This window comes from Triturus cristatus, chromosome 2_1, assembly GCF_964204655.1.
Source record: "Triturus cristatus chromosome 2_1, aTriCri1.1, whole genome shotgun sequence".
Lineage (NCBI taxonomy): Eukaryota > Metazoa > Chordata > Amphibia > Caudata > Salamandridae > Triturus > Triturus cristatus.
The window spans coordinates 98,434,085-98,506,173 of record NC_140581.1 but is presented as its reverse complement, the minus strand read 5'-3'; the positions used below and the strand labels follow the sequence as shown (position 1 = coordinate 98,506,173).

The 72,089-nt window shown below is 48.5% G+C and overlaps 1 long non-coding RNA gene across 1 annotated transcript; it reads left to right on the top strand.

Moving 5' to 3' along the window:
* The first annotated feature begins 21,416 nt into the window (after window positions 1-21,416).
* LOC146863829 (uncharacterized) lies at window positions 21,417-71,373 on the top strand. Its single transcript, XR_014976570.1, has 5 exons — window positions 21,417-21,533; window positions 26,355-26,460; window positions 43,198-43,315; window positions 49,338-49,421; window positions 70,580-71,373. It is a non-coding gene; the product is annotated as an uncharacterized LOC146863829 (long non-coding RNA).
* The last annotated feature ends 716 nt before the right edge of the window (window positions 71,374-72,089 follow it).

Below are 72,089 nucleotides of genomic sequence, written 5' to 3'. Positions count from 1 at the left end.
CTTCAGTTGCGTCACGTGACGCAACTCCAGCACTGTTCCAACCTACCCTATCCCTAACATGGTGCGTCAAGCCTTACGCCTGCTTCAAGCAGGCGCAGGGTTTTGGCGCATCAGCGTTGGGAAAGTGACTCAGTCAAATCTTATAGATTTGACTGAGTCACTTTTCAGGGGCATTCCTGCGACGGAACGCCCCCCCCTCTCTCGACACGCCCACGTGAAACCTGACGCAGGTTTTACGTGGCGCAGGGCTTTACATCGTGACGCATCTCCATAGATGCGTCACGATGTAAATATGGCGCAACGTGGCGCAGGGTTTACACCGCCGCTGCGTCACAAAAGTGACGCAACGGCGGCGTAAAAGTGGCGCATCTCCGATATAGATCTGCCCCTTAGTATCTGCCACTGTATTTCCGCCTCGTTGGCTGCGGTCACCTCTTCTTCTTTCCTGATGCCTTTTCAGTTTTTCTACGGACGGGGAATTTATGCAGAGATAGAAAATCTACTTGTAGTGCGAAAAACTCCCCCAAATGTGCATACTATTTGGATAATGACCAAAGATGTGCGGAGACTTAAAAAATCAGCGTCTGCAGATTTAAACAGGTCCCGTCCATGGGTCTCAGAATCTCTGCTCTAAATGGATCGCGAGGAAGATGTGCGCTGCTCGATTAAATGTGCTTTCCCTGCGCTCAGCATGTGATTCTGCCATAAATTCCTCTGCTGGCGGGGTTGCGGAGGGCGAGTTGTCATCAGGGATGCTTTTAATGAGCTTGTCTCCTCCGTGGTCCTCTGCGATGATCCTATCTGGATGCAAGGTCGGCTGTCTGTGGGCAGGTAGGATAAGGAATGGGCTTTTGTGCTTCAAGTCTCGAGGCTCGGGACATTAATTGGATGCCTGCGCCCTCAAGGGGTTCACGCTCCACTGAGATTAAGCAATGCATCGCCTTTAAATACGATTGACGTCTTCGCTAATCAACACCATGCTCCCTTTCAGGCTAAAATAAAACAGTTTGAAACCAGACAGAAAGCCACTTAGACATATAACTATAATAACTTTTGACTTTGAATAAGCACTTTTTTTCTGGGGGGTTTCAGGATTGTAAATAAAAGGTGTTACTATTACCCAGCTCAACGGAGTTCTTTTTTCTCAACCTCTGAAGGATGAGCGGCTGAATCGACCCCACTAGGAATCATGGTTGACTCCAGGCGATACATAACTCAGCTGCCAGGCTCATCCTCGACCTTCAAAAATGAACCCACATCACCCCCCCACCTCAGGAACCTCCACTGGCTCCCCATTCAGAAAAGAGGCCAGTTCAAGATGCCGACACACGCCTACAAGGCCATCCGCAACCAAAGACCAGCATGTATCAAACACCCCCTGAACTTCCGCCAACCCTGTAGACAGCTACGCTCCTCCACCCTCACGCACACCCTGCATCCGCCGAAGCAACGGAGGACGCTCCTTTGCCTACCACCAAGTCATGGAACGGCCTCCCCCTGGACCTCTGAACATCACTTTCCCTCCTGCAAATTCAGAAAGGGACTCAAGACCTGAATTTTCGACTGACCCCAAAAAGAACACAGTGCCTGGATACCCTCATGGGTGATTAGCTGCGCTCTACAAATTCAACTCGATGGATTGAACAAGTTAGAATTAAGATGAAAACTCTAAGACTTTGTTACATACATTGGGTGAGAAGGTTCATTGTATTATGGGAAAGCTGCCTGATGGGTTCATTGCTTTACCAATCTGCATAAGTGAATGAATGACTCCATGAATGAATGAATAAATGAATAATGGGTGAAGCTCAATATAGTCACCCCAGGGCATCATGGCTGATAGAAGGCAACGGGGGACTCTACAGAAAAGATGAGTCTCGAGGGCTTCCTTGGACATGCAATGATTATTTAACAGACTGAGATGAAGAGGAAGAGAGTTCCAGAGTTTGGAAAAAGTCTCTTCCTCCCAGTCTGGCTCTTGCACAACACACAACAGTGAAATAAAGGGTTACCTGGGTCCAAGAGAAAGGGAGGGAGAGTATCTATGTCGCACATTATAGAGGAAACCCTTCTGGAGGAAAATGGGGCCAGTCTTCCAGAAGGCTTCATGAGAGAGACAGAGCTTTGCCCTGGATGCACGTTGCACTCAGGGGCCAGTGGAGGGCTCCAAGGCACCAGAGGTTCTATTCTATTCCCATACGTGTTGTGCCTTCCTGAAAGCCGTGTTCTGAGCCCCTTGCAGTCTAGTATTGAGGGAGATAGATAGGTCTATGTAACAGGCATTAGCGTAATCAAATCAGAAGGGATTTCAGATGGGAAGGAACAAAAAGGAGGATTTTCCTAAGAATCCTCAGTTGTAAGAAACAGATGGAAGTCACTGCCCATTGGCTGCTTCTTCTCGTCAGAGTGCCATAATATGACTTTTCATCTGATTGAACTTTGGGCATTAAAATTAGCTGCTAGCCATTAGGGACCTGATGTTCTATTTCCTATCACAAACTAAAGCACACCAACTTCTTTGAGAATGCACTGTAAAATTTAATATATGTACAAATAGCAGGGGGTTGTAAAATAAAATGGCTAATGAGCTTTACTATAGCTATTTGCAATCCCCTGTGATTAGCAATGAACATGAGGACGGTGGTCTGCAAGAAACAGCAGACCCCCATCCCTGCATTTGCACTCCCAAATGGAAGCGTGTTTTTTAAAGACGCCGTTGCACCGTAAATGAATAGGCGCTGCTTTAAAAAACACAAATCCCATTTGGGTAGATATTAGGCTGGAGCACTGTGTCCTCTCCCTCATGCCACCCCATAACTATTCAGAAAGAGAAGCTGCCCAACAGGGACTGCTAGCCCCGTGCAAATGAGTTGCCACCTCCAATGAGGTGCCAGTAACCCCAGGTACATAACATTTTGATTCACAGTTTAGGCAGGACATGCCCTTTCATGCCCCCTCCTAATTCTGATGTGCCATGAGTTGCCACACTCCTCTTGCAATTCACAAAGGGCCATATTATCAATACAGGCGATAAAATTATCGCCGCTTTAGCAGCAGAAAACTGCCGCTAAAGCGGCGATAATGAGCTTGATAATATGCCGCAGAGAATTCCCGTAGAAGCCCATGTTGACACCAGAACATTGGCTTCTATGGGAATTCTCAAGAGCATTTTATCAAGCCCATTATCGCCGCTTTAGCTGCAGTTTTCTGCTGCTAAAGCGGCGATAATTTTAACGCCATTTCTTGATAATATGCCCCAAAGTTTTTTGCAAACAGCAAAATGGGTTTGCTACAGTGACAATTCAGATTTTGAATAACGCTGTAGCCGCATGCAAGAAGTCTGCAGTTGTAAACCTAACTCAAAGAGTGGGAATGCAGCGTTCCAGGACTGTCTTTGTCTTGGAATTAAACATACACATTTGTGGCTAACCCCAAAATCCAATCCGATCCCTTTCCACCCTGTAAATGGTCAGAGGTTTACTTTAGCCATGGTGTGCCTTTCCAGGCATAGTGCTGGGAGTGTTGGTGAATCCCAGAAAACATAACAGTACAGTCAGGCGGAGATGCAAAGCTCCATCTGGGCTTTAACATTGTTATCAGTGCACAGGCCTGAGTGTCATCGGCCCCTTTATGGAGTGATTGGGAGTGGACCATGTATATCATTGTGGCCGCTGTGATTCAGGGGTGCCCACCCCTTAGGGATCCTTCCCTCTGAACTCACGCGTCAGCAGATCATACATGACAGCAAAACACAACACCACTTTAATTAGAACTGATGCCTGGATATTGGCAGCAAGTCACAGCCCCAATGTCGATGAAACTGATGACCAAGATGCACAAAGGGGCCATAATTCCACTGTCATTGAAATGGGGGACCAAGGCACTGGTGGTAGCTGACAACTGCCCACTGTCATTAAAACTGAGAGCTCAGTATAAAAATGTGGTTTTAGTTGGAGGGAATGTGGGCCATTCACAAGGTATAAGCCTGCAACCTTTCATCTTTTGGGAGCCAAGCACCTCAATGTAGCGCTAGACCCACTCATGGCAGCAAGGCTGAGCAGTCCAAGGCCTCCTCTAGGGAGGGGGTGTGGGCTCCACAGGCCTGCAACAAACAGCACCCAAAACATCATCACCCATTCAATGTCTTTTTTTTTAACAGGGAAAGCACTTTATGATCCACACATTACAGTTCACACTCCTGGCAAGCCCTGAACCCCATAACTACAATAGCCCCACATAGACTAATTACAGTACATTGGGGTGTATCTTAAGGGAGATGTACTAATGTTTTGATGGGGTCACCATATTACCAAAAGCAGAAAAGTGTCATAATATTCCAATGCAACACCATTAAATTCACCAGGAGGGCGCCAGCTTATGATGACATGCATTCATACCTGTGATGATTCACTGCATGAAAAAGCTGCATTTTGCGCGGGCGGCACGCTCTTGCCACCAGAATTGTTTTAGCAGGCCTTCTGTGCTCTAAAGTATGCAATTCTTTGGGAACCTGATTTTGTTTGCTCTCCTTCCCCTCATAAGACCTGTCGACTGCCTGGGCAAACAGCACTTCTCCTAGGCCCGGGTGTTTCCTCAGCAGCGCCTCAAGGCAGAGTGCTGCCCAGCCTGCACCCTCCAGGTCCCGTGGCCTCCTTTAACCACTTGCAAAGCACCTGGGCAAGTGAAGGTCAGGGGCCCCTACCACTGGAGGCCACACTCCAGCCAGACCAGTCACAGGAGATCCAAGGGAGGTCTCCAGGGTTCCCTACCCCCGAGTCCATCCCATTATTGTCCCCCAGAAGTATAGGGTGGCAGCACCACTGGCTCCTGAGAATAAAGTGCGTGAGTGCCAGCTGAAGTCCAAAACTCCCAAAGTCCCGTCTATGCCACAGCTCCCTGTTCCCTTTCTTCCGAAACCTTAAAGGGTAGCCCTGTGACTGGCTTACGTTGTCTGTCTATCCTCTTTTGTTTGTGTGGAGTTGAGCCTTCTTTGACCAGGTGCATATGAAAAATAATTAGCATATGCAGATTCTGTCCACACCCTCTCGGCTCCCAGGAGCAGGCCTAATTATTGGCAAATGGCCCTTCGTGTAGGGCAGCCTTTGACGCTCCAGCGGGCCAGCAGAGTAAAAAACATGGCTCAGTGGGGTGATTCAAAGGCTCAGATCTAGGAGCGGAGTATGAATCTTAAAGTCCTACAAAAAGTGCAGATATGTGGAAATGAATGCAGACCTGCATTCAATGTCCAGATTTACCGTACGAGTGGTGGGTCATGTTTATTTCTAGGCCAAATTATTGTGAAACTGTACTTTATTGCAGATTTCACCCTCAGTGTACAATACAGTGAACCACTCTACATACTTTAGCGAAGTGCTACAAATGTGTGTACTCTATTAAGGCCCATTTATATTGTATTGTATTGTATTATATGACATTATATTATATAATATTATATTGTATTGTAATGTATTGTATTATATTAAATTATATTAAATTATATTATATTATATTATATTATATTACATTATATTATATTATATTATATTATATTGTGTTATATGGGATGGACAGGGCTCGTTTATAAGAGGCTATCAGTGCTCATATCGGCCTGAGCTAGATGGTGGTCTCACATGCGGAGCCCGCACATATGTGCACAGCCAGTCAAGGGCAGTACAGATTCGTGCACACAGAGCCTGGCCGCCATCTCTGCAGGGTTCAAGATTGATTCAAGTGTGACAGCGGGGAGCTTTCAGTTGTCTTTGAATGAGCAATCTTTTCCTGTCGGCATTATGGTTTCTGCTGGGCGATTGCTGCATAACATTTATCATGCAAATCTCTTTTTGAATTATAACTGTATTTTGCATATTTGTAAACACAATAAAGGATTAGTGGGGCTTTTTCACATGCTGTCAAGGAAAATAAGCGTAATAATTGATTTTATGGTGATGCTCCAATAGTAATGAAAAACCAAGCGGTTCAGACCCAGATCACAAAGCGTTGTCTGCACAAAAGTGTGACTTATCCTTAGAATCAGTTGCATCTGCGTGTGTCAATCATCTGGGTCAGGCTGGTAGGACGTGCACCTTTCCCATGCAGAGGCGTAGTTTATCACTGCCAGGTGTGTCGATTTCGTTGCAGTTGTGAATGAGCCCTACGGGCGTAGAGGTGGATGAGCCCGAAAGTGTGTCAATAGAATTAAAGCTGGCTAAAAACACACACACACACACACACTCACACACGCACACACACGTTGTGTGTTAGGTGTCAGAAACTGCATGCAACACTCTCTCTTTTGCAAAACGTGTAAGGTGAGAAATGTCTTCCAATTATGATGAAAAAAAGAATTATGACATTTTACAGCAACTTTATTACTGTTACTTAATCTCAGTCAAGTGGACTCTTTTTCATTCCTGTTTTCTCCCTTTCTAGCGGTTTGCTTTTCTGCCTGCCTCTCTTTGGCTCTGGCTCAAAGTCTGATGATGAGAAATAAGTCCCCAGCAATGAATGCCACGGTCCATCACCCACATTGACCGGCACAAATTAAGCACTGAGTTTGGTCAACCAGGCATACACAAAGTGAACTGTGAAATGGTTAGCTTTTCTTCAGATACACCAGGGGATTTTGTAAAAGTCAGAAATCTCTGAACATTGTAGCCATACGTTTCACCGGCAGGGGCTGCCCACTTTTTAGGGATCAGAACCATTGCCGCTTGTTTTCCTTTCTCTCCAGATAGCATCTGAATTACTTCATAGATTCACTGATACATGTGTCAGAAACAACAAATGTCATTTTAAAATACCATTATAGGACCCTTCATCCACCACTCATCTGAAGCATGAACTCTTTTTTAAAAAGAAGATGGTGTCGCTGGTAGACAACTGCAGTGCGGCAGGTGTCTTGGAACATAAATGTGTGCGCTCTCTGGTACAGCCTTCATTCTCTCCAGCTATTCCCCTCATCAAAATAGAGGATGCTCCAGACAGTAGGCCCCCATCCCCCTGGTCCAAGATATTTCATGTGGGGGATGTCCTTCCAGTGAATGTGTTCGGGTATCTGATATATGGAATTGCAATAATAATTCAGTGGATCAAGAGGTATGAGGGGGATATAAGGGCATACAAAGGAAACACAAAGAGATGATGGACGGAGCGCTGAAACTTTTCAGACACTCACCTCAGTCACAGATCTGGGTTGAATCCACCATCATTCTTTAGCTCACTTCGCCACCTCAGTTCAGACCCAGCTGTATACAAATCAGTCTTCACCTTGTGCCTCATGGGAACAGTCCAACCCGAACTGCCAAGCCAGGTCTTCCCTGAACCGGAAACAAGCATCCTGGGACCGGCTTCGGGGTAACACCCCTCTTCAGCCAGGCTAGCTTGAATCCAGTGGCAAAGTGAGCTAGGGACCCACATCTGGGCATACCCTACCAACTTAGGGCAAACAAAATAAACACAAGGAGATGATGGACGGAGCGCTGAAACTTTTCAGATACCCACCCCCAGTCACAGATCTGGGTTGAATCCATCATCCTTCTTTAGCTCACTTCGCCACCTCAGTTCAGACCCAACTATATGCAACTCAGTCTTGACCCTGTGCCTCATGGGAAAAGTCCAGCTCGAACTGCCAAGCCAGGTCTTCCCTGACCCGGAAACAAGCATCCTGGGACCGGTTTCGCGGTAACACCCGTCTTCAGCCAGGCTAGTTGAATCCAATGGAAAAGTGAGCAAGGCACCCACGTCTGGGCAAACCCTGCCAACTTACGGCAAACAAAGCAAACACAAGGAGATGATGGACGGAGCGCTGAAACTTTTCAGACACTCACCCTGTTAGAAGGTGGTTCTGACACTATGGGCCGCCCAGATTTTTCGCTTTTTGAGCACCTCATTGTTGAGCTTTTACGGTGGGACAGCCTCATAAGTTGGGACTCACCCACAGTGAACTCAGGATGGAAGAGACATGCCAGGGAAAGGCAGAGTGTTTTACTGTGTTTTCACTTCCTTATTCCCCTATGGGAATGTGGAGCCAGGGGTTAGATTAACTTCAATTAGGCCTACAGATTCCAGACACGCACTTAAGTCCAATGTAGCGAATGTGAAAATAAGTATTCTGCAGAGTCCAAAGTCATATTTGTACTGCTTTTGGGTCATCCAGAACTGTCATATTTCTCTGAGCCAGCCATGACCAGACCCAGGCTGAGGGCTGACCTCAGCTGGATGGATTGATAACCTTTCTTCCACAAGCTTGGGCCTCCTCTCCACGAAGAGAAGATGGGTGGGGCTGCAGGCCAATCCATCAACTGCTGTCGCTGGGTGCCAGGCACCAGGCTGCACCAAGGAGGGAAGGAGTTGGGTTTCAGAGGCCATGTGGCCAGAGACACTGGACAACACCATTTTGAACAAATCCAGAGGCTGGACAAGAAGGAGGGAGCAGGGGCAGGAAAGTGATGTGTCGCTGTTTGATAGGACCAACAGGGACTTCCTGCCAGCCCCCTACTCAACTTTTAAAAAGTGCTTGCACAGGAAGAGAAGCTCTCTCTGGGGTGTGGTCGGCTGAGGCTGAAGGTGCTGGAGCCTGGCGCAATGGGCAGTTGGGAGGAGAGACCCCCTGACTGCCCCCAGGACCCTAACAGCACCAGAAGAAAAGCCCAGGATCGGTGCGCAGGAGCAGTGGCCTCTGTGCAGGGAAAAGAGAGGCACAGAACAAGAGCCAGGCGAAAGGCTGGTGCAGGGAGCCAGTGAAGACCGTTCCCTGCAGAAGGTAGCCTCTTGGAGACCCGGAGGGTGAAGGAGAGTGCTCCCAGTGGCTGGGGGGCGCCACCAGGAGCGAGAAGACGCAAAAATGGAGGAGATCGGACCCCTGGGGGCTGAGATATGCCCCCAAGAAGGTACACGACCTATGACCTTTGCTGGGACTGACGACGAAGCACGTGGGGCTCCGCCGCCGGTCTTAAAACTGCCCCCGGGGTTGGTCAGGTCCCGGGGGCTGCCCCCCAAGGATGCCAGGAGCCCACCCTGGCCCCTGCCGAAAAAGGAGGAGGGGCGCGGTCGCGCTCCCCGGGAAGGTGGCCCTTGGCAGGGGGCCAGGAGCCCACCCTGGCCCCCACCGATGCTGAGTGAGGGGGAGCACCATCGCGCCCCCCGAAGATGTTCTGGGGCCCGGGGCCCCATCCCCTGGCCCCGAAGGTGGAGAAGGTGGGGGGAAGTGCCGTCGCACTCCCCCCGAAGAACAGCTCCATGGAGGATGCGGCGTGTCTGCCCGCTGGAGCGGGCTGACGAGAAGAGTCGTGCCGGCTCCCGCAGCAGCACGCGAGGGTGCTGGCCGGGTGGGGAGCCGGTGGGGGCAGCCGGGGGTGGGCACCCTAGGCTGCCTTCCATCACGGAGGCATGCGGGGGTCCCAGGTGGGACTGGGACCCCGAACACGAAGTGAGGAGGCGCAAGGGGCCCGGGTGGGACCGGGCCCCAGAAACCAGAAGGAGCGGCCGGGTGGGGCTCCTCGAGTCGCCTAGCAGCCCCTGGAGGTCCAGGTGGGACCGGGCCCCCCACAGAAGGGAGAAGAAGCAGCGAAGCCGCTGGCACCACCAGCACGGCTCTCCCCGGCACAGCGGGAGAGCCGCTCATCTGTTATGCGAAGGAAGGAGCTCAAAGCGCCCCATAATGCCTTGCAAGGCATGGGGAGAACCTCGTTTTTGGCGCCTGGTGGCCCCCAGAGGAGAGGGTCACCCTCATGGGTGAAAGGGAGTGCATAGGGCTGCAGATGCACCGCAGCCTCCCCCAGCAGAAAGGAGAACAGTCCCCCCATAAGTTTCCTGGGGCATCTGAAATAATAACCCCTCAAGGGCTCAGCCAGCATTTATCACCTTCTGGGCTGGAACTTATGTTCTACAGCTGAGGGTGTACGACGATGTGCATCATGGAGTGAAGGGCTGAGATGGGGATGTCTGGAGAAGGGCATTCCCTGGAGGTGAAGTGGTGTAACTGCACCGAAATGCATTTACTAATAGTTATTTCTTCAAGAGGGACTGAAGTTCATTTGTTTAATGGGATGTGCTGGTGTAAGGTGATGTCATAAGCCAAGTGGGGTTATATTGTCAGAAAGTCCTGCTAGGGTGTCTGGCTGTATATGCGTAATCCTTTGATTTCATCTGTGATGCCTTTAGGGGCTGTAATTGCAATGCATTCAAATGATCCACTAAGGTAATGAGTACTGTCATTCTAAAGTGTGCGTAAACATGGATTCTTGCTGCTGCGCTTAGGTGAAGACCCCAGACTGCCAGCCCTTAAGATATAGAGGTGCATACTTTATGGTCAGTAGGAGATGCTCAGTCAGGGTCATGTGTCACCAAGGCAGGTTTACCCCTTTTTAATGCTTGTTTAGGTAATGGGGTGGGTCGCCACTGGGATGGTGCCAGTGCGCAGGGCCCTCGCTCCAGGTCATGTTCAACTAACTGCATTGGGGGCAAGTTGATGTGCATACATTGGAGTGGTGGTACTAGACTCCCCCCCCCCCCTGCGGGAGGGGTGGAGATGTTATGCAATGTCACAAAGTAATTCCAACAGCTTATGTATATTTGTAAATTGGTGCATGGTATTGAGTAGTGTGTGTGTTTAATAAATGTAATCTTACTTTTATAAAGCAAAGTACAGACTGGACAATCAATTATTGAGTGTTATTTTTGTGCACCTACTACTTACTAGCCCACACCACCTCCCTTGAGTAAGCCTCAGACTGCTCTGCAACGCTACCCTCTGAGAGTCAGGCGCTACAATTGGGTGTTTGGTCCCCAGTGAAGGACAAATGTAGTCATGTTATTTGTGCAGGCCTCACAGATGCTGCCTCGTTTTCCAACACACCCCCAGTCACAGATCTGGGTTGAATCCATCATCGTTCTTTAGCTCACTTCGCCACCTCAGTTCAGATCAGTTCAGACCCAGCTATATGCAAATCAGCCTTGAACCTGTGCCTCATGGAAACAGCCCAGCCCGAACTGCCAAGCCAGGTCTTTCCTGAACCGAAAACAAGCATCCTGGTACCAGTTTCTGCCAGGCTAACTTGACTCCAGTGGTGTCGATGAGTAACTTGAAAGTTACTCTTTTCTCGATGGGGAGCCAGTGGAGGTTTTTCAGGTGTTGGGTGGTGTGTTTGCATCGAGGGATGCTGAGGACGAGTCTGGCTGTGGTGTTCTGTAGAGTCTGGAGTTTGCAAAACAGAGACTTGTTGATCCCGGCGGAGAGGGCGTTACCATAGTCCAGCCTGCTGATTTTGAGTGTGTGGGTGACTGTCTTCCTTGATTCAGGGGGATCCATTTGACGGCCTTCCGGAGGATGCGGAGGGTGTTGAAGCAGGTGGAGGAGAAGGCGTTGATCTGTCGGGACATGGAGAGGGAGGAGTCGAGTATGATGCCGAGGTTTTGGGTGTAGTTCATGGGGGTGGGAATGCTGCTGAGGGCGGTGGGCCACCAGATGTTGTTCCCTGCAGAGGGGATGATCCGAGGATGAGGACCTCTATCTTCTCTGAGTTGAGCTTCAGGCAGCTGCTGCTCATCCAGGATGCAACGTCCTTCATTCCTTCCTGGAAGTTGAGTCTGGTGATGATGGGGTCCTTGGTGAGGGAGAGGATGAGCTGGGTGTCCTCGGTGTAGGATACTATGCTAAGTCCGTGCTGTCAGACGATGGAAGCGAGGGAGGCCATGTAGTTGTTGAAGAGCGTGGGGCTGAGCGATGATCCTTGGGGCACTCCGCAGTTGATTTCCGTGGGTTCAGAGAGGAAGGGTGGAAGTCTGATTCTTTGGGTTCTGCCGATGAGGAAGGACGGTTTCGAAGGCCGCAGAGAGGCCGAGTAAGATCAGGGCGACGGTGTATTCTTGGTCAAGGAGGGTGCGGATGTTGTCTGTGGCAGCGAGTAGAGCGGTCTCGGTGCTGTGGTTGCTGCGGAATCTGGATTGGGAGGGGTCGAGGATGGAGTTATCTTCGATGAATATCGTTAGTTGGACGTTGACGTCTTCTCTGTGACTTTGGCCGTGAAGAGGAGGAGGGAGATGGGTCGGTAGTTCTTGAGGGCCAGAGGATCTGCTGAGGGCATCTTGAGTAGGGGTCTGACTTCTGCGCGTGCCAGTTGTTGGACAGGCCACACGAAGGGCTTGCTCCCTCCCCGCACGACAGGGCCCGAGCTCCGGCCCACCAGGCATAACCCACGAAAAGCACCTGTACCCCGTCTCCCGACGGATCTTCTGCCCTCGGACCTCTACTCATCACGGGGCCCAGCCCCACCGGCTCCCCCGGCCGGTTCAAGCCGCCATCTTGGGCCCTGCACCACGAGGCCGCGTGGCCTCGCCCCGACCCTAACCCCGGGCCTGGCCGGCCCCGACATCCCGGCACCACCATCCACCCGGGAGGTGAGCGGACCACTTGGCAGGTCAATGGGAGGACGAAGTGTCAAGAGCTCTTCCCCCGCCAGGTGCCGATCGCCTCCAGCTCCCCCAGGCGCTGGCTCCACCCCCTGCTGGGTGTCTGGACACCTTCATCCCGGGCCCTCCGACCTCCAAGTGCGAGGGTCCGGACATCAAAGGGCGCCTGCCCTATAACTGGGGCAACTCCGGAGCAGGAAGGCAGTTGTATCCTGGAGTCGAGAGACACCGAGAGAACTCAGCCTTGACGGACTACTGGCGCTGCCGTAGCCCGCTCTTGTGAACCATCGTCCTGCCTGCTGGCGCTGCCGCGGCCTTCTACAACATCCATCCTAGTCGGGACCTGCTGGCGCTGCCGCGGCCCGTTGTAACGACCATCCTCACCGGGACCTGCTGGCGCTGCCGCGGACCGTACATCGACCATCTTTCCGGGACCTGCTGGTGCTACCGCGGACCGTGTACCGACCATCTCCACCGGGACCTGCTGGCGCTGCCGCGGCCCGTACCAACTAAGCTCGAGGATTGTGAGCTAACCATCATCTCATCCAAACTACCTGACTGGTAGACAGACTGTCCCGCTACCCCTTACCCTGCTTTGAGAGACTTGAATCGAGGGGACCCCTGAGTCCAGACCTCCTTGTACCATTCAACCGTACCCTAAGAAGTGCTTATAAAGAACCCTGAACCTTATCCGTGTGTGGTATCTGTCTGTGGGGGGGGGAAGTTACTTGTCTGTACGATCGCTGGAGACGGCTCTCCCCGGAGACCTCTCCTCCTGACCCCGGCCGACCCTCCCGGTCCGTCTACCCTTTCTAACATTGGTGGCCAGCGGCGCGATCCGAATCAACGCGTAATCGTACAGAGAGTAGCTCACCCCACGACAAAAACACGATGTCAGCCAAAGATAGCAACTCCACCGAGAAATTCCAAATGGATAAATTAGAAGAATACAACCACCGCGAACTGAGACAATTCTGCATAGAACTTGGCATTGCTACCACCGGCCTGAGTACCAAAGATGATCTAAAGCACGCCCTAGAGTCGTGGACAGAAACTGGGGTCGCCGGACCCTCCGACCAAAGCAGCATCACACCAGAGGGGAACGCCACGGCTCCCGAGGAGCGGGGAACGGGCCTCTCGCAGGAGGAGATCCGAGAAAGGGAAAGAACCAGATTGCACGAGTTGGAAATGGCACGACTCAAGATGGATGGGGAACTCAAGTTAGCCGAGCAGAAACTCAACCTCGAGCACATGCGGCTCCGAGATGAACGAGAAGAGAAGCAGAGACAGAGAGAGCTGGAGGAGAAAAAAATAACGCTCGAGCACGAGCGCAAACTGGCGGAAATAGAACTTCAGAAACAGAATAAGGAACTGGGGGTGCCTGAGCGACCACACACCCCGGGGCCAATCGAGAAAAAAGTCCACATCCCCAAGGATGTTGTCCGCGAGTATGTCCGAGAAGACGACATACAACAGTGGTTTAAAGCCTACGAGATCGCCATGACCTCCCACCGGATCGACCGGAGTGATTGGGGAGCCGGACTTTGGGGGAGGTTTATCAACGAGGGTCGCGATGCCCTACTGCAGCTCCCAGATCACCAAATGTCGTCCTACGACCACATGAAGGCTGCCCTCCTCACCCGCTACGGCCTCACACCCGAGATGTACCGCCAGAGGTTCAGAGATTGCACCCGGATCCCAGGTACAACTTGGGTAGAATACGTGAACTATTTCAGCCGTGCCTTCGAGGGTTGGATAAAGGGGAGCCAGGTCACCACCTACGAACAACTCTTTAACCTGATGGTATGGGAGCACCTGTCGAACAACTGCTTCGTCGAGCTCAGGCAGCACCTCCTCGACAGTAAGCTGACTGACCCCCGGCAGCTCGCCGCCGAAGCTGACCGATGGGAAAGCACCCGAGTGGGCCGGAGGGGGCCACACGAACAGAACAGAAACAACCAAGGCCAGCACCGTCCTCGGGGAGGAGGAGGGGGCCAGGGGCGAGGGAGAGACGCCTTGCCCGCAACACCCGTGGCCAGCACCCCGGCTCCGGCCGGTCGGGGCAACCCCCCGTGGCGTCCTGGGGTCCGAGCCAACGTCACATGCCACCGATGCCAGCGAGTCGGCCACTACGCCAATGACCCGAGCTGCCCGCAGAACCAAACACCCAAGCCCCGCCAGGTAGCTGCCGCCGCCCTGGGGGAAGAGCGATCATTGGAGGAACCAGAGGAGTATGAGCCGGCCCAGCAAGAGTGGGAACCGGCCGCCATGGTCCTGGCGTGCTTAGGGGGAAGAGACATGGTCCCGCGGGCTCCCCTACCCGCTAACACCAGGAAATACGGTCAGTGGGTGACCATTAATGGACAGCAAGCCGAGGCCTTGCGTGACACAGGCGCCAGTGTGACGGCCGTCCGCTGTCACCTGGTGAAGCCCGAGCAGATCCTGCCGAACATTCTCTGCCCCGTCCGCTCGGCAGACAACTCTGAAAGTATGTGTCAAATGGCCTGCGTCCCATTCGAATGGGGAGGGGTCTCCGGCCTGTTGAAGGTGACGGTCCGGGACGATGCCCCCGTGGACTGCCTCCTGGGGAATGACCTCGAGAGTTCCCCGTGGGCCACCGTTGAGAGAAGAGAGCACCTGGGGATGCTGGGCCTCCCGGACTGGGCCTGCATAACCACCCGGTCCATGGCCGCCCGTGCCGTCCCTCGATCAGAAGAACCAGAATGGCCAGCACCTCCGCCCCCAGTCGCCCCAGTAGAAGACAACGACGAGGCCAGCCTCCCAGACCCGACGACCGAAGGGGACGCGCAACCCCAGGACCTTCCTGACCTGGCTCAGTGGCGTCAAGAAGGGGGGCCCACCCAAGAACAGTTCCGCCAGGAACAAAAGACCTGTCCCTCCCTCGAGGGACTCCGCCAACAAGCCAGCGCCCAGAACGCAGGGGACTCCACCGGAACTCACTGGGTCTACTGGGATAACGACCTACTATACAGCGAGCAAAGAATCGCCGAGCTGGGGGCCGGTCGAGTACTGGTGGTACCTCTCCGCTTCAGAGACTTTCTGCTCAACCTGGCCCACGATGTCCCCCTGGCTGGACACCTGGGCCAGGATAAAACGTACAGCCGCCTAGTGACCCACTTTTTCTGGCTGAAAATGAGGAACGACGTCCTGAACCACTGCCGATCTTGCCCCACATGCCAAGCCAGCGGGAAGAGTGGTCGGAAGCTGAAAGCCCCTCTGCAACCCTTCCCAGTGGTCACCACCCCGTTCGAGAGGGTGGGGATAGACATCGTGGGGCCTCTGGACCCCCGCACGGCACAAGGACACAGGTTCATCTTAGTACTGGTGGACCATGCCACCCGCTACCCCGAGGCGGTGCCCCTACGGACCGTGACAGCTCCGGTGGTTGGCCGGGCCCTAATGGGGATCTTCTCCCGGGTAGGCTTCCCCCGAGAAGTCGTCAGCGACCGAGGCACGAACTTTATATCCAAATACATGAAGTCCCTCTGGCAACAATGCGGGGTCACCTACAGATTCACGACCCCCTATCACCCCCAAGGGAACGGACTAGTGGAGCGTTTTAACCGCACCCTCAAGGGGATGATTGGGGGATTGGAAGAGCCCCTCCGTCGCCAGTGGGATGTACTACTCCCGTGCCTCCTCTTCGCTTACCGAGAAGTTCCCCAGAAGTCCCTCGGTTTTAGCCCTTTCGAACTCCTGTACGGGCACCCTGTGCGAGGGCCCCTCAGCCTAGTAAAAGAAGGTTGGGAGATGGCCCCCCTAAAGACTCCTCCAGACGTCTTCAAATACCTCCTGGCCCTACGCAATCAGACCCGGCGCTTCAGAGAGATGGCCAAGGCGAACCTCGAGGCCAGCCAGGAGGACATGAAGAAGTGGTATGATCACAATGCCTCCTCCGTTGAGTTCGAGCCTGGACAACAAGTATGGGTGATGTCCCCCACCGAACCATGTGCCTTGCAAGATAAGTGGACGGGGCCCTTCAAAGTGGTCGAGCGCAAAAGCCCCGTCACTTACCTCATCGACCTGGGGACCTCCCGGAACCCCCTTCGGGTCCTCCACACCAACCGACTCAAACCACACTTTGTGCGCTCAGAACTCAGCCTCCTGATGGCTACGGACAGTGGGGCAGAGGAAGACTCCGAACCCCTCCCGGATCTTCTGAAGACTCAGGAGAATGACGGCTCCGTGGACGGGGTCCGGCTCTCTGACGCCCTCACTTCGGAGCAACGCCAGGGCTGCCGGAACCTCCTGCTGCAGTTCGCTACCCTGTTCTCCCTCACCCCCGGGGTCACCCCTTGGTGTTTGCACGACGTGGACACCGGGGACAGTCCCCCTGTCCGACACCGGGCCTACCGCGTACCAGATCGGGTACGGGCCTGCATACAGGAGGAGGTGGCCAAGATGCTCACAATCGGGGTCATCGAGCCCTCGGACAGTCCCTGGGCCAGTCCGGTTGTATTGGTCCCCAAAGCCGCTGCCCCCGGCACCGCACCTGAACTGAGATTCTGCGTCGACTACCGGGGCTTGAACGCTGTCACCCGGACCGACGCTCATCCGATCCCCCGAGCAGACGAGCTGATCGACCGGCTGGGGGCCGCCCGCTACCTCAGTATCTTCGACCTAACGGCGGGCTACTGGCAGATCGGCCTCACACCCAGGGCTCAGGAACGGTCAGCCTTCTCTACCCCCGATGGCCACTACCAATTCAAGGTCATGCCCTTCGGCATGAAGAATGCCCCCGCCACGTTTCAACGCCTCGTGAACCAGGTCTTGGCGGGGCTCGAAGAGTTCAGCGCTGCCTACCTGGACGATATCGCTGTATACAGCCGCCACTGGCCCGACCACCTCCGTCACCTCCAAGAGGTCCTACAGGCCCTCCAGCGGGCCGGCCTCACAATTAAGGCCGGCAAGTGCCAAATTGGCCAAGGGTCTGTGACCTACCTTGGGCACCAAGTGGGAAGCGGGCTGGTGGCCCCGCTACAACTTAAGATTGCTGCCATCCAGTCCTGGCAGCCCCCCGTCACCCAGACCGAGGTCCGAGCCTTCTTGGGGCTCACCGGCTACTACCGGCGGTTCGTGAAGGACTACGGCAGCATCGTGGGGCCCCTCACGGGTCTCACGTCCAAGAACCAACCGAAGCGGATTAACTGGACCCCCGATTGTCAAGCGGCCTTCGAGAAGCTGAAGGCCGCCCTGTGCACCGCCCCTGTGCTCCAGGCCCCCGATTACAGTCGGGAATTCGTGGTACAGACCGACGCCTCCGACCACGGCATCGGAGCCGTCCTTTCTCAGTTAAACCCCGAAGGTCATGACCAGCCGGTGGCCTTCATCAGTCGACGTCTCCTGGCCCGAGAACAGCGCTGGAGCACCATCGAGAGGGAGGCCTTCGCAGTGGTGTGGGCCCTCAAAAAGCTCCGGCCCTATCTCTTCGGTACCCACTTCCGGGTACAAACCGACCATCGACCCCTGCAGTGGCTGATGCAGATGCGGGGGGAGAACCCAAAACTCTTGCGCTGGTCCATTTCCCTGCAGGGAATGGACTTCACTGTGGAGCACCGACCAGGCCAAGACCACGCCAACGCGGATGGCCTGTCCCGCTTTTTCCGCCTCGACGAAGAGAGTCCCCAAGAAGATGGGTGACTCTCCCCGCCTTCAGCTGGGGGGGACGCATGTTGGACAGGCCACACGAAGGGCTTGCTCCCTCCCCGCACGACAGGGCCCGAGCTCCGGCCCACCAGGCATAACCCACGAAAAGCACCTGTACCCCGTCTCCCGACGGATCTTCTGCCCTCGGACCTCTACTCATCACGAGGCCCAGCCCCACCGGCTCCCCCGGCCGGTTCAAGCCGCCATCTTGGGCCCTGCACCACGAGGCCGCGTGGCCTCGCCCCGACCCTAACCCCGGGCCTGGCCGGCCCCGACATCCCGGCACCACCATCCACCCGGGAGGTGAGCGGACCACTTGGCAGGTCAATGGGAGGACGAAGTGTCAAGAGCTCTTCCCCCGCCAGGTGCCGATCGCCTCCAGCTCCCCCAGGCGCTGGCTCCACCCCCTGCTGGGTGTCTGGACACCTTCATCCCGGGCCCTCCGACCTCCAAGTGCGAGGGTCCGGACATCAAAGGGCGCCTGCCCTATAACTGGGGCAACTCCGGAGCAGGAAGGCAGTTGTATCCTGGAGTCGAGAGACACCGAGAGAACTCAGCCTTGACGGACTACTGGCGCTGCCGTAGCCCGCTCTTGTGAACCATCGTCCTGCCTGCTAGCGCTGCCGCGGCCTTCTACAACATCCATCCTAGTCGGGACCTGCTGGCGCTGCCGCAGCCCGTTGTAACGACCATCCTCACCGGGACCTGCTGGCGCTGCCGCGGACCGTACATCGACCATCTTTCCGGGACCTGCTGGTGCTACCGCGGACCGTGTACCGACCATCTCCACCGGGACCTGCTGGCGCTGCCGCGGCCCGTACCAACTAAGCTCGAGGATTGTGAGCTAACCATCATCTCATCCAAACTACCTGACTGGTAGACAGACTGTCCCGCTACCCCTTACCCTGCTTTGAGAGACTTGAATCGAGGGGACCCCTGAGTCCAGACCTCCTTGTACCATTCAACCGTACCCTAAGAAGTGCTTATAAAGAACCCTGAACCTTATCCGTGTGTGGTATCTGTCTGTGGGGGGGGAAGTTACTTGTCTGTACGATCGCTGGAGACGGCTCTCCCCGGAGACCTCTCCTCCTGACCCCGGCCGACCCTCCCGGTCCGTCTACCCTTTCTAACACCAGTCATCGGGAAAGATGTGGGTTTTGAAGGTGGCGTTTATTGTGCGTTGTAGTTCCGGTGCGATGGTGGCAGTGGCTCTCTGGTAGATGTGCAGGGGGTGGGGGTTCATGGGGTCTCCTGAGTGAATGCCTTTCATGGTCGATACTGTGTCTTCGTGGTGACTATAGTCCAGGTGGAGATGGTGGGCTGGCTGGCGTTGCTGGAGGAGGGTGACTGGTCGTTGGAGTTGGCGTAGAGGCCCTTGATTTTCAGATGGAAGTAGGAGCTGAGCTTGTTGCAGAGGTCCTGAGAGGGGTGATGTCATTGGTTTCGCTGGAGGTATTCTGTCATGGCGTTCTTGTAGGTGGTGCAGTCTTCTGAGGATTTGCTGTTTCTCCAGTTCTTCTTGAGACGTCTGCAGGTGCGTCTGGATTCTTGGAGGTCGGGAGTGAACCAAGTGGCCTTTCTGAGGCGCTGTCTGTCTGAGTTACGTAGGGGTGCATGCTCGTCTGCGCAGTTGGTGATCCATCTGTGGAGTTTTTTGGCTGTGAGGTTCGAGGTGGGGTGGCATCGCGGTTGAGGGTGGAGTTGATCAGCTCCTTGGTGACCTTGCTCCAGTTCCTTTGCGGAGGGCGGGGTGCAGGTTTGGGCGTGGTGGATTTGTCGATGTGGTGTTCCATCCAGGGAGGTTGCATAGTGTGACAGAAGCGGATGTTGTTACCTCCTGCGAAGATGGGGTCGAGGGTGTGTCCTGCCTTGTGGGTGGGGGTGGTGACGAGTTGTTTCAGTCCGAGGTTGGTGACATTGTCCAGGAGGGTGGTGGAGTTGGTGTCATTGAGGTTGTTGAGGTAGAAATTGAGGTCTCCGATGAGCATGTAGTCCATGGAGGCAATGGTATGGGGCGCAATGAGGTATTGGTGAACGCGGTTCGAGGTCCGGGAGGTCTGTAGTGGAGTGTGCCTCATAGGGTCGTTCTGGGGCTGGTCTGGATCTGGAAATTGAGGTGTTCGGTGGGGCGCAGACTGTTGCTCGATCTGGAGGTCGTGAGTCGGAGGGAGCTCTTGTGTGCGATGGCAAGTCCTCCTACTTGGCGGTTGGGGTGGTGTTTCCTCTAATCTTGTATCAGTTGGGGATGGCGGTGGCGATGTCAGGGATGGAGGTGGAGTTGGTCCATGTTTCTGTGAAGAAGGCGACGTCTTGAGAGAGGGTGTCGAGGAGGTCCCAGATGTCTACAGCGTGTCTGTGCAGGGACCGCACGTTAAGGAGGATGCATCTCAAGCTTTACAAGTGTCCAGTTTTTTTTGCCACTAGCTTTGAAATGTTGGTGAAGCAACAATGCAGAATGTGGTCTGTTGCTTTAAAACATGCAACCACAGCCTGCCTGCAGGACCGGATGCCTCATTGGTTAAAAGGAGCTCTTAGCAGTGCCCTCATTGTTTCAGTAGAGCAGGGCACAAGCATGCTATGTGAATAATATGTTCTTCCCCAGAATTGCACAATCTGCAGCCAGCCTTTCAGTGACCCGGTTCCACGATACACTGTGGGCCTGACCTGGAAGAAAGCCAAAGCGGTGTCTCATAAAGTAAACTTTAAGTGCCTGGCCCAGCCGGCCTGCAGGTAAGGTTGGGGATTAAGAATTGTGGCTCATTCAGGCGTGAGATCTACAGGACAAGGTCCCAACCCTTACATCCTCCACCAGGCGGTGAAGATCCCCTAGGACGGGTTGGACTACCAAGTCTGCACTGTGGCCTGGTGGAAATGTGGCCATTGAAAGCATTTTAAGAAAAAATAAACAATATATACAATGAATAAAAACTATACACAAGCCAGGGGGAAGTACGTAAGACAGCTGCTTCATTGTATCCTGTAAACCTTTTGAGCTGCAGATGAACATGGAGCACCTGCCACAGCTGTAAGAGCCGATGCACATCACAGCGCCGCGTCTCCAGAGGCAGCATGTGCTGCGCGTGTTGATGCTGTCAGTGCGCTTCTAGCACTTGGTAATTAGTGTGATTTGGAAATTATTAACTTTTCGGAAACTGTGTCTGTTTATAATAGCACGCTTTGCATGTCAAGAGGGAACACCAGGCTTATTACGGCTTTTTGAAGCGTCGCAGACTCAGAAGTGAAGACACACCCGGGTCATCACACTCAGCTCTGAGGAAAGCAACACAAGCCGGAAGGAAGTCACCACGGTCAGGACAGACGAGAACAGTGTTACACCAGCCACGACAAAGGGTGCAGAAGAGAACAGACGTGTGAACCAGGCTTCCACAATCCGCTCGGAAGAGTCCACGCGCTCTTCAAAGAGACGACACAATAACAGGCGTAGACAAGGCCAATAGGTACGGCTTTTGTTTCATGAACCGAAGTGATTGTAGCGTTTCTGCTTGTGGTTTATTGTTTGTAGAATGGCTGAATGTCTAGGTGCGTGAAACGATGAACGGGTGAGTGAGTGACTGAGTGCATGGGTGAATGAATGGATAAGTGGATGGAGTGGGAGAATATCAAATGATCACGTGGATGCATGAATGATCGCATGATTAGATGAATTGGTGAACGGATCGATAACTGAGTGCATGGATCAATTAATGGGTACATTAATGAGTTAGTGTATTACTGCATAGGTTAATTGGCTATCCGTACACTCACTCTAAATGTGTCTATTTACAAGTTCACTCACAAAAAGCACTTTCACCATCATTCTACAAACGCACTCATCCATCATTCCATCTCTGTAGCCCCCACACACCAAAGGTTTAAGCATCTGTTTATTCACCCACTCTAACACATTCATCTAGTCATCCATGTAGCCATCACACATACGAATGAATCGATCATCTAACTCCCTTGTCATATTTTACCCGTCTACCTGCTTATGAATACGTTTCTGCACGTGTGTGGTCTGTGATTGCATGTCTGCCTGCATGTATCTCGTTTCTGCATGTGTTCATGTCACCAGGTGATTTGCTGTAATTAAATAGGTGAATGTATGCATGTTGTTTTGTGCCTGTCTGTATGTTTTTATGCGTTCATGGGTGCCTACGAGTGGAGATATACCTTTATATATGCTGGTATATATGTACATGGAAGCCTCTGACTGTTAACCATTGGCTCTTTACGTGAACATGGATATATGCTGTCTCTATACATGTGGCCCATTGTCGGGATGTGTGTGCATGATTGCATGAAAGTGTATTCTGTGAGCACAGATGCCAGAGTGTGCATGTGTGTTCATCTGTGAGTGTTAACGAGTGCCTGTGTGTATGTTAATCTGAGTGTGCCTTGTGGGCTCTTGATGTGATTGTGAACCCACCATAAGCGATGACAGCCTCCCCCCCCCTCCTGGCTCGTTTCCTTACCCTTTCCCTGAGTCGGTCCCTAGCAGGGACTCAGCAGTAAGTTGAGAGCAGAGACCTGCCGAGACCAGGGCTCTCTGGAAGTCTGCTGCTTTGTTAAGCTTCTGCTGTGAACCGTCCATAAGTGATTACAAGCTCCCACCTTCCCGGCTCCCTTACCCATTCCCCGAGTCAGTCCCTGGCAGGGACTCAGCAGTGAGTTGAGAGCACAGACCTGCTGTGGCCTGGAGTCTCTGGCAGCCTGCTGCTTTGGTTACCTTGCTACACACAATAAAGTTAATTTTTTCATTAAGAAACGCAAGATACAGTTTTGAGAGCAGCGAGATTGACATTTAATCTCATATCTGTATTAAAACTAAAGCAGCAGGGTGTTATGCTCCGACAGAACTATCTACATATCCATAACATCGCTGTTCTACAACGTACAATTCAATGCTGCTTTCTATTATAACTAATGAGCATCCTGATAGATTAGCAGAGAAGGCACTTCAGCTGACATCGAGGGTCCCTGCATGCTGAGACTTCATCTGACATCTCGTGAGGAGTGACCAGTTTGTCACCAAGATGGAGTCCTTCGGTTGATTTGTCCATTGGGGAGATTCTTGTCTCTACACCTACATACACTCTAGGTACACTTAGAGTAGGATTTGCACGGGGTGAGTACATACGATTACTCCCTGTTTTATATGCGGGCATAGATAAATGTCCCACTGTGTATTCAGTATATTTCTCTGAGCACTAGTAAACACGAGTGACTGAGCGAAAGGTTGTGATCTGTTGCCACACTCCCTGACGGGTCAGGGTTGCCATGTTCTGTGGTTGCCAGAAACCATCCGCTCCCTAGTAAGGTTAGGGAGGGCTTATGGTGGCACTATGAGCTAGCTGGTGTACAGGCCAACATATCCTGTGGGGGTGCATCAAATCAGTCTAGGCACCTCACCCAAAGTTTATGTTGTCCAAATAAACATGGACTTCACGGAGCTGCAGCTCCGTGAAGACTCCGAGCACCACAGCACTAAAAGGCTATTTTTTCTAAACTAATCCCATCCAAAAACGAATTTTCTGAGGCCAGAATACCAGCAGCTGTGTTTGAGCTGTAAACTGCTGTATTAACTTGACCTGATATCGGCCCTTGTAATCTTCGTGACCTGATGTGCAAAATGGCGCCGGCAGATTTTTAATTCGACATCAGCCGGGCAAAGAGCAATTTCATTCCCCTCTGGATTTGACCTGCAACTTGAATTGGCCCTTTAAACTCCCGGTCTGTGAAATCCCCGCCAAACTCCAGGGATGATCTCCACCTGACTGCGCTTGCCGTAGCTCCGGTCCTGGCTGCATCCGTTTCACCCCGAGTGACATCAATACTGACACGTTGAAACCAGACATCTAAACCGGACACGTTTCGCTGCCAAGGAGATTGCATGGCGTTTTGTTGGTCTCCCTCCGGGCCTCCGCAGGAGCCTTGGACATGTTGATTGACCCGGGGAGAATACCTCCGCAGTGACTGACACAGCCCCGGCACTGCCAGCAGTTTAGGGAGGTGAGCGTGGCTCCGGAGCTCTTCTGCATCTGAGCAACGGGGGCTGTATAGGAATCCCTCCTAACTTAATGATCTGGCCTGGGAACTTTGTTTGAGGCCGATTTTCTCACTGAGAAGCCCTCTATGGGCAGTGCCTGACCTCAAGATGGCTAGGGCCATCCCTGATCACCACCGCGGAAAGCTCCTGAGATTTCGGGGCACATCCAAACCCAGCTGATAACCCCTTGCGATGGCGCTGTATTGTGGTGGCATTTTGTGACCTGGGTATCATCTTTAAGGACGGGTCTGGACAACGCCTGACCTTAAGATGGTGCCTTCGCCTTCTTAACTTCCTTCTGCCCGCAGCCTTAACCGGTTCTCTGGCGGCTACCACCACCAGACGTCAAGCTCCCGATTGGACTGCGCCTTGATAACATCAAAACATTTACTCCCACCCACACCTATGTTCTGATCTGACTGCGGCTCTCATCTCTCCTACTCCCCATTTGAACTTGACCATCTTTAGGTAAACCCTGATCACCATCCTGACAGAGGAGTCCGAGCACTTTGGCTAATGCCCGGTGGAGCTGCCTCGACAGCTATAGAGGAGATCGGCCCTGGTTCACCCCCCTGCCGTCACCTACCCAGCCAGTCATTGGGCACAGTTTCTCCCCGTCTCCCTGTTCATGTCTCCTTTCCTCCCCCTCCCACCTACAAAGTACCGTAACATTGCCTTTCTGTCCTATGCTTTATCTATGCTCTTGTAACAGATGTAACTTGTAATAGATGTAACTTGTAACTCACCGTTCCTCATGTAAAGCCCTCTGATTTCTCCGGGTCTAGCCAGCGCTCTATAAAACTCAAATAAAGAAAATTTTAAAAAAATAAAACATCCAGGTCATACGGATTTGTGCGAACCACACGACAAGGGAGTCCTAAATGTTTTTCTTCTCTTTCGAGGTGTATGGTAAATAAAGAATTCCCTCTAAATATGTATGTGCGTATCTGTCTGTGCCGAATATATACTTCTACATCGTATGCGTTTACAGCGCTTGCGATTACAACGTGGTCGTTACAACGACCGCGTTGTTACATCGCAGTACCATTACTACGCAAGTTGTTACAACGACTTGCTGTAGGGGGCCCTGGATGTTGGAATAGTATAATTTACTATTCCGACTCCAGTGTGTGTAACAGTAGGGAAGGTGTTGGAATAGTAAATTATACTATTCCTTATCTAAGAGCGCTCCCTACATCAAGTCATCTGTGCCCTATAGCATATGTGATACGTTACCCCATACATGGCCTTTTAGAACTTTTCATTCTGGAAGTTGTAATTTTATCCATATAAAATGATGAAAATACACAATACAGTGTGCATGGATTCTAAAATACAGCTCCATAAGGAAACCATATTTTTTTTATCATTAAAATGTAAAGATTCTTGAGAAGTTAGTGCAGAGAGCCCCGGTCTGGATATCCTGTGGAAGGGTCCCACGGTAAGTGTTCTCTGAGTGGTCTCTGCCCTAATCTGAGGGTAATGGTTCGAGCACACAACAACATTTTCCAAAGCAAAAAACACACAATTTGAAAACTTAGGCACGTGAGCTCTGGAAATCATTTTTGTTTCAGAGAGGGTTGTAAGGCAGCAGCTTTGTGACACCAGAGTCTGCTGCTTTCCCACCAGGTCCTGGGAATCCCTCCTCAGGGTCCAGCGAGCCTGATGAGGGGAAACATAGAGGAGCCCTCTCTATCCAGACAGAACTCCGTATGTTATGACTGACAGCTGCAATCACCAATGAACGGCGAATATGTGATCAGCATTTAAATGATACAACAGATAAAAGCTGCAGGGAGCAGACCTTTTGACCTATTCTATATAGAAAGTATAAGTTAAAGCGGGATAGCTAAAGCTGTATCTAGCCAGGACAATAAAAGATAGCAGCTCTAGAGGGGAATTGTCTAGCTATCTCGAAGCATTGACAGCAGGTGCCCTCCAGAGCATTGGACAATTCTGGAGGGCCAGTACACAAAGGTGGAGACTAAGATGTGTGAAGTATACAATGTATAGGTGTTACGTAGGCATGTAAATACTTCACAACGTTTTGAGTTAGTATGTATGTACATTCCCTCACAATTCTGTGCATAGTTCATACATGTCATGATGTACATATGTGTGTGTCTTTTTCATTTTGTAATGTGAGTAAAGCATGTATTATTCATGTGTGGATTTAGGAAGTTTGGTGTGGATTGTTTCACTTTTTATCTGTAGTATTCTTTCTTTAAAGGTAACATCCATGCCTTTAGGCTGAGTCTCCTACACATACACTGTGAAAAAATGTGCCGGCTGCACTCATCTTCTCACATATGTGCAAGGACAAGTGAATTGCTCAGGTAAATGTATGAATGCAGTGTTGTATGTTGGTGAGTGCAAACACATTCAAGTTGCTACTTTGCAGATGGTAAACAAATGTGCCCTAGACTAGGAGGCCGGGCTGAGCCACCCTCTTCTACCTGATCATGAGATTAAGGTACTGTACCCCCCTCTCCCCGGGGCCCCATGCGCTGCCTGCTGCCCCTGCCCCTTTGCTGCCCACTGCCCCAAAGCTACCTGGGGCCCCTGTGCGACCTGCTGGTCCTGCTCCTGTACCTTCTCCAGTGATGCTCACTGTCCCTGTCCTGATCACTTTCCCTGCGATTCTCCCTGTCCCAACCTCTGTGCTGCCTGCAACCCATTTGTTGCCTGCGGTCCCTGCACTGCCTGCTGACCCTATCCCTGCGCTGCCTGCTATCCCTGCCCCTGCACTGTCTGCTGTCCCTGCCCTATGCTGCTCATTGCCCCTCTACCTGCGCTGCATGCTGCCCACATGTTGCCTGCACTAGGACTTCCTACCAGGACCGCTAACGGAGTCTGACAGACGACCTCACAGTGAACGCGCACAAAGGGCGCACCACCAACGCACCGCTGGTTGTACAACACCCATCGCCAGGACCCTTGGCCCTCCTGCTGCCCGATGGTACACCACCAAGGAAGTCCTGGAACTAGACCTCAGATGCCGAAACAACAACTGCGTCTCCTCCTCCCCACGATCCACCAACGTAGCCTCTTGTAGTACGATAAATGAATAAGCAGTGCCGCTCGTAGGCTGGGACATTGCTTGCTTTTAATTCTCCCACACGCCGGGGGTTGCCCTGGAGGAGCTGACCGGCTGCTGTTCACGAACGAGTGTTTTTTTTAAAAGGAACATTTTATTCTTGGGACTGCATGGACCAGCGCGCCTTGCAAATTCTTCAGTTAGCGCACCTGGGTCCTCTTCCCGACTCCTCCCCCTCAAGCTATTTAACGCCTTGCGGCCCCCACTTCGTGGGTGCCGCTCGTAGGCTGGGACATTGCTTGCTTTTAAATCTCCCACACACTGGGGTTGCCCTGTAGGAGCTGACCGGCTGCTGTTCACGAACAAGTGTTTTTTTTAAAAGGAACATTTTATTCTTGGGACTGCGAGGACCAGCGCGCCTTGCACATTCTTCAGTTAGCGCACCTGGGTCCTCTTCCCGACTCCTCCTTTCGACTATTTAAGCCACGCCCAATCTCGCGTGAGCGGGACGCGTGCGGGGCGCAGACCGGGCCAAGGGCGGGCCCGTCTGAGCCCGTCCGAGATCGTCAGAGAATGGAACGGGACCCCCTCCTAACATTTGCTGATCAAGGGCAGCCATTAGATTGTAGTGGTTAAGGTACTGCCCTATCCTGCAATTTCCTGTGTATCCTGTGTACTGGGCTATTAGTCTATTGTAAAATAATGGATAAACCTGCCAAAAGGGATGGCCCCATCACGCAATCGTCTGGGGGTGTTCTAATGGGAACATTAGATAATTTTTTGGTGCGAGTACAAACAGCGCTCGCTAAGGATATAGAACTAACTGAAAAAAGACTCTCATTGGACACCCTCTGTGATAAAAGGTCCTCTCTGGGTAACATGGCTAACATAAGATCACCTCCGTGTCGTCAGATTGTTATGTCGGATCCGCTATGCTTAGCATCGTCTCCGGTGGAGGAGCGTAACAACGACGAAATAATGATTGGTTCCTCACCATTGACAGAAACTCCGAGTGAAATTGCTGTTATCTCGAGTACTGGCAATGTGGTCCCAAATTCAAAGCCTTCGTCGAGCATAAAGACCCGTTCTGCTAGTAACACAAATCCGGGTCTTGCCCAACAACAACTAGCTCCAACTTTTAAAAAAAAACGGAGGGGAACTCAACAGACTGCTGCCGGGAAAAAAGCTAAGCTCGACTTTGCTTCTGCTTTAAGGAAAGACGCAGTCCCATGCCCTAAGCCTATAATTGATGAAGAGAGGCCAAACCTATTGCTATCTCTGGGGAATAAGACTATGGAAGATACAGACATATCGTTTTGGAAAAAATTGGAAAGTATTATAAAAAATTTGTGTGAACCAATTTACGAAAGGTTGGGCTCTATAGAAAGTAGGCTTGTATGTATGGAACTTTCACTTGCCTCGGCTCAGCCACTGGGTCGTAGACAGGGCTCCGGCCCGCAAAAAGAGTGTCCTAGTGTGACAGACCAATGCTCTGAGACTAAATCTTCTAATAGCAAATCAGCAAGTGGTACTGTGAATGATAACCTCTCCATTCCCCAGGAGATCCAAGTTATCCCTTTTGTTGATAACTTGTTAAGTGTTGAACATCCCCCATCACGTGTTGTACCACATAGCTCTGGGGTTGGTAGAGAGAGTATTGACAAGCAATCTACATCTGCACAGCACCTACCACAGGCTTCGCCAGGTTTAATTGATATACATCTTCCTTCCGAAGCAGCCCCTTATGTGGTGGTCCTAACTGGGGTTCCACCCCTGACGAATGGAGTAAGGGAATCATATAGGGACCTAAAGAACAAATGTATATACTGGCTTAACGCTAAGCAACCATTGCAGGCCCATGTGTGCGCTGAAATTTTGTTCGCCAGAAGAGTTAATTGGGTGGGCAGGAGACCTAAGTTGATAAAGGGGGATTGCGTCATTATTAACTTTAGGGATAGACGCTGTGTGGAACACATTTGTTCTTGCTCCCAAGATGATCCCTCATCCCTAATATGTACTATGCCACTGTCCTATTTTTACGCTCCCATATCTCTGCCCTCAGGTGGGCCTATACGAAGGGGATTCTTGACAAATGGAGGCACTTTCGAGGACATAAGGTCCATTAATAGATTTGATGTGCTATCTGGGTTAGCGGATTGTGATTGACAGAATGGGGGGTGTGGTTATCCTAACCACGAAAAGGTTTACGCAATTCAAGGGATAGAGGAGGGTTTAGAGCAAGGAGTGTTGCTCCCAATAGATTGTAATAGCGGTGATAATGGGTCTTTTGCCCCAATAAATACCATTAGGGTGGGGGAACGGGGCTCACAAGCTGTGCTTCAAAAAGAATTGTTAAGTAGTGAGGTTAATCTGTTTTCCCCGCATGGTGTTGCTATTTCCCCTATACCAAATACTGGGAGTGCCGAAGGGGCAATCAACGCTGTTGGCTATATATCGTTCTTATCTTGGAATGTGGAGGGTTTGGGATCTAAACTATCATCACCCCTCTGGTCAGATTTTGTTAGTAAGCACAATATTTGTCTTTTTCAGGAGACATGGTCAACAGAGCCAGTATTCATGTTGGGCTACCTGAATTTTTTTGTCCTTGCAGAGAAAAGGTCCAAAGGCCGGCCAGTAGGAGGTCTGGTCATTTGGATCAAACAGAGTTTGGAATGTATTATCCAATCTATCCCAACCTCGAATAATGATATTCTGGGAATTAGGTTGATTTTCCCACCAACTTTTATAATGTGTATGCCAGGGGCTTACCAGGTAGGAAAAAATCGGAGGTGGTATCAGCACTAGACACTCTTGTTGAAACCAGACCTATTGATGTACTCCCACTGATTGCAGGAGATTTTAATACGACCTTAGAGCCGCTAGGGCCACATGACTCGCTTCTGAGTTTAGAAAGCTTTATTAAGCATCATAATCCAAGTAGAACATCAGTACAGAGAAAAACAAAGGCAATGCAATAGTACAATAATAAAATTCAAATCATACAATTTAGCAAATGCCAATACAAAAATAGGGAATATACTTAGTGAAAAAGCATTTTAAAAGGATTTGATTAAAGGGCAGGGAGGGTAGAAAAGAGAGGAAAGGAGAAAGAAAGGGAGGGGAGGGGGAAAATGCAAACAATGTACAGAATAAGCATCATAAAATTACCGTAAGTTAATAAATGCAAATATAAAGTAAAAGAAACGGTATGAGAACAATGACCAAGGAAGAGAAAAAAAAAAAAGCAATAAAACAACTGTTTAAGGGGCAGATTGGGAGAGAAAATTAGTTAATGGCAACCATAACAAGTCTTTTTTGATCAAAAGAGGAGCAGTGGTGGCAAAAGCACGATCCAGCCGGTGATGATGACACAATAGGTTCCACCATGCATTGTATGAGATCTTAGAAGAATCTTTCCAGTTAGTCGTGATTATCTGTAGAGAAATGGCTATATACAAATCTATAAATTTGCGTACATTGCTAGAAACATTCCATATAGGAGCAATACCACCCAGAAAGATATGAACAATCTCAAAAGTGTGGTCAGTGGCTAGGATTTCGTTCAATTTAGACCAAATACGAGACCAGAGGGATTTAACCATCGGACAGTGAAAGAACATATGAAAAAAGTCACTGTTGTCAGAGGGACAGGACCAACATTTTTTAGAATCAGTCAGTTTGAAGCGAAACAAATCAGAGGGGGTAAAAAAAAGTTTGTTGTAAAAAAAATACAAAGTCTGAGTGGTGCTTGCAGAACGCGAAGCAGTGTGCAACTTTAACCATAAGGAGTTCCAAACCTGAAGGGAAAAACTCTTGAGCTAGATCCATTTCCCAGGAAAGTTCAAGTTTAGACTTGGTTCTTTCGGCAGGAGAAAGGGAGAGCAATTTGTAGATAGCAGCAGCTTTAAGCGGAATAGAGAAGTCTGGTAAAGGGAAAGTGGTTGAGTCCGCAGTAGAGAGTGAAGCACCATGAGAGATAAAGAGATCTAAAGAGTTTTTAAGCAGGGGATACTGAGAAGAGTGAGCGTTGGAGAGGTGAAAAGAGGCACGAATTTCTGAGAAGTCACGCAGGGAATTATTGCTGAGTAAAGAGTCAAAAGTAATAACGCCTTTATCAATCCATTCTTTCCAAAAGAGCGCTTTATGATTAACCTTAACGAATTTGTTATACCAAATTGGGGTTAGGGAGTGAGATTCCAACTGCGAGAGGGAAGAGCGGAAGACAGAAAGGGCAAGTGCTTTAGAGTGTCTGAAGATAGGAGTGAGAAAACGTTGCGGAGGATGAGACAGCCGAGCAGCCGCGACAAATGAGAAGGGCGAAAGCTGCGCAAGTTCTATAGCGCTCCAGGCTGTTATAGGGGGGGTCAGACAGGTCAGATAGAAACGTCCAGATTTGTTTCAAAGTAAAAGCCGAGTGAAATCGAGTAATGTTAGGGAAGTTAACTCCACCCAAATTTTTGGGTTGCTGAAGACGGGAGAGAGAAATCCTCGCCTTACGTTTATTCCATAAAAATGAGGTAAAAATACGGTTTATGGTTTTAAAAAAATAGAATGGAAGCGAAATTGGAAGCATTGAAAGGTAAAAGTTGACAATGGGAAGAAGCATCATTTTAGTGGTGGCCAGCCTCCCCCACCAGGACAAGAAAAGGGGGGACCAGCGTTCTATAAGAGAAGAGAGCTTTTTAACTATATCCTTCTGATTAAGCTTAATAGTATCTCTAATAGTGCTAGCATAAAGAATTCCTAAACATTTAATATTACCAGAGTTCCATTCAAAGCCTGAACCCTGAAACATATGAGGAAGGCAAAATTTGTTAAGTGGTAGAACCTCAGACTTATCTGTATTGAGCTTATATCCAGAAACCAAAGAATATTCTTGTAACAAGGAAAAGAGTGAGGGTAAAGAAGTAGATGGGTTAGAAATGTAAAGCAAAATGTCATCTGCATAGGCCGTAAACTTAATGTCAATGTTGCGAAATATGAAACCTGTATAGGATGGTGAACGACGAATTTTTTCCAAAAAGGGTTCTAACGCAAGAATAAAAAGAAGAGGAGAGAGAGGACAACCTTGTCTAGTGCCTCTATGCAAAGAAAAATAAGGGGATTGGGACCCGTTAACCCAAATGGAAGTAGAGGGAGCAGAATACAACAATTTAACATAATGAATGATGGTAGGACTAAAGCCATGCCACCGCAAAGCACCAAACATAAAATCCCAACAGACTCTATCGAACGCTTTCTCAGCATCTAAAGTAATGGCAGCGATTGGAGAATCCATCTTTGAGGCCAGATGAATAATGTTAAGAAAAGTTCTCGAATTGTCAGTAATGGATCTACCTTTAACAAACCCGGATTGATAAATGTTAGTGAGATCGGGAATAACTTTATTAATACGAGAGGCCAAAACTTTAGCGTAAATTTTACAATCAGTATTTATTAAAGAAATTGTTCGATAGTTTTTGCAAAGGGAGGGGTCTTTATCTTTTTTAGGGATTAAGCATAACATAGCCTGAGTGAAAGAACCCTGGGACTCTCCCTGAGCAACAAAGGAGTTAATCAAAGAAAACAAATGAGGTAGCAGGATGTCCTTAAAATGGAGATAAAAACGAACCGTAAAACCATCTGGGCCCGGAGTTTTATCTTTGGGAAGAAGAGTAATAGCATTAAGTAATTCTTTTTCTGAGAGGGGAGCGTCCAGGGAGGAAAGATCCGCAAAGCTATCCGAGGCCTTGGGGAGAGACTGAAAGAAGGAGTCAATTTGAGAAGGCGAGGGAGCGGATTCGGGCGTATAAAGTGTGGAGTAATATTGAACAAAACAATCAAGAATTTTATCATCAGTATACTGAGGAGTCCCGTGAGAGTCAGTAATAGTTATTATTTTAGACTTTTGTTTTTTAATTTTAAGATAAGTAGCAAGAGACTTACCAGCCTTATTGCGTCCCCCGTACATTTTGGAATGAAAATTGAGAAGATTATTACAAGCAGAGTCCCAAGAGTGTTTATTATATTGCATTTTTGCTTTGATGAGGGAAGAGAGTGAGTCTGAGGAACTGGTGGTAAAATAGAGATGCTCCAGGTCCTTAATTTGTTTAAGAATTTGGGTCGACTTTGATAAAGCCGTTTTCCTTTTCCGAGAGACAAAAGCAATAATAAAACCTCTAGCAGCAGCTTTGAAGGAATCCCAAATAAAGTGAAAATGAGGAGTGGAATGGAGATTATTTATAAAAAATTCCTTTGCAAAAGAAATAAATTGCTCAACAAACTGTGAATCTAGGAGGAGCGAATTATTGAAACGCCAACGTTTGGAAATGGGAGAAGGTGAGGGAAAGTCCATATCAATAATCACCGGGGCGTGATCAGATATAAGAATTGAGCCAATTTCCGAGTTAGTCATAAATTGGAGTAAATGCTGTGTGAGAAAAAGATAATCTATACGGGAATGTGAGGAGTGTACTGGAGAAAAGAAGGAGAATTCTAAAGTGTCTGGATGAGAAAGTCTCCATGAATCAATAAGGCCTCTAGAGGAAATAGCATTAAAAAAGGACTTTTGCATCTTATTGGGAACATATCTGGTATGGGATTTACGATCTAAAAATGGATCCATTAGTTGGTTACAGTCACCACCCACCACCAGATTATCACTTGCGTGAGAGGAAAGAAGCTTCGAGAAATCCCTCCAAAAGGATAAATCAACATCATTAGGACCATAAACATTACAAAAGGAAAATTGCGTATTGTTAACAGTAACATCTAAAAAAAGCCATCTACCACACGTATCATGGAGCTCACTGTGCAACTGAACAGATAATGACTTATGGAACAAAATAAGCACACCATTTTTACTATTGACTGCTGGGGAACAGAACGCCTCCCCAACCCATTGTCTGCGCAGTGAAGACAAATCTTGAGAATTAAGGTGGGTTTCTTGTAACAGTGCAACATGACATTTCAATCTTGCTAAATGAGATAGTACACGTTGTTTTTTGACAGGGTTGCGAATGCCTTTAACATTCCAAGAAATAACACGAAGACCATTCATTTTTGGAAATAAAGTAAAGATAAGCAGAAGAGAGAGTGAAAGTTAAGACAGGGTATAGAATGAAAAGCAGACTGAAAGTGGAAGTTAAATAAGTAGGGCACTGTAGAGATAGCAGGAAACGGAGAAATTAAAGCAAGTAACCACCACAAATGAAGTGACGTAAATATAAAAGAGAAAACAGACAAAGGAATACTATGATTGGAAAAAGAAAAAAAGAAAATGTGGAGTGTATCAAAAAGAGAAGAGGTTGCCAAAAGAGTAGAGATGACAGGGATAAAAAGGAGTGAGGAAAGGGAGAATACGCAGCAAAAAGGGGGAAGAAGCGAAGAGGAAAAGGGGAAGGATGAAGAGGAGGGTACAGGGGTACATAAACCCCCAGAAGGCATCCAAAGGAGGGTGACAAAAAGCCAGCAGACTTTAGCCACAAAAAACGGTTGAACAAAAAACATTACTGTGAGAGGGGGGCGACGAAGAACAAGACAGCCGCATTGAGAGGAGCATATATGAGAACAGACTACTAAACAGTCTACTCACCAGATAAATAAAAAAAAAAAAAAAAAAAAAACTGAAAGACACAAGACCATAAAATATAAAGCTAGAACTGGTAGTCTCGAATAAGACAAGTGAAGGAACTTACCAAACATCTAGAGAAAGGAACAGCAACGGGAGGGGATAAACACTGTATACGGCAGGATGGGACAGAGGACGACCTTGACAAGAACACTACAGAGGGAAATCCTGCAAAACAAGAGGCAAAACCAGGAGTGAGCAAAAGAAGCGCACAAACTACATGACTTATAACAGAACAACTTTAAGACAAACACAGTGGTCAAATACCACAAAAAAGAAATACAACTAAGGTTTGCTCAATTCCATAAGCTCTCCCTTGTGAGTATGTATAAACTTCCGCAAATCAGCAGGATCTTCAAAACTAAAAGTTCTCTCCTTATAAGTCACCTTGAAAAAGCAAGGGTGAATTAGACCATAGCGTGCATTCATAGCTCTCAAAGCAGGTCTGAGGTCCAAAAATTCCTTGCGACGGGAGGCCGTAGGCTTGGAGACGTCCTGAGTGAAGAAGACCTTGTGCCCCGACCAAATCATTTGCTTGTGCTGCTTAGCAGCCTGGAGGATGGACATAAGGTCTGAATAAAGGAGGAAATATGCAATAATTCCCCGAGGTTTAGCTGCAGAAGATGTATTCCTAGGTCCCAGACGATGAGCTCGTTGTATGTTGAAGTCAGAGGATTTCGGGAGACCAACAATTTGAAGAACCTGGGACTTTAAGAATTGGATCATGTCCGACCCTTCCGAACCTTCCGGAATACCATAAATGCGCAGGTTGTTGTGCCTATTGCGATTTTCCAAATCCTCCGCAACCTTCTTGAGCTGGCCAACCTCTTTGGTAAGAGCGTCCACCTTAGTAACAACATCCTGGGCGTCACTGATCTTCTGTTCCACCTCAGAAAGTCTCGTGTCCAAACTAGACCATTTTTCATCTAACCTCTGAAGCGTAGCAACAGTGTCTGTCATAAAAGGACGAATAAGGCGTAACTCCTCCATGATGTCTTCAAGAGTGAGAGGCAGCGGAGATTTATTTGGGGAAGGCGGGTATTTTTTAGTACGCTTGACAGAAGGGTTACCTGAGTCCTTCCTACCCCCAGCCGAGCCACCATGAGGTTTAGTTGAGTGTGCACCCTCCATATTGATGGTATCTCAACCAACAATGACACAAATAACAAATGGAGGAATGCAGGCAGGATGTTGGTTAGTCAATAGCAAGAGGAAGCGCAGCCGAAGATGGAAGTGTCAGGATACAACACAGCGAAGGACACTGGGACGCTGAAAGCGCAACTGAAGAAAAAGGCGAAGAAAGTGGCAAAAGAAAAAGGAGCCAGCAATACCAACAGCCAAAACTGACCCCAAAAGATGGGGGTATGTCATAAAATTGAAGAAGGCTGGGGACGATTCTTGAGGTAAACAGACCTGGCTTCTCTTACAAGAATATAATCCAAGGAATCCACAGAGGCAGCAAAGGAGTCTCACCACTGACGATTTTTTGCGCAAAAAGATGACATACTATAAACCAACGCAGCAACCATAGTAACACCGTTGAAAAACAACAGGGAGCTGGTCAAAGAACTCAGTGGCAGCAGTAACGCAGAAAAAAAACGCTGTAGAAAAAACAAAATGGCGGCCGCCATCTGAGGGAAGCAGAAAATGCGCAATTAAAAAGACAAAAAGACCGCATTTTGGTCAAAAAAACTTGCCAAGTCAGTCTCTGCAGTTTCTCATTGCGAATTCCATCCTGGAAGCAGAGCTCCGGTGCATATATGAACAGCCTTCACGCTCGGATCGGCTTCGTTCTCACGGAGCTCGTCACCCGGCGGCCATCTTGAATCGCCGCGCCGCGCGCTCCCCCATGACTCGCTTCTAACAGAGGAAGAGGACCTTAGATGGGGTGTCCCACAGCTAGAGTCAGTAAGAAAATGGACTGAGGCGGCCTTACATTTGAAAGGGCTTTGCTTGGGCAACCAATTGATGGCAGCTAATGGCAGAACTGCATCAGATAGGATGTGTAGCAAAACATATGACAATGGTATCAGGGCAAGCAACATAGACTACCTTTTGGTGCACCTGAGGATGTGGTGTACTTTAGTGGATATGGTGGTCAAGCCTCGGATTGAAAGTGATCACGATCCATTAGTCGCTACTTTTAATTTGGGTTTGGGAGATAGAACGAGTCGAGCGCATGAAATGATAGGACCAGCAGCAGCTATATCCAATGACGAACGCCACCTTAAGTGGCATAAAGTAGCAGAGCATCCTGATCTCTTAGACAGTATTGTTTCGGATGTCGAAGAGGCGTTGACATCAATAATGGCAGGGGGCATAAAAAGCCTACCTCTAGCAGTAACCGAGAAAATCCACGAAAATTTATTTGTTAAACTTAAATCTTATTTTTGTAGACCTTTTTTAGGAAATCAGGTTTCTAGAAGAAAACAGAAGGAATGGTATAATGCCTCCTGCAAACAAGCCCGTGGAGACCTGGGTGTCGCTCTTAAATCAAAAGATCCAAGTAAGATTAAAGCAGCACGTAATACCTATAGAAGGGTTCAATGGAAAGCAAAAAAGGAATGGGAAGAGAGTGAGTGGCAGGACCTTAAGGCAGCATGTATCGATAAAAATCAGAAAAAGTTCTGGGACATTTTCAAATGGAAGAGGGGCGAAATTACTGATAACCCGCACAACCACGTTCCCCAGAACTCTTGGGCTGAATTTTTCAAGCCACAATATGCAAAAGGTGTTGAGGAAGTCACCACGTCTTGTCAGGACAATGTATTTTATAACAATTCTGCTTTTAGTCTTGAGGAGGTAGATAGGGCGTTGGACACGGTAACACAAGGACGAGCACCTGGCATGGATTGCATCCCTGCTGATGTTTTTCTGCATGATAGGCAAAGATGGCGTTTATACATTACTCATTTAGCCAATGCCAGTGGCCCCACGGCTGGTCGCTCCTCACCTCCTGCTGCTGCCTGCTGATTACGGACGCCTCCTGCTGCCCGTATCTTTGTGACTGCTCCTGCTGCCTCACGCTCGCTCCCCCGGTCCTCTGCTTACTCTGCCTCACCGCCGCCGCTGACCTGCTGACTCGGTAGGTGCTCCCTCACTCGCGCCTTCTCCCCCGCCGCTGCCCCGATTCCGCTTCTTCCTTTCCCGCCGCTGACCCCTGACCCCGCCCCCACTCTCTGCCCATTGGTCTACCGCCTCCCGCCTCCCAGCTGACCCCCCCTCCCGGCTCCTTACTTAAGCGGACCGAGGCGGGCTGGTCAGTGTGACCCCCTGTGCCCCCACGGCTGGTCGCTCCTCACCTCCTGCTGCTGCCTGCTGATTACGGACGCCTCCTGCTGCCTGTATCTTCGCGACTGCTCCTGCTGCCTCACGCTCGCTCCCCCGGTCCTCTGCTTACTCTGCCTCACCGCCGCCGCTGACCTGCTGACTCGGTAGGTGCTCTCTCACTCGCGCCTTCTCCCCCGCCGCTGCCCCGATTCCGCTTCTTCCTTTCCCGCCGCTGACCCCTGACCCCGCCCCCCTACCGCCTCCCGCCTCCCAGCTGACCCCCCCTCCCGGCTCCTTACTTATGACGCCCCCTCAGCGACCGCGCAGCGGACGCGCGCAGCGAGAGCGCCGATTGAGCACCGAAGGTGAGCCAAAGGTAAGCCCGTTTGCGCCCGTCCGCGCCTGGCCCGCGCCCAGCGCCAGACCCCCTGGCCCCCGCGTCCGCCAACCCCCCCGCAGGACCTACGATGCCGCCACCCTCATCGCACTCAACACCGCCCGAGCCCCCGGGTGCTGCCAAGCATCCCCGCGACGCACCCATGGACCCTTCGCCTGCCGATCCTGCAACTTCTCCTGCCTCCGAACCGGCACCGCACCCATCAAGACGGACAACAGCAACCACCTCAAGTGCATCCTGATCAACACCCGCTCCGTCCACAGACACGCCGTGGAACTCTGGAACCTCCTCGACACCGCATCTCCAGACGTCGCCTTCCTCACTGAAACCTGGATGAACGCCTCCTCAGCCCCCGACATCGCCATAGCCATCCCGGACGGCTACAAGATCATCAGAAAGGATCGCGTCAACCAGACCGGAGGGGGCATCGCCATCGTTCACAAAAGCACCATTCGCATCTCGACTGACTCCATCGACGCATTAAACGCCACCGAATACCTGCACTTCCAGATCCACACCGACCCCAAGACTACCCTCAGAGGCACCCTCATCTACAGACCCCCGGGACCACGCGCACAGTTCTGCGAAGACATCACGAACTTCATCAGCCCTCACGCCCTCCCCTCCACCGACTACATCCTCCTCGGGGACCTCAACTTCCACCTGGAGAACAACAACGACCGCAACACCACCGCCCTGCTGGACAACCTCGCCAACCTCGGACTCAAATAACTGGTCAACACCCCCACCCACTACGCCGGCCACACGCTCGACCCCCTCTTCTCATCCAGCAAGCACGTCACCTTCAGCCACTCCACCGGACTTCACTGGACTGACCACAGCTGCGTCCACTTCAGCTACAAAAAGAACACGGTCCACCACCACCCGGAGCAGGTTCCCCACAGAAACTGGAGCAAGATCACCGTCGACCAGCTCGCCACCTCCCTCAGCCAGAACCCACCTGTCAGGACAACGGACCCTGACACAGCAGCCCTCGACCTCGCGCAGTGGCTGACCTCCTGTGCCGACGACCTCGCCCCACTGAGGAACCCACTCACCAGGCCCAGAAGCAAGAAGGCCCCCTGGTTCACCGACGAACTCAAGGACTCCAAGAAGGCCTGCCGCACCCTCGAGAAGGCCTGGCTCCTCGACAAAACCGCCGACAACATGACCACCCTCAAACTCGCCACCCGCAGACATCACCAGCTCATCCGCACCACCAAGAAGAAATCTCTGAAGGAACGACTGGACAAGAACGCCCATGACAGCAAGGAGCTCTTCAACATCGTCAAGGAGTTCTCCAACCCCAGCACCGGCAACAACGACATCACTCCCTCGCAGGACCTCTGCGACTCCCTCGCCTCGTACTTCCACGGGATAAATCGCTGGCTAGTAACTACAGGCCCATTAGCTTGATTGATGCGATGCAAAAAATTATGGGCCGGCTGGTATTGGGCAAGATCCAGACCTGGATGGAGGCTAGTAATGTTCTGAGTCCTCTCCAGGCTGGGTTCCGTCCTAAAACCAGCACCATAGACCAGGTTTTCAGATTTATAGTCCTCTATTGGAGGACAGTAGTCCTGGAAAAAGGGGTTTGGTACGCAGTGTTTGTTGACCTGCGGGCGGCATTTGATCTAGTTCCGCGTGGCAAGCTGTGGCAAGTACTGGAGGGGTTGGGGATGGCACCGGAGTTGTGAAGTACTGGGAATTTTAAGCCCAGCGGTGCAGGGGAACACACCCTAAGTCTTCGGGTTCTTCCTGTTTCAGACCTACAGAAACACAGAGTCTTCTTGGTGAAGTCAAAGATCAGTTTATTGGCTGCAGACCAATTACAGGTATCCGAGAAGTACAACAGCATGTATGTTCTCAGGAGACTGCTTAAAGTTACAGAAACGGGCTTCTCCTTAAATACAAAATATTATGCTTCAGGCACACATTCTTTGTTTTACGATATGGTCATTCACACGTATACATTACAAACGAAAAAGCAGAGTCATGATGACCATCCCACATTCCAGTTAAGCCAGCCCACAATTATTTACCCAGCGAGGCTCAGATCCCACATCAGATATCAACAGGCCCCAATAAACACAGGCATCTCCTGTTTGGAAAACAAGCCATAAAGCAGGAAGAGTCAGATGTGAAAGAGATTAGCCGGAGGCTCGTGTGGGATGAAAAGGCTTTATGGTGTGTCAAACCCTGATGCTAATCACAGGTGGCCGTAGGACGGGGAGCTCGTGAGACCGGACTGACCTGGGGCAGCGGAGCCAAGCTGCACAGGTCACAGAGAAGTCAGTTAAAGCACATGTGATCTAAAGGCCCATATTTGTTCGTAATGTGTAGCCTATGTGAGGGCAACCATAAGATGGCCACCGCTCCAAGATGGAACCCACGAAGTCAATGTAAAATATCGTATACATAGTGCATTTAAATCCAAATGGTCGCACACTGCTGACCTACCTGCGTGTTACGTCAAAGAACTGTGGTCCCTGTAGTCAGCGTCGGCGGATACACCTATGCTCGTGTCATGAGTGCAAGTGTGAATAGCGTTAGCCATCCCTAGACACGTGTTTCGAGGTAGTTGCCTCTCGTCAGCAGGGAGTAGGAAATGAGTGCAGGGTTGCTGTGTAGGCTGCTAAAATCATTAGGTAAAGTACCTCTCGTAGCAACGCAGGTGCGTAACCTGAGCCCATTGACTCCCCGGCTCAAAGAGCCACTGGGGTAAAACGCAGGTAGGTCAGCAGTGTGCGACCATTTGGATTTATTTACATAGTGCATTTAACAATGAAACGTTATACAAAGCACTTGTACATACCGCATTGACCATTCGCGGTTTGCTAATACAGGGATAAACAGGGGTAGGGCCCTGCCTCCTACGCGGTCCCAAATTTCAAAGTACGACAGTTGCTGTCATTGGTGGTCTGTTTACATGAGGACAACTTTGCTAGGGTCCGGTGGGGACGGCAGGGCGAGGTTACGGAATCCTTCCCCGTTGAGCGAGGAGTACGGCAGGGTTGTGTTTTGGCACCTACCCTGTTCTCGCTCTTCGTGAACGGGGTGGCTGAGTTCCTCTCCCAGGTCCCCTCAGATGCCCCGGCTATGGCTGGTTCTCGTGTTCCAGTCCTCATGTTGGCGGACGACACTTTGCTGATTTCTAAAACCCTGCAGCTCACCCTCCGGTGCTTTGAGGAGTTCTGCTTGCTACGTGGCCTGGAAATAAATGTTGCTAAGACCAAGTTCATGGTCCTTAATGGCCCCAAACCATGCAGGTCTTACAAATCCTTATGAACGGCTCTCCTTTGGAGCAGGTTGATGCGTTCACTTATCTGGGAGTCACGTTACAGAAGAACATGGGTTGGAAAAGCCAAATAGATCTGTCTATATTGAAGTTCCAACAACAGACAGGATTCCTTTTAAAAAGATTTAAAACCTCGCAGACACAACCAATTGGGCCACTTCTCGAAATTTATTCGATGAAGATTCGTAGCTCGTCCCTATATGGGTCTGAGTTATGGGGGTTTGGTAATAACACAAAACGGTTGAATGTCATGGAGAGTGAGTTTATCCGGAAAGTTGTTGGAGTGCCACAAATTACTCCCTTGCTACCTCTTTTTTGGGACCTCGGTCTGAAAACCTTACAAGATTTAGCTAATCTGCGACCTCTGCTGTACTGGCGTAGGGTGTGGACAACTGTGGAGCTCAAGTATTAAGCTTTGGGCTTAAAGGAAATTATGGAAAAAGATACTTTTCACAAAATAGACTGGCTGAGGTCTATAAAAATGTTACTGTATAAATTGGGATGGAGAATCCTTTGGGATGATCCTCTAAATGCGGTCTTCCCTTCAAAAGAAACTGTGAAGGCTAAATATTGGGAAATGATCGGGCTGGAACTATCTGTAAAGGGGAGTACATCTGGTTTGACAGCTAGATTTCTAGAATTTAAGGCCTGCCCTAGACAGGAATTGTATTGGGGCCTGATTGAAGTACCAAGTGATCGCAAGCTTTTCTTCCAGTTTAGGATAGGTACCCTTCCGATACGTACATTCACATCTAAGTGGGCCAAAGGGTCTCATGATAAATGCCCAAAGTGTGGGGACGTGATTGAATCTCTGAGTCATTTTGTGCTTTCTTGTCCCCTTTATGTATTACCACGTAAAAAATGGGTACTACCTGTGTGCCGGCTAATAGGAATCCGAAGGCACGAGGTGGCCCTAAGAATCCTGTGCTCAGATCCGAGCCCGAATATTGCTATAGCAATGGCAAAATATATTAAGTGGGCTTGGATAATACGGTCTAGACAGATCAGTACTAAAGTGACCTATTAATAGATGCCTTTATTTACTTGTTTATTTATTAAGCTGTATTTATAAAATCCTTAGTTCAGGATATCGTGTTGTCTAGATTGTGTATAGCAGAGGTGGGTCAAATATTATTGTACAAATATGGATCTATAGGCATCAGCATCTTTTGTAAACTTATATTGATAATTATGTCTAGTTTTAATTTGTATTGATGAATATGGTTGATGTTTTGATACTTTTATGACTTAAATGTCGAATAAAGTTTTTCGAATCAAATCGAGTTAGTATGTATGTACATTCCCTCACAATTCTGTGCATAGTTCATACATGTAATGATGTACATATGTGTGTGTCTTTTTCATTTTGTAATGTGAGTAAAGCATGTATTATTCATGTGTGGATTTAGGAAGCTTGGTGTGGATTGTTTCACTTTTTATCTGTAGTATTCTTTCTTTAAAGGTAACATCCATGCCTTTAGGCTGAGTCTCCTACACATATACTGTGAAAAAATGGATGTGTCCATGCGCTGGCTGCACTAATCTTCTCACATATGTGCAAGGACAAGTGAATTGCTCAGGTAAATGTATGAATGCAGTGTTGTATGTTGGTGATTGTAAACACATTCAAGTTGCTACTTTGCATATGGTAAACAAATGTGCCCTAGACTAGGAGGCCGGGCTGAGCCACCCTCTTCTGCCTGATCATGAGATTAAGGTACTGTACCCCCCTCTCCCCGGGGCCCCATGCGCTGCCTGCTGCCCCTGCCCCTTTGCTGCCCACTGCCCCAAAGCTACCTGGGGCCCCTGTGCGACCTGCTGGTCCTGCTCCTGTACCTTCTCCAGTGATGCTCACTGTCCCTGCCCTGATCACTTTCCCTGCGCTTCTCCTTGTCCCAATCTCTGTGCTGCCTGCAGCCCATTTGTTGCCTGCGGCCCCTGCACTGCCTGCTGACCCTATCCCTGCGCTGCCTGCTATCCCTGCCCCTGCACTGTCTGCTGTCCCTGCCCTATGCTGCTCATTGCCCCTCTACTTGCGCTGCATGCTGCCCACATGTTGCCTGCACTAGGACTTCCTACCAGGACCGCTAACAGAGTCTGACAGACGACCTCACAGTGAACGCGCACAAAGGGCGCACCACCAACGCACCACTGGTTGAACAACACCCAGCGCCAGGACCCTTGGCCCTCCTGCTGCCCGATGGTACACCACCAAGGAAGTCCTGGAACTAGACCTCAGATGCCGAAACAACAACTGCGTCTCCTCCTCCCCACGATCCACCAATGTACCCTTCAACTGCCGACACTGCCACTTCTCCTGTGACACAACGCACAAAACATTCTGCACCACTCCTACCTACAAGACCAAGAAATCATTGACACAGCTCCACTGTATCCTGTTCAATGCCCGCTCATCCTGCAAAGACACCATGGAAATCTGGGACACCATCACCACCCTCTCCACGGATGTTGCCTTCATCACCGAAATGTGGCCTAACCCCTACTTAAACCCTGACATCACCACCACTACTCCCGAAGGCTACAAGGTGATTCACCATGACCACACCAAGAAACAAGACAAAGGCATCACCATTCTCTTCAAGTAAACCATTGGATGCACCTTCACCAGTGAAGACCCCACTCCTCTCATGGAACACCTCAACTTCCTATAATCCCCAACCTCATCATCCCTCTAGTAATTGACTCTCAACACTATGTCCTACTCGGTGACCTCAGCTTCTACATCAATGACCCCAACGACTCCTACTCCACCGCACTCCTATAGAACCTGAAAAACATTGCCTTAACCCAACTGGTCACTGAACCCACACACAAAGCCGGACACACACTTGACCCTATTTTCACCTCCAGCAACACAATTAAATTCGGTCATACCACAGAACTCACCTGACTGAGCACACCATCGTACACTTCACCATCAACGATGCCCAACACACCATCACCAGGCTTCAGATCTCCTTCCACCACAGCTGGAGCAAGGTCACTGAAACTCAGTGGGCACATGCCCTCACCATCTCCCAATCCGAAGCTTCAACAGACCTCAAACAGGCCATCCATAACATTGCCGTCAGGATCACCGACAGCACTGACAGAGTTGCCCCACTAAACCTACTAAATAAAACAAGAGCCCCAAACATACCAGCTGGTACACCCCAGAACTCAGGATCACCAAGCGCAACTGTCACCTACTGGTGAAACAATGGCATACCAGCAAGCACCCCACTGATAGAGCACCTCACAAAACAGCCCTCAACAACTATCACTGACACATCAGAGAAGCAAAGAAAGTAGCCATCCCCACCCACATCAACTCAGCGGCCAATCACACAAACAAACTCTTCAAAATAGTAAAATAATTCTCCAACCTGACAGCCATAGAGAACACCATCTACCCCTCCAAAGAACTCTGCAACACCCTCGCAGACTACTTCCATAGAATGATCACCAACATCTACAACAATTTCAACATCCAACCCACCACCCTCATCCCGATGACCTCAACCAACCAGCGAACACCAGACCAACCATCACCACCTGGTCACCACTCACCGCCCTCACTACCTCAGCCATCATGTCCTCCATCCCCTCCAGGGTGCCCACCAACCTGTGCCCCCACCACCTCTACAACCTTGCAACAACCCGTATCAGCAGACAACTCACCAGCATCCTCAGCACCTCCACCTCCACTGCAACCTTCCTGGACAGATGAGAACAAACAAACATCAGACCCCTCCTAGAGAAAGCCTCAGCTGACCCATTCAATATCAAAATTATTGTTCTATCTCCCTGCTCCCCTACCCTGCCAACGTTCTTGAGAAAGCCATCAACCAGCATCTCACTGAATTCCTGGAACAAAACCACCTACTGGACACCTCTCAATCAGAATTCCATGGCAACCACCTCACTGGGACCATGCAGATCAACGCCACTGACAACATCAGAACACTCTTTAACTGTAGAGAAACCGTGACCCTGATCCTCTTAGACCTCTCAGCAGCATTCAACACAGTCTCCCACAACACCCTCATCAACAGACTCCACAACATAAGCATACAGCAAGACGCCTTCAAGTGTGTCGCCTCCTTCCTCACATGACGCACACAGAGCATCTGACTGCCTCCCTTCACATCTGCACCCAAAGACATCATGTGCGGCATACCACAAGGATCATCTCTCTGCCCCACTCTGTTCAACATCTACATTACCCCCTTGCAATGATCATCAGATCCCACCGACTCAACATAATCTCCTATGCAGATGACACTCAACTGATCCTCTCACTCCCCGAGGAACCCTCCAATGCCAAAACCAACTTATGCGATGCCATGACCAACATAGCCGAATGGATGCGAGACAACTGCCTCCAAATCAACACTGACAAAATTTAAGTGCTGATCTTCGGGAAGAACACCTCTGACTGGGACCACAGCAGGTGGCCTGCAGAACTCGGACTCACACGACCGACCACACACGCATGCAATCTCGGCATCAACCTCAACAGCCAACTGACCATGAAACAACTAGTTAACGCAGTTGCCTCTTCCTACTTCCAAACACTTTGCATGTTCCACAGATTCTTCAGATGGGTTCTAACAAACACCAAAAAGACTGTCACCAACGTCCTCATCACTAGCCACCTTGACTACGGCAACACCCTCTATGCCGGCATCTCCACAGAGCTCCTCAGAAGACTCCAGTCCACACAGAACACTGAAGCCAGACTCATTCTGGACCTCCCCAAACGAAAACTCATCACCCTCCCACCTGAGAGACCTCCACTGGCACCCCATCCAGAAAAGAGGCCAGTTTAAGATCCTCATGCACTCCTACAAAGCCCTCCGCGACCTAGGACCTGCCTGACTCAACCACTGACTGAACTAGACACTTTCCGCATTCGCGCAGCCACAGCGGTAGCCGCTCCTTCTTCTACATTGCTGCCAAGACCTGGAACGACCTTCCCCTCCAGCTCTATACAGCCCCTTTGCTGGCAGACTTCAGAAAGAAACTCAAGAGCTGGGTGTTCGACAGAGAGACGGCTCCCAGATACCCCTAGGGGTGATAGTGTTGTTTTTTACAAATGCTCTTTGATTGATTGATTGATTGATTGATTGATTGATTGATTAATTCCCTAAACCCCTTTTTACAGTCCAGGTTTTATCGTGAAAATGATACTTTTATCATATTACTTTTTCACCCATCTAGATTCAGATCATCCAAAGGGAATGACAGGGCAGTGAAATAACAATGTGCCACTTTGTGTTTTGAGGAGCCTAATCTTCTTTAAACTGAATAACAGGATCGATGTCATAATATAAGTGATACCAATATCAAATCACAAAAATATCGGAAAGAAATATCGTTTGCAAAAATATCGCCATCCGATACTTAATTAATAATAAAAAACACCGATGACAAAAATATCATCGTTCAAAGTATCTATTTCTCTTAATTTCAAAACCACATATATATATAGTAAACAAAAATATTGTTATCTATCAATAAATATATAAAAAGTCAAGAATGTCAAAAAACACAATATCGAATACACTATCACAACAAATTGAGCCAAATCTTATAAAATGATATATAAACTCTATTTCATTTTAAACTTCAAATAAAGTTAAACTTTACATAAATCAATAGTCTAACAACATTATTTAAATTTTCTAAAAATAAAAGAAACTTTAAACAGCTAAAAGAATTATAATACATTTCAAAACATGAATTGATTAACAAACAAAAGATACTTTCTACAATTAGGGGCTCATTGCGATGAGGTCGGCAGTTCCGACCGCCAGATTACGATAAGACTGAGTACTGTTCGGTTGGATTCCCATTGCTTCTTATGGAAGCTCTTGTTACTCCTGAGAACCGGCTGTAACACAGGCTTCTATGGAGAAATAGGGATGTGTGTGGAATACCCTGCACCCTGTTACAGGCACCCCATGGTGCCTGCCACACAGTGCAGGGTTTTATAGGGGGGTACTTAAACCTCCTCAGACAGTAACCGTAGGCAGTGAGGGTCTGGGGGCCCTACCAGGTCCCCCCAAAGTCACTTTCCGACAACCTTTCCGTGTTGGACACGCTGACGCAGAAAGGCTGTTGGAAAGCAACATCATAATCCCAACGGCCGCAAGGTCGCCCATAGGGTGTTACGATACAGTTCCTACCAACAGGAATACTCAGCGAGTCGCTCAGAAACGAGTCGGAATGACCAGCTGGTTTATGTTCTGATCATGAACAGCGTAATCAGGCGGTCAGACTGTAAACCAACCAAGTCAGTCGGAAGGGCACCGACGTGGTCGGCAAGATTTCGACTGCCGGGGGGAGGCTTTCCGCCCAACATTGTAATCAGCCCCTTAATGTGATATAAAAAACAAACAATAAATGAAACATATAAAAATACATTCAAAATAGCAACAAAAAAAATCTGAAATATGAATTTCGCATTACAACAGAAACCCTAATAAGCATCCATCATAAAAGAGGATAGCTGGACAAAAAATGTAACTATACAAACACTAATTATTAAAAACAACCTTAAAAGAAACTAGCCATTAAAAATAGGAAATTAATTAAAAATACATAAAAAAAGGAGCAGAAAATGTCAACACTTACCTCAACAAAAACACTAAGCTGCAAGACAACAACACTGCCAGATTGCCAACAAAAAAAGAAAAACTACCTTCACAAGTCAGTTAAACATATATTTTAACATAGTTGAATGTAACTTATTTACGAAATGCAAAAATACAAATTACTAACCAAGCTTTCTTTTTTTGTTTATCTTCCAAACCTTAGGCACCTAAAAAAGGAGGATGTATGACGATACAACGCAAACATTTACAACGCATGCCTTTACAGCACATTTTTTACATCGCAACATCCATTACAACGCATGATTTTACATCGCATGCCATCACAACGCATTTTAGAAACTACATTCACAACGCATTCCATTACAACGCATACCATTACAACGCATAACTGCAAGACGCATATTACTTTTAGGGCAACAGTAGGGCAAGTGTTGGATAGTGTAGGGGTAAATATTACTATTCCCACTTCAGTGAGTGCAACAGTAGGGTAAGTGTTGGATAGTGTAGGGGTAAAAATTACTATTCCCACTCCAGGTAGTGCAACAGTAGGTTAAGTGTTGGATAGAGGAGGGGTAAAAATTACTATTCCCCATTACCTACTTTATATTGCGTTGTAATGGCATGCGTTGTAATGACATGCGTTATAATGACATGCAATGTAATGGCTGCGTTGTAATGGCATGCGATGTAAAGGATGTTGCATTGTAATGACTGCGTTGTAAAGGTAGTGCAATGTAATGACTGCGTTGTTAAGGTTGTTTCCCAAAAAAGGACAACACCATCTAAAACCTACAGACCCACCAATAAAATTCGACGATCCAACACCTGTAAAAAGATACATCAAAAGTTTCTAAAATCAAATCATTTATAAATAGCAGCTAAACCTTAAACATCAAAACTACAACTAAATGCCCTCAATCCCTACGAACTACTCACAAGTAAACACTTAAAATATAACTAATGCATCTTTTTCCCTCAACAGAAAATAAACCACCTGATCAACATTCGAACATCTTCACTGGAAAACTGAAAAAGCAGATTGGCAATTATAAACAGCAACACATATGTAAGTATTAAGTGCAAAACAATTGTAATATGTTATGTACATTCGCAAGGAAAAAGTACTACAATTTATTTAATTATATTATTAAGCTATTTTCAGACAAAATGGCAGAAAGAGCAAGGTATATCACCTCACAGAAAGACAAATATTTACTCTCACACATGGACTACACTTACAGCCAAGAAAGCAAAAGCACATAGAATGATAATTGAAAATGTACAAAATACTACTGCAATGCATATTATGGGAGCGCTACTATAAAGAATGATGTTATTAACATAAGAGAACATGAGAGAACACTACCATCCGCCAAGTGGCACTGAAATTAAAATAAGAGATGTGTTTCAAGATTTAAAAGGGGCAAGCAGTAGTTCCCAAGAGCCCACTAGTAAAATTCTAAAAGATGTACTCCCTAAAGTACCTGAACACCTCACAGGTCAGCTATACCCACTTTAAAACACTTATTAGCATGAAGTAAGAAAGCCACCAGTAATATTACTGCTGCCCCTAAAGACAGACAAATTCCTGAAGACTTAACCACCACACATAATGATGAACCCTTCCTCCAACATTAAAGCTAAATAATGATAAATGCATTATTATGTTTGCTACAGCAGATTTATTAAGACTAAGTCAATGTCAAACATGGATTATGGACGGAACATTCAAAATGTGCCCCAAACAATTCACTCAGATAGACACTGTACATGGTAAATATTAGAATAATACTATACCCTTCATATACGCCTTGCTACTTAATATACAAAGTACCACTTAGGGGCTGATTACGATGTCGGTCGGAAAGGCTCTAAAGGGCAGTCGGATTTTCATAACCAGTGTTTTATGATGGAAAGGTAACCATTTGGTCTTTCAGACTCGGTTCCGCCCGGCATTCGGAGACTCCAAGTTGGTCGGAGCCGAATCGTTCAGGTCTATGGACCACATTTCCAACCGAATCAGTCTGTCCGACATGAAACAACTGTCAGAAACTGACTTTGGGGGCGGAGGCCTCTGGTTGGGGCCCATAGGGGTACCCAGGGGATCCCTTTTTCAAACCATACACAGTGTGCCAGGCACCATGGGGTGCCCACCACAAGATGCAAGGTTTTCTGCAACCACCCGTTTTTTCAATGGGATCCTGTGTTGTCGGTCGGAACACAGGCTCTCATTGAAGTCAATGGGAGTCCGACCGAACAGTGTTTGGAAACATCATAATCGGTCGGTTGGACTCCCCAAACCCGAGACGGTCAGAAATTATTCCGACAAGGAGTCGGTTAGAATGCTTTCCGACCAACATAGTAATGAGGCCAATTGTATGAACTACTATACCACATCACAATTAAAACAAACAACTATTCCCCACACAAAATAATAATTTCCTTGCCATTGAACAAGTCATGATACAGACAAAACTTAGGGCATTATTATGGGTACGACGGTCCATAGGGCCACCGTACTCGCGGTGGCAGTACGATCACCATCACACTGTGGGCCCGGCTGCAGTATTACGAGTGTGGTGGTCGGACCACCACAGGACCGCTAGGTCCACCGGAATCCAGGATCCCACGATGGTCACACAGTGATCAGGATCAGGGATATGCTGGCAGTACCACTGCAGCACCGCAGGGCATATTCTGAGTTGCCTGTCCATTGCCCTTGTCATGGTGGTGAGCCTGTCATGGAAACGGTGGTGGAGAGGCAAGTAAGGGGGCCCTAACAGTGCCCTTTTGCTGCTCCTGGGCCTGGGGTTGCATGCAGGGGGGCACATGTTGTGCCCCCTGGAATTGCAACCCTGTTTCTGCATGGTGTGGCATGCATGCCACAGTGTGCAGGAACATGCAGGTGGCGCTGTCACTGTGGTGGGCTGCATGTTAGGCTCTTCTATGAGTCTAACAGCCCGCCGCCGTCAGACCGCCGCTGCACCCTCCGGCTGCCATGGATTACAATTGTGATCAAGCGGGTGGGCCTCCACTGCCTTGGCGGTCCTCCAGTGGACGGCGTAGTGGCGGGACTGCTGGAGGACCACCAAAGTCATAATAAGGCCCTTAAACTGTACCCACCTACAGCCACTCAAGGCTGTTACTACCACTTTAATCAAATAATTTGGAGACATTTCTAACAAAGTGCACTAAGTGTAGACTATATAACAAACAGCGATTTTCCATTGAAATAAAAAGAATGAATTGCACTAACCTATGTCCCTGTAACGGAGGTAGCTAACCACCAAAACTTACATATAGAAAGCCCATTTTACCAATAAAACAAACCTAAACTAAGTCCCCCAAAGGACCACTTTGAAGATACTTGGGTGGGTAAACTGCACCAATCCAGTCACAGACGCTAACCCAAATTCCACACACCATGGTGAAATGTCAACAACGGCTCCATGGCTCAAGAGGCCAAAACCAACAGTGCAGTAGAAGGATGGCAGAATGCCATCTACGCCATACTGCAAAGAAACGATCCTACACTCTACAAATTCATAGAAACCCTATAAAAAGAACATAGCTTCTAACATAATAATGGAGCAATCAGTAACCCAAGTTAAACCTAAAATGAGAAAACAAACTACTAGGATGTATGGAATGATAAATTGTAAAGTTATAGGGCCAGACAATGAGTTTGGTGGTCTTGTAGCGGGCTGCCATGCCAGCGCCACACTCCAAGATTGCCAAACCCGTAGTCAGTCCGCCTGCCGAATTACTAGATGTAATTCTGACGGGTGGGCCTGCGGTGGTCGTCCCATGGCGGTGCCTTTCTAAGGCTCATAGGAGAGCCTTAGAAAGGCACCGCCATAGGAGCGCCACTGCTTGTTCCTGCACAGACAGAAATGCATAATGTTGTGCAATTCTGTCTGTACAGGAACAGGGACAGCAAATGTAGAAGGGGGCATGACATGTGCCCCTCTGCATTTACCCTGGGCACAGAGGCAACAGGGAGCCCCCTTAGTTTCCTCAGCGCCACCCTTTTCATGACTGGCTCACCCCATTACAAGGAGGGCAGTGAGGAAACGTGCTATATGCTCGGTGGTGCAGCTGCGGCACCAACAGCATATTACTCATCCTCAGACCACTGCACCACCACCACGGGATCAAGGGTCCTGGCGGTAGCAACGGCCCATTGGCGGTCCAACAGCCATACTTGCAATACGGTGGATGCACCGCCAGTCTGGCTATCCACGGACGGCCACCACAGGTTCGGCGGTCAAATGGACCACCAAACTTTTAATCGGGCCCATAATCTTTATAAACAACAAAGGAGTATATCAATACCAATATCACTAATATATAACACCGAGCCACCTAAACACGAACCAACAAAATGTAAGGATTTAAAAAATAAATATTTAACCTTTTGCTTTCTACATCAGTCAAAAAACATACAAATAACATTGAAAAGAAAACTGATAAATAAAAATATGTTTTATAATTAATTCAAAATCAGCACATGAAAGATCACATAGCAAAGCAACAACAATAAACACAAAATGGAGCCAAGTATATCCAACACATAGAAATGTAAAATAACGCTTTGGAATTACAGCAAATACACATACATAATAAAATATAACATTTCCCACCCAAAAATAAGTACATAAATGAACTTAACAGTTCTTACAGTGGTAGATCTTAATCCATATCCATGTTGTCAAAATATAATCCACCAAAAAGAAGAAGGTAAAGTCCAAAAAAGCTCATAAAAATGCAAAAAAATGAAAAAGTCCAACATAAATCCATTAAAGTGTTCCAAATTCATAAGGAACCATTGAAACCCCCAAAAATTTTACCAAAAGAAATGGTCCAGGAAACCCCAAAAAAACAAAGGAAAATATTGGTTTACTAGAAACCAAATTAATTTCCTTTAAAATAAAAATTAAAAAAAATCACAGGTCTCCCCCCGCTGACCCGACTGAGATCCGACGTCGAACACTGGCGGACACTGCCGCTCTCCCTGGCGTGTCGAGCCGCCCTTTTTAAGATGCTTGCACTCCCACGATTCCTCTATATCCTCCAAAAATGCCCAAATAGGGTTCTGGATACCTATTTTACAGCGGTAGAAGGTGAGGTTCGTTCGCTACTATGGAACGGAGGCGCCCCCCGAATATCGCTAAAAAAACTCACCAATGGATGGTACGACGGTGGCATAGCCTTGCCAGACCTGAAGCTGTATTATTGGGCCTCACAGTTGGTGGTGATTAATCACTGGCTGTATCGAACCCCTGACGACCCAGCATTCGGGCTCGATAAATACCAGACTGGCCGTGCGGGATATCTGGGAGCGCTTTACTCCACGGGGAAAAAGCAGGCATATATAGGCCCCATGTCCCATACAATTGACATCTGGCGCCGAGCGAATTCTCAATTAGGGTGGGCAAACGTCCTTACGAAGGCGACGCCGCTGTGGCAGGCCCAAAGACTTGGTTTGCTATGTTTTCAACCAGGGTTCGACAAGTGTGACCTAATCGGCATCTCAAAGGTCGGAGACTTGATAAAGAAAGGAGCCGTCCTTAGCTTTGAGGAACTGAAGACCACTTACCACATGGCGCAAGGTGAACTATTTCGCTACCTCCAGATTCGGCATGCCCTTCAAACAGCATTCACGACCCCGCAAGTTATCCCTGACCCCTCACCCCTAGAGGACAGACTATTAGATGGGCAATTGCACTCGAAGGCCATATCTCTACCATACAAAAAGCTTTGTAACAACCTCCCTGATACCTTTGAGGCGCTTCGAGAGAAGTGGCAACACGACATAGGACCCATTGAAGAAGAAGACTGGAGGGAGGCTTTGATGTCTCCTAGGGGGGCAGCGATCACCCTCCGATATCGACTGATCCAACTGAAGGTTCTGCATAGGGCCGATATCACGGGGGTGGTTCTGGCGAGTATAGGAGCTAGAGCGGACTCACTATGTATTCGAGGGTGTCACCAGGAGGCCACTTTCTATCATATAATATGGGAATGTCCCGCGATCCGATCGATCTGGGAGGGGGCTACAACTAAGCTCCAAACCGCACTGGGGAAAACCCTGACCCTCACTCCTCAGGTGGGCCTACTGAACATATGGGAGGATACAGACCTCACGGAAATAGAGCAGCAGTTGGTAACGCTGGGCTTCACCCTGGTTAAGCGGGAAATAGCACGCCATTGGGGGGCCGCAGGGCTGCCATCCATACGAATATGGGTACAGGAATTAGACAGATGTATGGTAGCTGAAAAGGAAGTCTTCATAACCTTGGGGTGCCCTAGGAAGTGGGAAAAGAAATGGAAAGCGTGGAATGGGTACAGAGGGTACCTATGTACATCCCCGTTGGTGGATTTGGCAATGCGACGGAAAGAACTTCAGGAAGTGTTGAACCAAGAAATGTAATTCATTATATGTTACTCAGAAAAATGTTTTACGTTGCTGCTGATGCAAATATGATCCTGTATGTGCAACTGATAAAATCAATAAAATGTTATCCAAACAAAAAAAAAAAAAGTCACAGGTCTATAGAATAACTTCCCATCTGTGAACCTGTAAAAAAAGATAGAAAACCCAACCACACAATACACTATTTTCAAACACAACATAAACATTGCAGTAAAACTGTAATAAATACACAAAACAACATGACAACATCTAATATAACATGACTCTAAGTAGGTCTTACACTACTAAACAATAGAACACAAACTATGTCTAACAAACCCTCAGAATAAAAACTAACACTATAACTACCATTAACCAGTTCTACCCATATCCCCGGCCCCTAAAACCCTCTAGAAAAGCTATTAAAAGGTTTAACCTTATCCAATGACCAGTAGAAGGGAGCTGTGACTTCCCACCAGCAAATCTGACGAAAAAAACAGGAATAGACTACAAAAGTGCAGTTAGCAGTAAAGGAATTGCCACTAAATGAAAACAAAAAAAGACTACCTCCCTACAGAAAATAATTGGACTTTAACTAAAAATTCTTTAAAAATGTTTTAAAAATATCTAACAATGTTCTAAAATATGTTTAAAAAAGTCAATAAATGTATAAAAATAACAAATATAATATACTACTAGTCTCATATAAACACATAACATGTTTTGTATAACAACACATATATTTAAGAAATATTGAAATAATTAACAATAAAAACATTTTAGCTTATGTTTATAAACTTTACGCGCTTCCACTTGTTTTGCGAGCTGAGATTTGTACTCGGCATTTCCGCAAACTTCTGAAAACCTATCTCTTCCCAGACTAGCGTGTCACGTGTTAGCCTCTGTTGGTCCTTCGATTGGCGCTGGGATGCTCAAGGGTAACCGTGCGCGTTATAAAACTCCAATAATAATAATAATAATAATAACTTTAAAAATACATTAAATAAAATATTTAAAACACTGAATAAAATATTTGTTGAAAATTGTCTAATTTACTGTTCTTCTAAAAAATTTCACTACTATTGATGTATGTGAAACGTTCAATACTTAAAGTTATACATCTAATACACTGTAATATAAAAAATATTAGAGTAAATATGTTATACACTAAAAAGGTTATATTTACTACTCCCACTACTATTGAAACCATTTTATGGGTTATGGTGTACACTCAAGGGATCACAATTACTATTACCACTCCAATCTAAAACATTTAGGGGAAGGTATTGGACACTAAAGTGGTCACACTTAGTATTCCCACTCCAATCTAAACCCCTTATGGGAGGATATTGGAGAATAACGTTGTGACATTTACTATTCCCACTCCTATTTTAGCTATTCAGGGGAAGATTTTGGGAAATAAACTTGCCCCATTTACTATTCTTGCTGCATTCTAAGCCATTTAGAGAAGGTTGTGAACTCTAAATTGATGACATTTACAATTTCCACTCCAATCTAAAACATTAAGGGGGCACTTAAGGTGTGACATTTACTATTACTATTCAAATCTAAGCCATTAAGGGGTAGGTTTTGGACACTAAAGGGGTAACATTTACTAATCCTACTCTAATCTAAACAATTTATGGGAAGGTGTTGGACAATAAAGTGTCCATATTTACTATTACAATTATTTAAAGGTGTTGAGCACTTAGGGCCTGTGTATGAGCTTGGATGTGCGAAAGCGGGACTGCCACACCACCCCCCGTTCCCGCAACACTAAACCCATGTGCCAGATTATTACTTTTTTAGTCAGTGGCAGGCGGTTGTTTGGCGTTCCCATAGGCACCGCAATGAGAACGTCAAAGGCAGTACCTGCATGGCATGGACTGGTGCAGTCCATGCCGTGCAGGTACTGGGGTGCATGCACACAAGGGAGCACAACATGTACCCCTCTGCATGCACCCCATGGCCCACAGACAACAGGGGGACCGTGAAGGGCCCACTATGTTTTCTCTCTGCCACAGTTTTCATGGAGGAGGAAGCACCATGAAAACCATGGCGGAGAGGAAACTCATAATATGCTTGGCTATTGCGGCCTCAAGACTGCCGCATCACCTCCAGGGATATAATATTTAAACATCACAATATTCTTGAGATCAGGTATACGACAAATGCCATAATCAACTTTGTACTGTTTAAAATTTTATCTGTGGGGCATAGGAGCTGTGTTCAATGCTCCTGGGGGGAATTTTTACTATTTTAATAGCGTCAGTTGTTTACTTGCTATTTGCACTTAGCACTCGCCACCTTCACGCTCCCAAATAGGAAGGGTAGCGTTATAGTTGTTGTTGCTGCCTGCGCACGCGCCACGCACTTCCGCTATTTTAGGAGCGAGGTCGCTGCCGCGCAACAGCATTCTTGAGATCAGGTATACGACAAATGCCATAATCAACTTTGTACTGTTTAAAATTTTATCTGTGGGGCATAGGAGCTGTGTTCAATGCTCCTGGGGGGAATTTTTACTATTTTAATAGCGTCAGTTGTTTACTTGCTATTTGCACTTAGCACTCGCCACCTTCACGCTCCCAAATAGGAAGGGTAGCGTTACAGTTGTTGTTGCTGCCTGCGCACGCGCCACGCACTTCCGCTATTTTAGGAGCGATGACGCGGCCGCGCCGCTGGCGCGCCGAAGGCTCGCCTAAGGCAAGCCCGTCTGCGCCCGTCCACGCCTGTCTAGGCCCTGGAGCCATAACCCCTGCCTCTCCGGTTAGCAATCCCCTAATTTATTCTACCGCAGAGCTGTTATCCTTAAGACCATCATATTTGCAGTGTGTACATAGCTCGCATTCTGAGCGCAGTCTAAATCCATGTCCAGCATGCAAATATGAGTTTGATGGGCCTCCCGCTGCACCGGAAGTATTGACTAGCTCGAACAAGATCATAATGTCCCTCCTAAACTGTCGGTCCCTTACCAAACATGCAAATGAAATCTGCCTACTACTAGAGGAGGAAAGACCTGACATACTTTTTTTGACAGAAACATGGTTGAACGAAGAGGGAGGCCCAGGGATTGTTCAAGCGCTACCCCCAGGTTACACTATATCCAGACTAGATAGAACTACAGGCAGAGGAGGAGGACTAGCGATTATTTATAAAGATAGCTTTAAATGTCGCACCACATCTAGTCCATTATCCAACTGCGAAAGTATCTTTTTTACGATCAGCTTATCCCAGGTGACCACATTCTCCGGGATTTTAGTTTACCGTCCCCCCGGCCCGGCCGGCGATTTTTGTTAAAACCTTCTTGACAAGATTGTAAGCCTGGCTAGTTCACTCCCTAATTTGACTATTCTTGGAGATTTTAATCTTCATTTAGATAAAGTCCCCCTTCCATTAGTGGTGGAGATAACGGAAGGTCTTGCAGTACTGAATCTAAAGCAATTGAACAACAACCCTACTCACATCAAAGGGCACACTCTTGACTCCATCTTTTCCAACATCTCTAATCTAATGGGGGCGGACCCCATTCCCCTTCCTTGGTCAGATCATTTATTGATCCCCTTTTCATGGACAATCCCAGGACTTGATGTTAGGGTAAATAACATTTCTAACTTAGTCCGACCTTGGGCTAAATTGTCATACGATTCCTGGTCAAAGCATCTAGAAGAAACAGTTCCTAGACTAAAATCTAATCCTGTAATTGCTAATGACCAACTCAATAACTGGCTACAATCCTCACTGGACATAGTCCTGCCCAAAAAAGTCATCCAGAAAAAAAGAGGAGCCCACCATAACTTATGGTATACACCTAAGCTACGTACCCTTAGACAAAACGCCAAGCGGCTAGAGCGTGGCTGGAGGAAATCACCAACAATTGAGAGGAAAAGGGACTATAGAAGTCCAATTAGAAGCTATAAAAACGAAATAAAACTAGCAAAATCAGTCTTCTATGAAAAACAAATTCTTCTAGCTGAAAATAGCCCCCGTGAAATTTTTAAAATTACTAAATCTCTTCTCACTCCCCCCGCCCCTCCTAATAATGAGAAAGATAGCTCCCTGCACTGCAACCTTATCGCTGAATTTTTTAACAAAAAAAATCAGACTATTTATCAATCTTTTCCCACTGACACAGAATCACAAATGATCCCCCATATACGTGCTGCTGCGACTCAATTTGATTCTTTCCCCCCTATCAATTTAACTACTCTTCAGACTATTTTTAACCAGGTTAAATCTGGAGCTCCGTCAGACGTGGCTCCTTTCTCCATCTTAAAACGAGTTTTTCAAACTATCGCCCCTACGGTTCTCAAAGTTATTAACACTTCTCTAATAACTGGCTCTGTTCCTCTCCTATGGAAACAAGCAATGGTCAGAGCCTTACAGAAAAAATCCAACCTGGACCCCGAGACATTGTCCAATTATCGTCCTATTTCTCTATTGCCAAGTATTGGTAAGCTTGCAGAGAAATATGTTAATACCACAATGGCGTCCTTCCTAGAAACTAATAACTGCTTCCATCCAACTCAGACAGGCTTTAGAGCCCAACAAAGTACCGAAACTGCTTTGTTAGTTGTGATGGAAAGTTTAAGAGGGATCACAGATAACGGAGGCTGCGCTGCATTAATTTTATTGGACCTCAGCGCAGCCTTCGATACCGTGAACCATCACCTTTTGATCCAGAGAATCAAAAACCTCGGAATCACTGGTCTGGCTTTAAAGTGGTTACAGTCACATCTGGAGGACCGATCATTTGTGGTCTTTGATGGGAATGCGACTTCTGAACCATTACGTCTGAGTTGTGGGGTGCCTCAGGGCTCCTCCCTGAGTCCCACCCTTTTTAATGTGTATATGAGTCCTCTCGCTGAATTGGTGATTCCACATGGAATTCAGATTGTGACGTATGCAGATGATACCCAGTTAGTGGTATCTCTCAGTCAAGAAAATAAGTCTGCTCCCAACCTCATGATGTGCTTACAAGAAGTTTCTAAATGGATTTAAAACTTAATGGAAAAAAGACGGAGCTTATGTTTCTTGGGAACTGCCCTCCATCGTCAATAGGCCCGTGTTGGCCGAACTGTCTTGGCCCTCCCCCGATTCCAAAAACACAAATCAAGAGCCTTGGAGTCTGGATCGACCATGAGCTGAATTTTAAGAATCAAGCAAATAAGGTAGCTGCTAGCTGCTTTGGTATGATCAGAATGATAAGGAAGATACTCCTTTTCCTTCCCCCTACAGTTAGAAAAACAGTGGTCCAGGCGCTTATTTTAACATGCCTAGACTACGCGAATGTGCTTTACCTAGGCGCCCCTGTGGCTACCATTAACAGACTTCAAGTCATTCAGAACTGCGCAGCACGACTTCTTACCAAGTCTCCAAGGTGGTCCTCTGCCAAACCATCGCTGACAGCACTTCACTGGCTGCCAGTTTCCCAAAGGATCCAGTTCAAAGCCTTGTGCATTGCTCACAAGGCACTTTCGAACAAGGGACCCCCAGCTGTTCGAGCTCTTATTCAGCATTACTGCCCAACCAGATCTTTGAGATCAGAAAACAAACACCTAGCTTTAGTTCCTATTGTCAAACGTATGCGGAGTGGAGGACGGGGCTTTGGCTACAACGCTGCAAAGCTCTGGAATGACCTCCCACTGACCATGAGATCTGAGCCCAACTACATGACATTTCGCAAATGTCTAAAAACTTTCCTGTTCCCGTAATTGTCCACCTGGTCTGAGAATTGCTGTAGCGCTGGGATGCTCTAGGGTAACCATGCGCTTTATAAGTGCCCCTTCAATTCAATTCAATATTCTTGACACTATAATTTTGCATCACAATATTTTTTTGTCAATATTGTGGCCAAACACTGAATGACATTGGCATGTACCCCTTTAATTAGAATAGTTCAGGTCTGGCACAAGGGGAAATCAGCAGAGTCTGTTCACGCTCGAGCTGCTCTTTTCTGAGCCCCCGACTGCCACAGCTAAGTGCATTTATACATTACATTTGTCTGCTTTCTCGATAGATTTAGGATCAGGTGGCTAACATCAGTCACTAGTAGATGGACTGGATATGCTGGAGCTGCTACGAAATGTTACACTGACTTTTTTAATGAGATGCTCATGCACCAGAGAGGGACCCTGCATGATGTTTGTGACCCTGACCCTACAAAAACATCTGATAGGTCTGAGATGGTTTCATGTCAATCTCACAATACGTTTCTGGTAGCTGCAGAGTAGTGCTCCTAGCACCTTGACATTATTTTTCTTTATGTTTATGTCTCATGAATTTAAGCTGGCAGGTGGACATGGCAGTGACAGAACTCAGGTTTTGGGCAAGGATAAAATAAGTGGCAAGCTTTAGGAAGGCATTCTGGGTCAAGCTCATACACTTTATCTATGGATCAGCAGAAGATTTTAAATGAGTGGCACAGTTTGACAGGTGCAGGTAAGGTAGAGCTTCAGGGATTGGTCATGCATCAATCAGAGCTGGTACATTTCCTTTTTCGAGTGAATATACACTCACCATGTTGTTGCAGTCGGCATTCACAAGGTGAATCTAACAAGATCCACCTTGTGAATGGATTTCAAGGGGCGGAGAATCTATTTGAATCCAAGGTGCACAGGTTGGTGCTGTTGTTTGCAAAGCTGATTTGATAGGAGAAGGTGAGATCATTGTCAATCCTCAAGACTTGCTTTTTTACTTATTGGGAAAGTGTTGAGGATTTACCTCAGAATTTAAGCTAACAAACTGGAGATTCTTTCCTGTTTGTCTCCTAATGTATGTGTATATATTAGGGGTGGGCGGAATTTGCGAAATCCACTTTCGCAAATTATCGCGAAAATGTTAAAAATTATCGCAAACACGCAGAAATATCGCGAAGATGCGGAAGTTTTTTTCCCGCATGTTCGCGAGATTTTCTGCATGGTTGCGGCTCGCCAACTTACCCATGTGGTGGCTCGCGGGCGCGGCCATCTTGTTTTCAGTTGTCTCGCGGTGCATGATCGCGAGAAGAAAGACGTGATCGCGCGACGCATGACGTCACGGCGGGCGCGAACTGTCGCGAGACAGCGTAAGTGGCTAAAAACAATACAACATCTCATGGAGAATGCGACCGGATCAAGAAAAATGCGGAAATTTTAACATTTTCGCGCTTTCCGCGGAATGCGAAAATGTCAAATTATCGCAATTTCCGCGAACGGAACGAAATTTTAGCCCAGGCCTAGTATATATGTATGTGTGTCTTATGCACTTATAAAGCATAAACCAAGCAATACAGTGACAGGGCATTATGGAATTATGCATTTATGTGCAGTAAAGAATCAATCAATCAATCAAGAATATTTGTAGAGCGCGCTACTCACCCGAGCGGGTCTCAAGGTGCTGGGGGGGGCTGCTACTGCTCGAGAAGCCAGGTCTTGAGGTGCTTCCTGAAGGAGAGGTGGTCCTGGGTCAGTCGTAGGTGGGTGGGGAGGGAGTTCCACATCTTGGCAGCCAGGTAGGAGAAGGATCTTCCTCAGGTGGTGGTTCTGCGAATCCGTGAGACGGTGGCGAGGGCGAGGCTGGCGGAGTGGAGCTGGCGGGCTGGCGAGTAGAATGTGAGGCGGTTGTTGAGGTATTCGGGGCCCATGTCGTGGAGAGCTTTGTGTGCGTGGGTGAGGAGCCTGAACGTGATCCTCTTGCTGACGGGGAGCCAGTGCAGGTCTCTCAGGTGGGTGGAGATGTGGGTGTGACAAGGGATGTCCAGGATGAGTCGTGCAGATGCGTTCTGTATGTGCTGGAGTCTTTTTTGTAGTTTGGCTCGGGTTCCAGCGTAGAGAGCGTTCCCTTAGTCCAGCCGGCTGGTGACGAGGGCCTGGGTGACTGCCTTTCTGGTTTCAGTGGGGATCCACCGGAAGATCGTTCGAGGCATGCAAAGGGTGTTGAAGCATGAAGATGAGACGGCGTTGACTTGCTTGTTCATCGTGAGGGAGGAGTCAAGGATGAAGCCTAGGTTGCGTGCGTGGTCCGTGGGCTTGGGGGCGGTGTCCAGAGCAGGGGGCCACCAGGAGTCGTCCCAAGCGGAGGGGACTGGTCCGAGGATCAGGACCTCCGTCTTGTCTGAGTTCAGTTTCAGACGGCTGAGCTTCATCCATTCTGCGACGTCTTTCATTCCTTCCTGGAGGCTGGTTTTGGCAGTGGCGGGGTCTTTGGTGAGGGAGAGGATCAGCTGGGTGTCGTCAGCGTAGGAGATGATGTTGAGGTTGTGGTTGCAAGCGATGGCTGCGAGGGGGCTCATGTAGACATTGAAGAGGGTAGGGCTGAGAGATGATCTTGGTGGCCGCGGCGCAGAAGGGCGGGAGCCGGACTCTCTGGGTTCTGTCGGAGAGGAAGGAGGTGATCCATTCCAGGGCCTTTCCTTGGATCCCGGCGTGGTGGAGGCGGGTTGTTAGGGTGCGGTGGCAGACTGTATCGAATGCGGCCGATAGGTCGAGGAGGATGAGGGCGGCAGTTCAGGGTCCTGATGTCGTCGGTGGCTGCAATGAGGGCGGTCTCGGTGCTGTGGTTCGCTCGGAAACCGGACTGCGATGGGTCGAGGGAGTCGTTCGTCTTGAGGAAGGCGGTCAGTTGCTTGTTGACGGTCTTCTCGATGACTTTTGCGGGGAAGGGGAGGAGCGAGATGGGCCGGAAGTTCTTGAGGTCTGTGGGGTCCGCGGTGGGTTTCTTCAGGAGGGCGCTGATCTCCGCGTGCTTCCAGCTCTTCGGAAAGGTAGCGAATGCGAAGGAGTTGTTGATGATGTTCCGGAGTTGGGGTGCGATGATGGAGTCGGCTTTGTTGAAGATGTAGTGGGGGCAGGGGTCGGCTGGGGAGCCAGAGTGGATGGTGTTCATCACGTGGGTGGTGTCTTCAGTGCTGACGGGGGTCCAGGCGCAGAGGGTGGTGGTGGGGGGCGTTGGTGCGGTGGTGGGGTACGTGGACTGGGCGCCGAAGCTGTTGTGTATATCGACGATCTTGCCGTGGAAGAACGTGGTGAGTGAGTTGCAGAGGTCTTGTGAAGGCGTGATGTCGTTGCTGCTGGCGCTGGGGTTGTAGAGCTCTTTAACGATGAGTTCCTTGTTGTTGTGGGTGTTGTTGTCCAGTCGTTCTCTGAATGATGTCCTTTTGGTTGTGCGGATCAGCTGGTGATGTTTTCGGGTGGTGTTCTTGAGGGCAGTCAGGTTATCTGCCGTCTGTTCGTGGCGCCAGGCTTTCTCGAGGGAGCGGCAGGATTTCTTTGAGTCTTTGAGGTCGTCGGTGAACCATGGGGCTTTCCTGCTGCCAGGTTTGCTTCGAGGGTTCTTCAGTGGTGCCAGGTCATCGGCGCAGTTGGTGATCCACTGTGTGAGGTTGCGGGCTGCGTCTTTGGTGTCCATAGTGTAGGTAGGGGGGTTTTGGCTCAGGGAAGTGGTAAGCTGGTCAGTGGTGATCTTGCTCCAGCATCTTCGGGGAGCCTGTTGCGCGTGGTGGTGAGTCGTGGTCCTCCTGAAGTTGAAATGGACGCAGCTGTGATCGGTCCAGTGTAGTCCGGTGGAGTGGCTGTAGGTGACGAGGTTGCTGGAGGAGAAGACGGGGTCAAGTGTGTGGCCGGCGCAGTGGGTGGGGGTGTCTACCAGTTGCTTGAGTCAGAGGTTGGCGAGGTTGTCTAGCAGGGTGGTGGAGTTGTTGTCATTGTTGTTCTCCAGGTGGAAGTTCAGGTCCCCTAGGAGGATGTAGTGTGAGGAGGCGAGGGCATGCGGGCTGATGAAGTCTGCGATGGCTTCACTGAATTGTGTGCGTGGCCCCGGGGGTCTGTAGATAAGGGTACCTCAGAGGGTGGTCTTGGGGTCGGTGTGTATCTGGAAGTGAAGGTGTTCGGCGGCGTTGAGGGTGTCATCGGAGTTGGTCGTGATGCGGATGGTGTTCCTGTAGACGATGGCGATGCCTCCTCCGGTTTGGTTGATTCGGTCCCTCCGGGTGATCTTGTAGCCGTCCGGGATGGCTATGGCGATGTTGGGGGCTGACGCGTTCATCCAGGTTTCCGTGAGGAAGGCGACGTCTGGCGCTGTTGTGTCGAGGAGGTCCCAGAGTTCAACGGCGTGCTTGTGGACGAAGTGGGTGTTGAGCAGGATACACCTGAGGTGGTTGTTGTTGGCGCCTGGTCTGGGGGGTGCGGTGCAGGTTCGGAGGCAGGTGAATTTGCAGGCTTGGCAGGTGAAGGGTCCGTGGGTGCGTTTCGGGGTGGCTCGATGACAGGCGGGAATTCGGCTGGTGTTGAGTGCGTGGAGGGCAGCAGTGTCGTATCTCAGGCGGGGCTTCTGGTTCCTGTGGGTGCCAGGGGTTCTGGTGCTGGGCGCGGTCCAGGCGCGGACGGGCGCAGACGGGCTTGCCTTTGGCGCGCCGGCGGCGTGCACGCTGCGCGCACCCGCTGCGCGCCTGCTTCGCAGCCTCCATAAGAAGGGCAGTGGGAGGGCGCAGCAGCTGGGAGGCGGGAGCGGGGCGGCGAATGGGCTCTCAGGGGGGCGGGCCGCAGGGACGCAGCGGCGGGAGAGTGCGAGGGAAGGGAGCGGGAGGGGGGATACAGAAGGCAAAAAACGGGGGGCAGGGGAACAATGAAGAGCAAAACAACAAGTGGAGGAACTAAAGCAGAATTACAGCAGAAAGAGGCACAATATTACGGTATTACAGCAAAAGAGACACACAATAGAGTACAGGTATACCAGTGGCACGAGGGCAGTAAGCGGCCGAAGCAGGCAGCGGGGCAGGCACAGGCAGCATCACAGGAGGACCGTGAGGCGGCAGAGGGGGGGCGACCTACCTGAAATCAGGGTCAAGGGTCGAAGGACTGGAAAAGAGAGGAGGAGGAGGAAGACGAGGAGGGAGAGAGGTAGATTCCTGTACAGGATTCCTGTACTCCACTCTAAACTACTCCCATCTGAACCACTACATTCTACGACACTCCACTCTATAACACTCTACTGCACTCTACTCCACTTTATGCCACTTCACTCTGGGACATTCTACTCTACTATTCAACACTCCACTGTGAACACCGCACTCTACGACACTCCACGACATTCTATGCCACTCTATGCCACTCCACTCCTGACACATTACTCCACTCTACGCTACATCACTCCACTCTATGTCACTCCACTCTATGTCACAGCACTCTATGCCACTTTACTCCACGCTATGCCCCTCAACTCTACGCCCCTGCACTATTCACCACTCCACTCTATGACATTCTACTGTACTCCACTCCACTCCACTCTACAACACTACACTCTATGACACCCTTCTCCACTCTACTCCACTGTACTCCACTCTATGACACTGTACTCCACTCTACGACACTCTACTCTACTACATACCATGCCACTTAATTCTTGGCCACTCTACCATACTCTACAACACTCTGCTCTAAATACTCCACTCTATGACACTCCACAACACTTTCTGAGACTCTACTTTACTTTACGCCACTCCACTCTGACACTTTAATCTAATAAACTGTACGCCCCTCCACTCTACAGCCCTCCACTCTATGACACTCTGCTTCACTCCACTCGACTCCACTCTACAACACTCCACTCTATGCAGCATTCCACTTCACTCCAGGCTAATCTACTCCACTCTATGCCACTCCATTCTATGCCACTCCACTCCATGAATCTACTCCAGTCTACAAATCTACTCCGCTCTATGCCACTCCACTCTACTCAATTTCACTCTACGCTATTCAGCGACACTCTACTGTACGCCACTCTACAACACTCAACTCTACGACACTTTGTTCCACCCAGCGCCCTCCCTTCCAGTCCACGACACTCCAGTCCATGACACTCTACTTCACTCTTCGCCAATCAGCTGCACTCTTTGCCACTTCTCTCTACAACAGTTTACTCCATGCCACTCTCATCTATGCCACTAACTTTTAGCCATGCTGAACAGCAGCCACACTGGTGTACAACATGGCAGAAACATATTGGCAAACCCAATAACTATTGCATAGGTGTGATTTATTGGCTTTACCAATGCTTGTTTAAAAAATGGGCCCTTGATGGGGAGTCACTATGGCCTTCCCTTGTGGTTGCGTCTGTTTTTAAAGGTAAGCAGACTGTTTATATCCCACCAGCTGACAATGCCCCAGTCCTTTCTTGGTTTCCCTATTTTCATAGCTCTAGACAGGGAGAGGGATGTGCACGCATTTGACGTGACTGTTTCTCCGGACTTCTGTTTTGGAACACGTACTTATCTGCTAATACGTCCTTCGCAGCCTAGACAGCACTATGCTTGATTCCTCTGCAGCCCACTGGCAGCATAATTGCACAATCAGACCCGAGCAGCAGGTTTCTCTTCTCCTCATACGGGGTTTCAGAATTACATTAACACAAGTTGGAGCACCGTACATTATGAAGCAAGGCTTTCTTGTTTTTGCTTGTCTGCTTTTTGCGTTGATGTAAGAAGTGCTTTGTGCTAGGAAATCAGGGCGTCAGCGTGCCTCCTGCATGCCATGTTTGTGCGTGCTGATTCTTTTTGTAGTGTGGTTTGGTTCAGTGTGGATGTCGGATAAGCATGTGCCATGTGTATGCGGTGGGTAAGCACGTGTCTGTTGCGTGGTAATTGCCCATTTAATAACTGTGCTTGAACGAACATTGTGCACGACTTATGTTCTATATTAGTCTGCATTCCAATCCCCCAGAAATGTCATAGCACTGATGCGAAGAACAGGGGACCAAGTGCAAAATAAAGACAACAGAAGAACAATTTGAGAACATGCAAGTGTTTAAGTCTTTGTGGGGGTCAGCTAGTCTGTTATTCACCTGGGGTTCATGGCAGGGAGATCTTGAGTTTAGGACTCAAATGTGCATGCTTTCTCTAGCCAGACCTAAAAAGGAACAACCTGCTATCTTAACTCTACGCTCTTTAAACCCATGGTAGTGCCATAAAGGATAATCAAATTAAACTTGCAGCTAAGACATGATGTTGGAGTGCAGAAGTGCTGTCTGAGAGCCTTCAAGAGCTTAAAGGGAAAGCAAATGACTTTCGAATGAGACCTTTTACTAGGAAGGAGCCAGTGCAGTTCCTCCTGGTGATCAGAGACGAATCCCTTGCATTTTACAACTCAGAAATCTCTGCATCAGGTGCACATTACAGATGGGTATGGCCACTACTCTATTAACAAATGATGAACGATAAGCATCATGCGAAACACGTGCTGGCTGGCTCATTATAATGGGTGGCTTAATACTTCTACTCCTTTTGCAGGGTTCTCCCCAAACTTTTTTTGATTCCCTCCTGTGTTTCTCCATGATTGCCATGTTTGATTTATTTGTATGTCCCTAGTAGAGTGCACCATGTGTGCCAAGGGCCTGTAAATCAAATGCTACTAGTGAGCATGCAGCACTAATTGTGCCACCCACACGAGTAGCCCTTCAAACATGTCTCAGGCCTGCCACTGCAGTGTCTGTGTGTGCAGTTTTAAACTGACATTTCAACTTGCCAGGCCCAAACATTTCCTTTTATTAAATGTAAAGCACACTTAAGATAGGCCCAAGGTAGCCCCATGGGCAGGGTGCAGTCTATTTAAAAAGTAGGACATGTACTGTTCTGTTTTACATGTCCTGGTAGTGAAATACTGCTTATTTCGTTTTTCACTATTGCAAGACCTATCTCTCCCATAGGATAACATGTGGATTGCCTTAAAACATAATTTAAGTGTAATTTCCTATTGGGAGCAGATTTCAATTTGGAGTTTGGGGTCTCCGGATTCACAATTTAAAAATACATATTGAGGTGAAGTTGGTTTTTGAATTGTAAGTCTGAAAATGCCACTTTTAGAAAGTGACACAAACACACCAATGCTAAAACTGACTAAACCTTTGGAACTTAAATTAATCCATAGTCGCTATACTCAATAAAAAGCAATCACTGTTTAATCTTTTTATTTGGCATTGATATAGTTGTGTGGGATATATTGGAGTGTAAGAGCTCTTGTAACCACGATATATGGATGAATGTCTTTCAGGTAAAATAATTCTATCAGCGCTTCAAGCCATCTGAGGTAATTATGGTGATATTTTCAAGTCATTGTAGATCCACCATAGCATGTTGTAGACAGTAATATGCAATTTTATGTTTATTTTTGTGGAGTGGATAGCAGTTCTGTCTCCTGAGAAAAATGCCTACTGTCACATAGTAAAAGATACTGACCTGGTTATAGAAGTCACAAGTTGGCAGAGCTGCATCGTCCACAAAAAAGAGAGCAGTTGAATTCATAAAATTGACTTATAGGTGTATATATAAATAATTTCCCTCTAGCTTGTGCTCTGGACTTTGTAAAATAAGAACTGATCCTTTAGTGTATTGTATTCATGTTATTTGTGTTGTGGTTCATTCACCTGTGTGTATTTGTGCTAATCAAATTTTGTTTGTATCCATTGTTGTGTATCTATTGTTGGTGGGAGGGAAGAAAATGTATGATTTAATTTTGTGTTTGGTCTTCTGTGTGTGACAAAAATAAGTAGCAAACTGGCTCCCGCATGGACACGCTGCCACGGTCTACACAGAGGCATCTACATTCCTCTGCCCTGCATTACCTCCTTTCACAAACCGCACATTATAGCAGGCAACCTACCGTAGTTGCCAACAATCAATCTGATCTCTTCACCATTATCTTCGCATGCAACTCCCTGCAGTTGCCACCCTCTAATCGGAACGACGAGCTGGCTAGCCCGTCCGCATCCCCAATCCCACTGCAGTTTACCTTAATTGCAGATGGCATTTACTCAGGCATGTAATCCAATGTCCTGATTATGCTCCCACATTCTTTTTCATGGGATCAAAACATCGTCGACTCTTTGACACGTTTGAGCATTAAGCTTTGCCCAAGCCCTTTTGTTTTAGTTTGTTTGTATATTGCCGGACGCAAGGTTGTGTTCCAACTTTATTGGTCACCACGCATTTGAAATATTAAAATTTATCCTGTCCGGCTGGACAGTACAATATAGATCTGATTATAAGGCTATGTTCATTACCTTGCTCTCATTTTCCTTGTTAGGGGCCACTGTGTTTATAACATGGTCTTCTGTGTGTGACAAAAATAACAAAAAAAACAAAAGCGTTTGTATGATGTTACAAAAAAGATTAAACAGTGATCGCTTTAATGAATATAGCGACTATGGATTAATTTGAGTTCCAAAGTGTGATTTATAGGTAGCTCAGCCTAACTGACTATATGAGCCCAAACCCGTGTTTGGTATAACTTTTAGAAAGTGGACATTTTCTTGCTTAACCATTCTGTGCCTCTGCCTGTCTGTAGAAAACACGTCTGGGTTGGCTGACAGTAGGGCTCTTGCACATTCACTCCAGACAGTCACATAAAGGGATCTGAGGTGTCCCTTGCATATCCTGGTGAGCCATTACCAGGCTGAGGGGCCATCCTGAGCTAGAGTGGTGGGAGGAGTCATCACTGAGACCTAAATAGGACTTTACTGTGCCTGTCCCCACACAATGACGTCTCTACCCCCTGCAGTGTATCTGGAGCCAGGGATGGGAAAGGCAGCATCTTGTGCACTACAAAAACTCTTCTTTGAAGTTTTCAAAATTCAAAGGCTGAAAGGGGTATAAGTACTGGACCTCTGACACCATATCCTCAGAACACTTCTGGGTTGAGACATTCTGTCAGGAAGAAGAGCTGGATAAGCTGTCAGGGGGGACTACCACTTTGCTGTTTGCTCTGCTGTGTTGGCCTGCTGCTTGCTGCTTCTGTCCTGCAAGTGAAAGGACTAAACTTTGCATTCTACATCCTGCTTTCAAGGTTCTCCAAAGGCTTGAGTTGAGCGTACCTCCAGTAAGGGCCATTAAACACTTCACCTGCCAGTACTTGGGCTCTTTTGACTTGCCAAGTGGTGCCAAATCCAGTTCCTGGGCCCCTGTAAGTGAATTCTGGTGATTTCAAGAAGAAAATCCATGCATCGCCTCCCAGCGTCATTCCGACGCATTGCTGCAAAACTTGATGCACCGCAGCTGCCAGCACCGGAGTATGGTCCCTGCTTAACGCAACAACCGCGGCTTACAACACAGGCCCCAGCTTTCCGTTGCAGCACATCAGAAGAACCACTGCTGCATGGGATTTGAGCACCGCATCACTGAAGTCCGTGATGCACCATTCAGACTCTGACACAGCTTGCTTCATTACTGTGGAACCTATGCAGCGCGACTGGATTTTAGACACATCATCCCTCGGCTTTGATTTCTTCATCAACACCGCACAGCAGTAAGGAACCAACACACGTGCCCGCAAAGGTTACATTACCTTCCCTGCAATAGTAAGGAACCAACGCATCACCTCCCCTGCCTAGCAATAAGAAACCTCCGCTGTAGCAGTATGGAACCGACTCATCACCTGCTTTTTCAACACTTCTTCTCCCCTGTGCCTTGCATAGTCTTTCATTTTTGCGCATCTCAGGTACTTTTTCCTAAACCAGGAAATCCATTGATTTCCATGGACTAAATTTGCTTAACATTTTAAAAGTTATATTTTGACATGTGTATGATGGATATTTGTCATTTTAGTCTTGTTTTATTCAGATAAATATTGCCTATTCCTCTAAACTGGTGTGAACTCCTTTTGCAGTGTTTTCACGGTGTTACTGTGTGTGTATATGTGCAACTTCTTTACACATTGCCTCTGGGATAAGCCTTACTGCTCTGTGCCAAGCTACCAAGGGGGAGAGCAGGGGGTATCTTAGCTGTGTGACTCCCTTACCCTGCATATAGTGTCCCTACTTGGAAAGGGTGCAAACCACTGCCAACTAGGGACCCCATTTCTAACACTGGTGTCCAGTGGTGAGGATAGGATTTGTGCTTTGCATACAGTGATTGGTGTACATTACTTCATATTGCAGACCATTACGCAACCAAATACTGTTTTTTCACTGTTTGATCTCTTTGCAACATGTGAGTTTTTTCCACCATCATGTCTCAGGGCCTGATTGCGAGTTCGATGGACCGTCGAACGCGTGGCAGAGTTGCGGTGGCAGTCGGTGACCACCGTACCAGTGATCCGACTGCTGTATTACAAGTAAGGTGGTCAGACCGTTTTGGGACTACTGCAACCACCAGGGATCCACGATCGCTGGCAGTCTTGCGGCGGTCTGGAGGAGCAATATCATGGGCGGTGCTGTTGCAGCACCATCAAGCATACTGCGAGTTTCCCCACTGCTAGCCTTTTCATGGTGATGAGCCCGCCATGAAAACGCTGGTGGTGGGGAAACAAAAGGGGCACTACAGGGCCCCCTGTTGCCCCTGTGCACGAGGATGCGTGC